At 35.6% G+C, this 72,089-nt stretch overlaps 1 protein-coding gene across 1 annotated transcript; it reads right to left on the bottom strand.

Annotated features, from left to right (window-relative positions):
- Positions 1 to 20,601: 20,601 nt before the first annotated feature.
- DCN (decorin) lies at positions 20,602 to 54,426 on the bottom strand. Its single transcript, XM_087448593.1, has 8 exons — positions 54,319 to 54,426; positions 53,292 to 53,538; positions 40,673 to 40,785; positions 35,025 to 35,238; positions 34,154 to 34,267; positions 29,764 to 29,857; positions 26,350 to 26,488; positions 20,602 to 21,290 (listed from the first exon to the last, which is right to left on the bottom strand). The coding sequence occupies exons 2-8, from the start codon at positions 53,503 to 53,505 to the stop codon at positions 21,096 to 21,098; spliced, it is 1,083 nt and encodes a 360-aa protein (XP_087304719.1). The 5' UTR covers positions 53,506 to 53,538; positions 54,319 to 54,426; the 3' UTR covers positions 20,602 to 21,095.
- Positions 54,427 to 72,089: the final 17,663 nt, after the last annotated feature.

Raw genomic sequence — 72,089 nt, 5'->3', positions numbered from 1 at the left:
ATTGAAGAGGCGGAAGATATCCGAGACATCATTATGTGTTTGAAGACTGTGACTCTAAAGCAGCAAGTCTAATCAGATCTCCCTAAACACCTCATTGAATATGCAGCGTTCCATGAGCAGTTTATTTTAATACCTTATTTCTTAAAAGAGTCTTTCATGGTAGTGATAGCCAGAGAAATTCACCAGTTTATCATTCTTGACAAAGATAATAATGATCATTAACATTTTAGTGATTTACAATATGGAAAGCCCTTTCATGTGTATTATTTGAACTGATTCTTATTAAAACCCAGTGAAATACAAATTTTTAAGCCTATATTAAAGATAAAGAAAATAAAGACTCACGAAACAGGATGTCTGCCTCCAAATTTCATACCTTTTCAGCTCTACCATCCTTGAAATAGGGAATATTGTCTCTCATGTTTTCCATATCCCTTTGGATACTAATTCTCTCACCAACCCTCTCCACCATCCCAACTCAGCTCAGATTCTTCTACCACACATAGCACATATGAGCCTTTGGGCTTTCCTGTCAGCACGCTATCAGTCTCAGTTACTCTTTTGTTTCTGTCATGGTACCTATTAAAATTTGCCTTTTATTTATTTTTTTGACTTACTCTTTTTATGTGTGCGTGTATCTCTCAGCAGAATGAGATCATCCTTGCTTTTTATGTTGTTTTCCTTGTAGTGCCTCCAGCATTTATCACAATGTCTTGCACAGGCTAGGAGTTCAAATATTTGTTGAATGAACACAGACATGAAAATCAGGGTTTAATCTACTCATAGCTACAAATATCATATATACCAAAGAATTTTGAATTCTATTAGAAGTCTGTTGAATATCTTTTAAGAATTAAACCATAATGGAGGTAGTCCAGGGATTATGTGAGTTCTTCCAAAAGGCTGGGAGATAGAATTTCCCTATACTTCTCAGGCTGTATCATGAAAGCATTTGAGTTTGGTCCTTTGGCATCACAGTAGTCTCTTAAAACTCCTACTTTTTAACCAATTTGTGTTTCAAAAATATTCATACTCTGAATCTCACAGATTTAACAGTCTCAAATGGCCAATTAACATATACTATTAACATTAATGTTGCATGTAAATGATAAAAAGAATATTGGACTTGAAGACAGGTGGTAGTATTAATTCTTGCACTAATTTGATTTGTTGTTTTTTCTGGGAAGTCATTTAACTTCTTTAGGCTTTACAATCTTTATCACTATAATGAAGTTAGTAAAGTGTACCTAGGTAAAAAACAACAAAAATAACAGTAAGTAGAGAAAATAAGTTACTATTTTGGACCTATGAAATGATACTAATTTAAGAATCGTTTTTTAATTGGCAAAACGTGCTGAAAGGTTCATAGCCTTTAATCCAGTAATCCTCGTATCTAGATATCAAAATATTAAGTGATTTATAATCAGGACAACATCTTTTCAACGCTATATAATAATAGAAAGTTGGAAGAAATTCTAAAATAAAGTCATAAGAGCATGGACTATGGTATATGGTGACTATATTGTAAATTCACATGGAAATATAATACATTATTAAAATTATACCCATTCTTATGTAATAAAGTGGAAATATTTCTATTCAAATAAATCAGTAAAACGTGCAATACAAAAAGTTCATAATGTCTATTTGCAATGATATAATAGTCTGCACTTGCACCAGCATACATACCTAACAATGAAGCAAAATAAAGTAGAATCATTTAAACAATTATCTCTTTGAACTAAAGATTCCTTTTAGCTTTAGTATTATAATTTTGTGCAGTTTAATATCAAAATAATTGTTTCACTAAAAGGCAATTCCTAATAATGAATAATTCCTGTATGCAGATGTGGGATTCATTATTTTATGGGTTCTCTTTGTAATTATGATCTAATTCTTTATCTTATTTATGTATTCTTACCCCAACCAGAAATAAAGTGAAGAATTTGCCTGTTAAACTTATGTGGGCATTTTGGATAAAACTTTGAAAACTTTTAATTTAATTTTTACACTTTGACAGTTATAGTAGTGTTATAAAATGAAATTATACTTCCTAATTCAAATTTGAGAAAATATAAAATAAAACATTAAAATGATGTATTTTACAAATCCCATCACATTTTCAAATAATGTGATAAATACTGTGACACATTTTGTCAAGCACATCTCCCTTCGTTTTTTATGTCTGTATTTATTTTGAAGAAAATAGTCTGGGTACTCAGAAATCATTACCTTGCCTCAAAAAAAATTCTGTTTTTAAATAGATGTGCAGTCCGATGACCCAAGAAAGCTTTTCAGACATTATGCCTGGTGTAAACACAGGCTAACCTCAAACAAATCCTGGCTCAGTTTGCAACAAGGAATCTTTTAGGTGACTGTTTTTAAACTTCATTAACTCTAATTTTCCATTTCACCAATAACGATGCTTTATAGTTCCTGAGGACTGTTCCCTAGGGTATCTGTCTAACTCACAACATTTACAGAACCCAGGACTACGGATGTGATTTTTTCCTCATTTTGCTTGCTGAAAATAATGTTGTGTTTTACCACAATTGCAGTTTTCTGGGTTCAGATTGCAACCCAGAGAATTTCATTGGTTTTCTAATTTGGTCCAGCTGTTGTAATGGAATTAACCTTTCCTTCCTTCCTCCCTTCCTCTGTTCCTCCCTCCCTCCCTCCTTCCTTCTTTCCTTTCTTCCTCTCTCTCTCTCTCCAGTCAGTCATTCTTTGGATACTCATGGCAAAATGGAAGTAACCTTGTTGAAAAGAGTGAATTTTCGGTATCAGAAATGCTACTATCATATACCTATGTCATAATGCAGATATGTGTGGGTATTTATAAGGATTGATGAAGACTTTACTAAATGTGCTAATATTGTGTTACCTTGAACTTATTTTTCCCCCTTCTAGTGTCCAAGTTACTCCCTCGGATTCTTCTGGCAGAAATGACGTTACAAAACGTCTTTATTGACTGGACTTTCTCCCTGAACACTCCAAATTAAGGAAAAATGAGATAAATAAAAGCAGCTAGTTTTCAGTTTTGAACAATAGTTCCAAACCTTCTGAGTAGTTAATTCTGAGGGTGAATATAGAGACTAATCAAATAGTTTCCTTTGTTCAGACATTCATTCATTTATTTAATCATTCATTCATTCGCTCAAGATGTATAGAATGACTAATTATGTGTCTAGAATTATCCTATGTTCTTGGCATATAGCAACAAACAAGACAGACAAGGTCCCTGTTCTCAAAGAGCTAATCTATTTTGGGGAAAAAGATAATGAACAAGTAAACAAGAAAATCTCAGAAAATAGTTTAAGTGCTATGAAAAATAAAACGGACTAAAGGGATGAAAAGTGATGAGAGTACATGTTGTTTTATAAATAGTGGTCATGTAAATGACATTTGAGCACAAATCAAAGTGTCCCAGGCAGAGGGAAGAACAGGTATAAATGTCCTAAGGTGGGAGAAGCTTGGCAGGGTGGTGGTGAGAGTTAACAGTGCAGAGAATTGGACAAGGAAGTGTTAATGTACAGCCTTATAGATTGTATTGTAGAAGAGGGGTAGAGAGAGGAGAGTAGAAGCAGGAAATCACTCAGAATAAGTCACATCCCAGGTGAGATGCGATGGTGTTGAATTGTTTGGTAGCAGTGGAGATGATGAAAAGGGGACGGATTGAGGATATGCTTTGGGTGTTATGCTAGTAGTACTTGCTGATGGATCATCAAAAAAATCTGCCTGGATTTTGGGTGAACAAATCAATGATGGTATAGTATATTGACAAGAAACAAGTTTTGTTCATTTCTGCAACATGGAGGCAATGAAAATAATATTACGTTCTCTTAGACAACAAAAAGCTAAGAATATTAATAATGATTAGAAGCAAGTACAGTTAAAAAACAGGAACACTAATCACTACTTGATGAGAAAAACTTATGCTTCTTGTTTAAAATTCAGTGGGTTTATTACCAGTACAGTATTCTGTTCCCTATTCTGATTTTAAAAAGGCTTGCTCTACTCACATTTTTATTTATTTCTTCTTAATTCAATTAAAAAATATTTACTGACTGCCTTCTAGAACTTAAGTCGTAAAGAAAAAACATAAAGGAGTACATAGACATAGTCACAAATTTTTCTATAAAAATTCTGACAATTTTGCTTCATTGTCTTCTGAAGTTTAGTGCTGTAGAGAAGTCCAAGGCAAGTATAATCGTCTCCCCTCTGAGATAGACTCTGATTTGTTGTTGTTTGCCCCATATTATGCCTGTGTGATTTTTTTTTTGTGGTTGGCGTTATGTTCATTTTTGAAATTCAAGTACTTTGCCAGGTTTGGTTAAGATTGGTTTCTTTTTATTAATTTTTTCATCCTTCACGGGCCCCCTTTTAAGCTACAGATTCAGATCTTCAACTCAGAAAATGTTTCTCCTATTCTGCATTTGATTATTCCTTCTGCACTATCTGAATTAGTTTCTTTTCAAAGAGCAGCAATTACTCACAAGATGGTTTTCTCTTTCTGTTTTTATTTGTCATCACGTTGAATCATTCATCCCTTTGTCTTTTTTTTTTTTTTGGCCTTCTTTTTACAGTATTGATTTACTTCTTCACTGTTTCTAAAACTATGTTATTTTTCTCAAAATGTATTTTCATTTCTTTAAACTCTGTCTGTCATCCAGTTCTCTATTTCCTTCTATCTCAGTACCTCTTGTTTCACACATATTACTTTTTCAATATTTATTTAAAATAGGAAGTAGAGCTTTTCAAAATTTCTGTTTTCTGGAGAAATGGTTTTCAAAGGAGTGCTTTTTTTCCCCTACAATTTCAGTTCTCCTTTTTATGTTATGTTACAGAATCTTTTCATCAGGTTCTAGCTATTTTTACAATGATTTCCCATTCTTGAATGATTTCTACTCAGGCTGGCATTTTGCCCATCAATAAACTTTTTAGATTCTTCTTGTCATGTTTTTCTTTCTTTTGACTTTTAAAGAATAATCCTTTTATGTATTAAGCATGAAAACTAAGTGATGTGCAGCATTCTGGCCTTTTACAATGTTACCTTGAATGTTATCTGCTGACCTCAGGAGGAAATTTTTGGTTCCATTACCTCGTCATCTTATCTTTCCAGATACAATGAAAAAATGAAAGTTTAAAAATAACTTAGATACTGAAGAATGCACCATTTCTGTGGCTCTGCTAGGAAACATAAAAACAAAATCCTATTTAAGATGTTATAAAAATGAATTGCCTCTCTATTTCCAAATTTACATTGTTGGACATGAAATACCATGTTTTGATGTAATTTTTCATGTAACTTCTTGAAACTCTAATTCCACAATTAGTGCCAAAAAACAGTATTAATTAAGGCATAGGATTAGGAATTTTAAAAGTTTTGCTGTCCCAGAAATTGACTCTAGATAAATAGTGGTGCTGTCTTCCTCACTCTGGCCAACAAAGGACCAATATTTTTGTGTTAGAATAATGACACCTTGTCATCAACAACATATGAGCATTCTAGTTGCTCCACATCACTGTCAGGGTTTGGTATTAGGAGTCTTTTTAATTTTAGCCATTGCCATAGGTACATAGTAGTATCTTATTCTGTATTGTTTGTTTTGTTTTCTGTTTTTGTTAATAAAAATTTTATTTATTAAAGTTGTACAACAGGATTTGATATAAAAAAAAGAAGGTAAGTGAAATGAAAATGCATTTTGTTGAGAAAAAATAAAGCAATTTTGTCCTAAAGAGAGGCTGGTTATTTTGAAATGTGGAAGAGAAAAACACAAGATAAAATGTGAATGTGAAAAGAAAATAGTAGGTTTGTGGAAAGGAATCTTGGGAAGGGAATTTAATATGCAGTCAGAACTAGCTAAGATTGGAAGGAATGAGTTTTAATATCAAAAGTAAGCTGACGCAAAATTAAAATTTGGCTTTCTTTCCTGTTAAAGAAACAAGATTTTTTGGGGCTATTGGTCTACTTTTGATAACAGATTGTGAAACCTCTTTTACCGTTTAAGCAATATGCTTAGAAAATAGAGATTTTATGTTATACCAAAATAATTTTCTGTGTTGTTTTATCAGGTTTTAATTACTTGGGAAAACTTAGTATTCTTAATATTAAAGGAGTTCAGTTTTGCTTACAACTACGTAACCCTTTGTATAGGCATGCCTTGTTTTATTGTGCTTCGCTTTATTGCACTTTGCAGATATTGAGTTTTTTACAAGACCCTCCACCAGCAAAAAGATTATGACTGGCTGAAGGCTCAAATGATAGCATTTTTTAGCAGTAAAATTTTTTTTAATTAAGGGGTGTACATTGTGTTTTTAGACATAATGCTATTGGCTATTGCACACTTAATAGACTACAGTGTAGTGTAAACATAACTTTTATATGCTCTGGGAAACCAAAAAATTTGTGTGACTCACTTTATTTCGATATTTGCTTTATTGCTGTGGTCTGGAACTGGACCCATAATATCTCTGAAGTATGCTTGTACTTGCTTTTGAAATCTTTTGTTGTCATTTTGGTCAAATAGATATAATGTTATCACTTGGAATTCTAGTTACTATCTAAAAATATATGTCTCAAAAATACCCAAATTTTCTTGTCAATTACATTATAATGAACACTCACCTGATCCTTACTCATTGTCTTTTTTTAAAAGTGTTTTGTCATTTACAGACACTTATTGTTTTACTCTGATGTTTTTACGGATAAGTTTTATCTTCAAAAAGATTCATGGAAAAGACCTTGACAAGTACTCTGTAATACAGGTTTTGATAACTTTGAGATTATAACACTGAACTGGGTAAGATGTTCTAAAACTCGAATGGAAAACTGATTGCTTTAATGTTTTCTTTTCCAGATGTCAAGGACCCCTTTTTCTCCTCTCTTTTAAGCTATCCATACCTTACAGAAATTTGGTAAATTGTATCTTTGCAACAAAGTTTGAAGCATTTGTCTTTTTCTCCCTTCCTGATCTCTCCAGAATTCAGAAACTCTTTAAGTATTCTTTTCATGATAATTTATGTATTTGTATAAATTCAGTGAGGATTTGTTCTCCTTATAAAAGGGCACCATTAGAAATATTGGCTCTATTACCAAGGCTTTGACTTATTATTATATTCGAGAAAGATGTGTATAGACTGAGAAGTGACTAGACAGTTTTAAAGAATTGCTTGAAAAAAATTGGTCTAGTACCTTGCTTACAAGATTCCAGCAAAGTAATCTTTAAAAAAGAGCTTATATGGACAGTCACTATTCCTGCTGCTTTTATATGATTAATCAGGCCAAGTTTAATACAAACAAATTAGTTTTACTATGATTATTTTTAATAAAAATGAGGGTAATTGTGTTTGTACCTTTGCAGGTATTAAATTCTAGTCCTATTAATTGTCTTTAAGATTTTGTTATATACCTATAAGCTGGACTGAATCCTAAATCCTCCTAGTTTCTTTAATGCTTGGCCACGACTCTCCAAACTACTGTTTCCAATTTTTACTGCCATTGAAATCTCCTTGGAGGGGCCTATGCCAGGTCCTGTTAACCATCCAGATGGCAGCCAAACTTTAGGGACTCAAGCCTTGGGTACACATCTCACAACTAAAGAAGATTCCACCTGACATCTAGTCCTGTGCAAATGCTGGGGACATCCAAATCAAATTGACTAGGAAGAGAAGCAGCAAGGTCTGAGAAAGACAGCTTTTCCAAGATGACTAGACAAGGCCTGTGTACCCTTTTCTCACCATGGCTTCTTACTCTATTTTCTTCCTCTTCTTTGGACAGACAACACTCTTATCCACATTTCCCAATCTATTACAAAAGGGGAAAACCTCTCAATTGTTGGATTTGCCATCAGAATCCTTGGTCTGTCCAAGATAGGACTGACCCCTTAGTTCACCCTATAAGCAATTTCACTGGGATTCAAGATCCTGTTGTCTATTTCAATTGTTTCACGAGTCCTTTTTATAGAGTCAGGGTGCTAAGCCTGCCTAAACTCATTTCTTGCTTTAATTAACACGAACTTGGGAGGGGAAAACAAGATCTTTTGAATATTTGTGTGAAAAATTCTGTGGGGCTGCCAATGTAACCTGAGTCATTTGTAAATTTCTTGATATACACATGTGTTTAGGCAATCTTTCAGTATGTAACAACATAAGATATGAATTTTCGGTAGCTAATGCTAATGCCTCTATGCCAATGAATGAGTCCATAGATACCTCCACTTATGTGGGAGCCTTATGTACACACCCTGGTTACACTTTCATATGTGGAAGTTTTGCTAATCGCCTTTATGCTTGGGGAACTTGTTGCTTTGACAGCTGGAGAATAAAAGGATGGTGTACGTTTGCTGTATTCACTGCCCTATTCTCTGTAAGTAACCAGAGGCCTCTCACTGGTCCAGTCCATTAAACCACTATAACCACCTTAAATAAGAATTTCTAGGAGGCATGCATGACTGTAGGTTTGCCTCTGTGGGAAGGGTCTCTTTCCATGGGTTGGACTAAGTGCCAATGAACAAATGATCAGAAATCTCTCCCTAACATGAGGAGAGTTGGTTGACTCCACAGCCAAAGCAGTTTCAGCTCAGCTATAATCACTTGACTCATTGGCTAAAATAGTTTTGGATAATTGCATAGCCCTTCGTTACCTGTGCAATAAACAACACCTCCTGTTGTACATGAATAAATGCCTCTGGAGAAATACAGACTCAATTGCATAAAATTAGAGAGTGGGCACTTTGGCTATAACAAATTTCACCTGAAAATCCACTGTTTTTCGACTTATTCAGCTGGTTACCTTCAGTCTGGGCTCCTGGTTTAGAACCTCATACAAACTGGGTTTATGTTGTTTTTAATTCTGCTCTCTATACTTGTTGTTAAGTTCTGTACCTGTTGCTTGTTGAACTTTTGTAAAAATGATGTGCCTAATAAGATGATCCTAGCTTAGTGCTTCTAGATGATTCCCAATGCTTACGAAGTTGATAAAACATAGACTTTGGATAAGAAATGCCTGAGAGTCCTCCCTACTACCCTTCCTTGTTACTTAGAGGTGGCCTCAAGTGGTTTCCAGTCCACTTGACACTTTTCTTCCAACATGGGACACAACACCCAGGAAAGGTCCTTCCTGACACCAAAGGACAAAGGCTACTGAATTCGGAAGACCTGACTCTTGATCAGCGATGCTTTCAGAGACAGACTGGATCAAAAAGGAAAAATGTGAAATTAGCAAGAGAAACATTAACTAAATTGGAGTTGGGAAAGCCTATAGCGGGAGCTCTCAAGCCTTATCGTGCATCGTCCAGTTACTCCAAACAGGAAGAGACATATGCTCGAATCTTCAACAGGAAGGTGTTTTCTACTTTACCACCTGGTAGGAAGAAGGAAGATTTTTCTCCCTACCCTGCAACAGCCCAGCCAATAAAAGACTGTAGCAGCCCAGTCAATGGGAAGCCTCTATACTTTGGACTCCCAGTTTCCTCCAATGGACTTTTTGTTTATTGCGCTCCCTCCTGACTCGCCCTTTTCCTCTATAAAAGCAAGGCCCTTCATTTGTCTCTCTGGATTTCTCTACAGTCCACCATAGTCTGCATATCCCGAATTACAATTCTTTTGGTTATTCTCAAATAAACTTGTCTTGCAGGTAAATCAACTGGCCAATTTACTTTTTTTTTTTTTTTTGAGAGGGAGATCAGCCCTGAGCTAACATCCATGCCAATCCTCCTCTTTTTGCTGAGGAACACTGGCCCTGAGCTAACATTCGTGCCTATCTACCTCCACTTTATGTGGGATGCCGCCACAGCATGGCCTGACAAGCGTGCGTTGGTGTGCGACCAGGATCCGAACCCGGGCTGCCTGCAGCAGAGCACGTGCACTTAACCGCTACGCCACGGGGCCAGCCCCTGCCAATTTACTTTTTAAGTTGACATAACTTACACAGTAGGTGCCTTTATTATTGTTCCCTGCTTTAAGCTTAAACTGATCAACTGGTATGCCTAATGTCACACATCTTGTAAACACCAAAACAAAGACTATCCCAGGTCAATTTGACCACAAGCTTTTACTCTTTGTGGTTTACTCCCTCAGAAGCTGAATCAGATTTAGTTTAGGTTTCCATACTGGCTGCCTGGACCCCTGGGCACATCTTCCCACAGCTCTGAGTCCTGGGCCTGTGTTAGCCTCACAGTGCATCCAGGGATCTCTGCCTCTGAGCCAGAACTGCTCTGTTTTGATCTATTCATGTAGCAAGGATGTGAACCTCCAGGGGTAGTGGGAATTGTCTTAGTCAGCTCAGGCTGCTATAACAAAATACCATTGACTGGGTGGCTTACAAACAACAGAAATTTATTTCTCACAGCTCTGGAGGCTGGAAGTCTGAGGTCAGGGTGCCAGCACAATCAGGTTCTAGTGAGGTCTCTCTTTTGGGTTGCAGATGGCCAACTTCTCATTGTGTCCTAGCATGGCAGAAAGCAGAGCGAAGCAGGATCTCTGGAGACTCTTGTGAGGGCGCTAATCCCATTCGTGAGGGCTCCACCATCATGACCTCATCTAATGCTAATTACCTCTCAAAGTCTCCACCTCCTAAAACCACTACATTGGAGGGTAGGGCTTCAACATAAGAATTTTGGGGTGTCATGAACATTCAGTCTATAACAGTGATGGAATGGATAAATGGGAGAATAAAAGAGTAAGGGAGTGAAGGGGTGGAGGGGATACCAATAAGAATATGGAGCAGGAAAAGGAAATTTTTCATTGCTAACTGTTAGCAACTCAACTTCTTGTCCCCTAGCTAACAGATTAGGTCTACGGTGAATTTCATCTGTCTAGCAAAACCCTTTTAAATTACATTCTCTTTGTCTCTTTTTCTTATCAGAATATAAACCAATTGCACTGTTGGTTATGAAACAACAGTGAGATTGTATCAGTGAATATATCTGTCAACCAAAAGCTGTCATATCAAGGTAAAGTGGCATTGCTATTGTTATTGTTATTATTGCTACTGAAAGAAAACCCCGAAAATGGATATAAACTGATGGCTGTTAACTAAACTTATTCTGGTGATCGCTTCACAACATGTATATTTTGTGAACACCAAATCGTTATGTTGTATACCTTAAACTTATATAGTATGTCAATTATATCTCAGTAAAACTGGAAAAAATAAGATAAATGTTTGCCCATGTGAAAAAAAAATAACTTCAAATCAGTTTGCTATTTCCAAGAGTCAGAAAGGACCAAGGTCAAGGAGTTCCAGCAACCTATGAAAAGACTGTGTTTACATTATTACCCAGTCTCCAATTTTTGCCAATGAGGGCCTAAGGCATCCTTTCTGAGAAAGAAGTTTAAAAGTGGACACAAGATATCTGGAGAAAATGTAGGCTTTGAGAAGGCGACAGCAACTTTTAAACCAGGGCTAAATGGTACAGCCCAATCTCAAGTAGTTGGAATTTTCTTTACTAACTTTCCCTTTCAGAAATCTACTCACTCTGTTGTCACTTATCTTAGGTAAATAGACCTCTAATATATTTATCAATGAGAGTTGCTAAAGCTAAGAAGGAAAAAATCCATCCGTTAATCCAGATGGTATGAGAAGGATCTTAATCAAAATAACAGTATCCAGAAACATCTGGTCTCACAAGCCTTGTTTATCATTTCTTAGACCTCAGTAAAAGCTTTGTGGTGTGTAGGTGGCCCGGTGTTTCTTACAATGTTCCAGATGTTTTTCCTGAAGTAAAGGACAGCCACAGGAAATTTGTTTAACATTATAATTCTTAATCATGAGCGGGTACCCAATACTTTTGACTTTCATTTCCTCTCAGAACCATCTCAGATATTATCTTTTTATTTATTTTTAAAGTTTGTTGAAATAACGTCTCACTTTCACATCCTACAGTTATTTACTGCAGGGAAGAAAATATATGTTTTTAAAAATTTTCTCCGACCTAGCATAGCTCCTATCTTATTCTAAGTCCTCAATAAATGTATGAATTAAAGGAATAAAAGAATGATTAAATTAATTAAAATTTTTATTTTCTTTCTTTTGAGCATGTTAAGACTGCAAGAGGGTACCCCTCACACACATACTCACATAATTTGTTTTGTGAAAAGTGGGGAAAAAAGTAAACTATTCCAAGAGAAATATTTTGTATTTCTTTGCATATCAATGCCAGCTCAAGTTACCATATGAATTCTGTATACACTAGTGATTATTGTAAGTTATCACAGAATTGTATGTGCTAGGACTCCATGAAATAATGACCTTAGCTGTGAAATTTATATGTGTTCCCATGGTTTTCAAGTTAAATGTGCTGGTACAGTGTCTGAGGCCCACGGAGATCTCCTTTGAGACCTCATGCAGTCTCAGGAATATGCTTGCTTTATGGTACAGAACTGTTTATTCTTAACTGTCAAACCACCAGCAAGTTATCAAGCCACATTCAAGGCAGGCACCAAGCTGTACTTTTGTTAATGTGAGCTCTTGAGGAGAACAGAAACTAGACTGCTGTTATACAATTTGAAACTTGTAAGAGAAAACATAAGGATATTTTTCAAAAACAATAAAATCCTTTCTCCTCAAGAGGTTTTTCTTTCCTGCTGTTGTTCAAGCAAGGACTGTTTTAGAAATGCTGACAGGATCTTAGCAAAGGCATCCAGAGGGAAACATATAATATGTTTATTTATCTTAGAAACCAAGAGAACATTGCAAAGGCCAGAACTGGCCCTGTAAAATGTGTTGCTAACATGTACAGTGTGATTGCTTAATCTGGATAAAGTCAAGTCATTTCTGCACAGATAAAAAAGGACAATCTATATTCTGGCATCTCCCAAATTTATGTCTACAGCCCAACCCTCTTCCCTGAGTTCCAGACTCCTAGGTCCAAAGCCTCCTTGATATCTCCACATGGAAAATGAATAGACATCTCAAAATGAACAGATCCCAAACCAAACTTTTGATTTCCACCCTCAGCCTCCTCGCAATCTTTCCCATCTCAGTCAATGGTGACTTCATCCTCCTCTGGCTCAGGCCAAAATTTTTAGAGTCACCTCTGTCTCTATTCTTTCTCTCTCACACCCCTTTGATCTCTCAGCCAACCGTGTCCTCTGTATCTCTAAAACACTTCCATATTGTGACCCTCTTCTCACCACTTCTGCTGCTATCCAGGTCAAAATCATCACCATTTCCTGCTTGATTATTGCAATAGCATCCTAAATATCCTTCCTAGGTCCCTCCTTGTCCCTCCACAGTCTATGCAGCCAGAGGTATCCTTTCCTATACAGTTGAATTAAGTCATTCCTCTGCTGAGAACTCTTCAATAGCTTCCTGTGTTGATCAGAGGAAAGAGTAGTCTTTAAAATTACCTGAAAAGCCCTGTAGAATTCGGATTCCCATTACTTCTCTGCCCTCATGTCATATCTGACCTGTCCTTACTCACTTTACTCTGTTTACGCTTGACCTCTTTGCTATTACTAGAATCTACCACTCATTTTCCTAACTTAAGGGTCCTGTTCTTGGCTTGCTTCCTTCCATCCTTCATATTTCTGCTCAAATGTCACTTTATCTGAAGATCCTTCTCTGTCCATCCTATATAAAATAGCGTGTCCCACCCTCTCACATCCCTTATTCCCCAGTCCTACTTTACTTTCCCTGTTTCATTTGTTATGCCCCCGGAATGTCTCCTCCCACTGTAATGTCCACTGCAGGAGGGCGAGACATTGTTTGTTGCTCTATCTCAGCCACTTGGACAGTGTCAGGCACACAGTAGGTCCTTAATAAATATGTACTGAATAAATGAAGTCATATGTGCTAGTAGACATATCAGGCCTGGACAGAAGGGTTGGATTATTTTGATATTTCGAGTGTATTTCAAAATTGACTTGTGTCCCTATGTTTGATCATGATGGTCCAGAAGCATTATTTAGCCCTCACAGTCCCTCTCGGAATAGGGGCCTGGGGAGAAAGTGTCCTGATGGTCAATGGCTAACACATTGAGAGTGATGGACTCAGGCGGCATCTCACCCAGTCCTTTTTTGGTTATCTTACAGTGGAGGGACATGTGAACTTTCTCTTACTTCAAAATTATTTAACTCCATTTGGAGGTGGTTTTACATTCCTGGATGTTTTTGTTTGTATTTGATTTTAATAAGTTTAGTATTTTCCCTCTCTCGATTTTTCTTTGTTTTCCTCTGTCATACTTTGTAGTGTGAAATTGACAGTCTGTCACAGACCTGTGACTTGAAGTAACTGTGACTGATACATAAACAGATCCACTAAAAGAAATGCTTTAGCGGTAAGTGTGGGGATTAAAAAATGAGCCGCAAAGTCAAGAATGAAATGGCTGTAATATCAATTTAGCAAACTGTAATACCTCTGCTGCAGGTCAGAGACTGAAGAGCAATGAAGTCTTGTAAAGAGTTCTGCTTGGTTAAGGGAAAGTCTTGGAGCAGGCCTCCTGTAACTTTGGATGGATGGGAAACTGTTGTATATAATGTTTTTAGTTTACTCGAGGGATTAGGCATTTCTTTGCACAGAAGATAAGACAATGAGATGCTGCATCTGCTGCTGCAATAAACTGTGGATGAAGGCGGTCCTTGGAATAGGATTATGGAGAAAGAGGAAGAAAAAAAGAAAAGAAAGATAATGGTGATAACTCAGTAAAAAGAGTGAACCAGAAGGAAAGCAGAGACCCCAGTTACGCCTGATTTATGTGATGAAAACGACATAGTAACTTTCGTTGCCAGTTCAAGATCATTGAAGAGGAATGCAATAAAAGAACATAAATACTGTGTTCTGGAAAATTTGGGTCATTTCACTATGGTAAGATGACTGCCCTTAAGACAGAAAGGCATACAGCCTAGGCTACCATGAATGTATGAGGGTGTCTTACCCAACCACAAAGGATCAGAGGCAAATTCACACTTTCCAACCTCTTACATAAGCCATACAATCAAACAAAAGTGTTAATAAAAATAAGAACAAAAAATAAATAAGCATTAGAGCCGGCCCTGTGGTGTATTGGTTAAGTGTGCGTGCTCTGCTGCTAGCGCCTTGGGTTCGGATCCCAGGCGCGCACCAGGCGCAGGGCTTGTCAGGCCATGCTGTGGCGGTGTTCCACATAAACTTGAGGAAGATCGGCATGGATATTACTTCAGGTCAGTCTTCCTTCTCAAAAAAAAAGGAGGAGGATTGGCGTGAATGTTAGCTCAGGGCTGATCTTCCTCACAAATAAATAAATAAATAAGCATTTTTGTAAAGATAAAAAGAAAATGAATGTTCATTGTTGAATTGTGTCCCTGAAAAGATACGTTCAACTTCTAGTACCTGTGAGTGTGACTTAATTTGGAAATAGGGTCTTTGCAGATGTAATCAAGTTAAGGTGAGGTCATACTGAATTGGGTTCGGCCTAATCCAATATAACTGGTATCCTTATAAGAAAAGGAGAAGAGACAGACACACAAGAGAAGAAGGCCGTGTGGAGACAGAGGCAGGGATTAGTTATGCTTCCACAAACCAAGGAACACCTGGAGCCACCCAGAAGCTAGAAGCAACAGGGACAAGTTCTCCCCGAGAGCCTTCTGAGGGAGCATTTCGGACTTCTTGCTTCCAGAACTGTAAGAGAATAAATTTCTGTCATTTTGAGGCACCCAATTTGTGGTAGTTTGTTACAGCAACCCTAGCAAACTAATACAGTGGGGGTTTCTCACAGGGCCCAACCAGTGGGAGACAAGAGAGAGACATGGCCCAATAGGAAATGAGAGGACTCTGCTGCTTTGTTCCTTAAAGTATGGACCAGGGAGCAGCAACATTCCTGGGAGCTTGTATGAAATGCACAGTCTCAGACCCCACCCTAGACCTGAGACATAATTTCCCTTGAGGTGATTGCAGCCCAAACTATGTGGCCTGGGGATTAACAGCAAGAGCAGCCAACATATTTGAGCCCTTTTCATGTGCTGGGCTCTGATCTGAGTTACACCCTATGTTTACCCGCTTAATTCACACACCAAACTATAAAGTATGTACTGTTGTTATCTCCATTTTACAGATAGGGAAATGAGTCATAGAAAGGTTAAGTAACTTTCCTAAGTCATGCAAATAGCAAGTGTTGAAGTCAAGGAAATGAGCCACATTTATCTTTACTTCAAAGGAAAGATATATAAGAAAGAAGTTGTGTTGATACTTGAGGGAGGGTGCTGAAAGATCAGGACTCTCTCTTCTGTTGATCTTGAACAAAACTAAAAACATCTTTACTGCTGTTGGAAAGATGTGTTGGAAGATCCGTCTTGCAGATGAAAGTCCAAAATGGTCTTCCCTGTCCTTCTATCTCCACCCATCCCTCATGCAGTTGTAGCTTCTTAAGCAGCAGGGTGACTGCAAGCTTTTCCCCCCCAAGAGGAAGGCCACAACATGGAGGATGCAGGACTAGAGAGGAGAGTGAAGCACTGAAGGTCCAGCTCTGAGAAAAAGTACCTAGTGATGACGTGGACCTTGAACATCTGAATGGCTTCCAATAGAAACTACTTTTCACTGTAGTTGTGACAGTGGGATCTCTTGGGAGGTGTAAGTGAGAAGAAAAAGAAAGACATTTCTTCCCTCCCATTGAACAATCTGGGCAATTAATATTCTGTGGCCCAGCAAGACTGTGGAAAGAGGAATTAAGGTGGCTGCCCCTAATGTTATCCTTAGCTCTATGTATATCAAATGTAAATGTAAACTATTCGCTCTGCTTCAGAAGAAGGTACAGAAGCTAAGTAAGCCCTCCTTTATGCCAGCCTATCAGAGAAGATGTGGTGAGGCACACCTCTGTGTCTTTGGACTTACTCTTTGCCTTGAATAGTCCCTTCCCCCAAATCTCCCTGTTGAACTCTTATGCATTCATCAAAACCCACCTCACCCATTACCTCCTCAGTGAAGTCTTCCATGTTCCTCTGTGCTCATTCTGCTACCTTTGGCACAACTTATCCCCCCTCCTCTGAGCCTCTGCTGTAATTTCCATATATTTCTATAATAAAATTTATCTTTCTGTATTTCTACTGTTTGGTTACATGATTGTGTCCTTTGTTAAACTATGATCACTTTAAAGTCAAGGATGGCATCTTATTCATTCTTATATTCTCAGTGTCTAGCATGGGCCTAGTAAATATTTTTGCATGGGTAGAAATGGATTTCTGTACCATGAAAGTCATATTTAAACTCATTGGGAGTATTTAGAATATGATATTCAATATGATACCAACTAGTTTCATATGGCTATTAACTTTAAATTCATTAAATAAAATTTAAAATTCAGTTCTTCATTTCTATCTCATTTCTAGTGCTCCATAGCCATAGGTAGCTAGTGAATACAGTACTGGACATAGAATGTTGATAGAGAACATTTTCAAAATTGAACAGTGTTGTTGTAGACTATTTTCAAATTTTTATGAACAAATTCATCCTTTTTGAAATGTAACAACACTAATTCAGACTGGTGGGATTACCCATTAATTTATAGCCTTGCACAATATTGCAAAGAAGATAGAAAATACTGTGGGTGTTCAGTGATTCTTCATTGTTGGATATGAGTATTATTCTTTTGTAAAGTAGCAGAAGGCAACATAATAAAGTGATGGAAAGTTTGTCTTTCTTACTTACAAGCTGTGTATTCTTGGGAGAATTACTTGACTTCTCTGGGGCTCCATTTGCTCTTCTGTAAAAGGGATATTAAATAGCCATACATAGCCCACAGGACTATTGTAAGTATTAAATGAGATACTGTATATACAGTTGAGACAGAGTATTCAATAAGTGACAGTTATTATCTTTATGGCACCTGAACCTCAAGACCCTAACATATTAACTCAATGCAGAGGAACTGTTAAGTACCATGAATAGATTACCTTCTTAATTTTTAATATTACCATCTTTGGTCTTGACATGCTATGAGTTGTATAAACTATTGCAAAAGCAGAGGCTGACCCTAACAGGATCAGCACGTATCAGGGTTGATCAGGGTTACAGTTCTGACTCTGCATTTACTATATCTCAATTTCATCATCTGTGCAATGGAAATCATATATTCTTATGGGATTTTTGCGATAAGTAAAGACGTAGTCCAAAAAAGTCTAGCACAGAAGCTGGCGATTTGTGTACACTGAATAAACTCCAGAAATAAATACCTGTTGTTGTTGTTGTTTTCATCTTGCTTCCAGGAGTTATTTCATGTCTACAATATACTCAGTGCTAGTTTATTCAATGAATGAATGAATGAAGCTAAATCAATAAATAGCCTCTCCCAGTTATTGCCTGATACAAGGCTATGAATAAATATCACTAACATGATCACTTCATGAAAGTCCAGCATGTAATTAAATAGCTCATACAAAGCTTTATACATTTCAGCCAGTAACTGGCGTAACGGACAATATGCCTTTAACTGTCGCAGCTTAGAGCTCTATGCTCTGATTCTCACGATTTTCCAAATATTATTTTTATTTTCCATCAAATTAACATATAATACATAATTGACTGCTCATTAATATTGAGACTACCAGTTCTCTGTTTACACTTTGGTTTTTAACACTAACCATATTTCTTTAAATAAGTAAACTCTGCTTTAGTCGTAGCCATTTTAAATTAGTCTGGAGCCAGCCCTGATGGCCTGGTGGTTAAAGTTTGGTGAGCTCCGCTTCGGCGGCCTGGATTCAGTTCCTGGGAGCAGAACCACACCCCTTGTCTGTCAGTAGCCATGGTGTGGTTCACACAGAAGAACTAGAAGGACCTACAACTGGAATATATAACTATGTACTGGGGCTTTGGGGAGGGAAAAAAAAAGAAAGAGAGAGGAAGATTGGCAACAGTTGTAAACTCAGGGCGACTCTTTCCCAGCAAAAAAAAAAAAATAGTCTGGTGATTCATAATGGACAACCAGATTCAGCGAATCATTTGACACAGTTTCATCAAATATTTTTTATTTATTTTCACCTCTGATCAATGCAGAAAGTCTAAAATAATTGAGATTCAGAAAAAGTGCCTAGGATGACATATAAGGTGAACATAAAGCTTATCTGTGCTGGTGTAATTTCTTCAATAATCCTGTAGATATAACTATAGTCCTGGGCTAGTTATTCTCTGAGTGCCCTGGACAGATTCATTTTCCCCTCCTCTCTGCCCTGACCCAGGAGGAGGCTTCATCTCCCTGGTTTTCCTGATGGTTATCTTCCCGTTCGGTTTGATCAGTGGGAGGATCTGAAGTAGAAGGGAGTCTGAAGTAGAAGGAGAGAAAGGTGGATACCCTGCCTCACTATCTCACCTCTGGTAGAAGTTGCATCCCTCCAGGAACATAGCTCCCTGGGCACAGAAATCCTCCACAGGTGTCTTCTCCCTTGGCTCCAGAAGCTTAATTTCTTCCCCTGTCCATTTAGCCATATGGATGGAAATGACTTTCCACCATTGCCCATCTCTGGGTACCTCACCATCCCTTGTTTGATGCAGTAAATTCTGTGTACACTCTGTAATAATCCCTTCATTAAATTATCTTCATTTGAACTCTCTGGGGTAAATTTGGTTTTCTTCCAGACTCGGACTTGTACAAATATTAAGGGAGAAAGCTCTGGTGCCAGATATTTATCAGATTTTTAACTACAGGAAAGGTATTTAATTTCTCCTAGCCTCAGTTTACTTTTCTGAAAACTGAGAATAAATATTTATTCATTTATTCTATAGGGTTGTGGAGTTGGTATATAACAATTAGAGAGGATCTCATGAATTTTTCTGGAAATTTTGCGTTAATATGCTTTTGTGTTCTGAGTGGGGTAAATAATGGGGGAGATTCATATTTTGCAACCCTAAGGGAAGCCAGCCTGAAATGTAATGAAGGAAGGCAAAGTTGAAACAACTGTAGAGAAACTCACTAGAGCTCTGATCAGACTATACGTAACAGCTCATCTAATAGCAGAAGTGTTTTGTATTTCCCTTTATAGTTTAAACCAGTTTAGATTTGGTTTTCAGCATTTGCAACCATAAAACATCCAGTGTTGTAGAAGAAAGCCTTCAAATGGTTGCTTATTAGATGTTGATAGCATAAATGTACTATTTGATACATATTTAGTCTTGGTAAATCAGCCCATTCCACAGGCTGTTGAGTGGTCTGCTTTGAGAGTTGTGTCTAAATTTTGCAGAAAAAGTTTCTAAAATAGAAGGTTTAACTATAGGCAATAAATGTTTCTAATACATCTAGTAATTATAGAAATATTCAGGTGAGCAGCCTGATTATACATATGATAATTTTAAAATTGATTTAGTATCTTAGTAACTGAAAATATCAGTTCTAGACCAATCCAAAAAAGTCCAAAACCAATGTGATGTCAATAACATAATAAAAAAAAAGAAAAATTCAACTTTGCCTTATCAGCTTAGCGTGGAATATAGATCGTGTAAGTTACAATACACAAATGTTACAGAACAGGGTAGAAGAAATATCTAAGAACTTGAAAAGATGTGCTATTTTTATCAAGAAAGCAATGTCTACTAGCTTCAGACAGTTGAGTTCAGGGAAGATTTACAATTACGCTTTTATACAATAGTCATTTTGAATGTATTTGTAAATTTATTTTTTTCAAAATAATGACATTAGCAAAAATTTTACATAGCCTGTGTTGAATTCACACATTCAAATGAGGCTTTACCAGTAATAACAGGGATTAATACAGAGTTAGAGTTTGATGTTTGACTTTTTGTCAAAGGAGCTAGCCACTCTATGAGTTACAGAACATTGATACTTTTAAAATTTGATTCCTTCTGAAAGTTAAAAAAGAAAAGCTTTACTAAATTGTTGACATGTATATTTACTCAAAATTTTACATTTAGTGAAATAAGAATATCTGTAATAGCTTAGTTAACATCAACAGAAAGCTTCAAAGAAGGATTCTGAAAATATGGCAGGCAAAATTTTTTTTTATTGGAGGCAATTATTTAAACTGCATATTTGGTTTTATACATAGTAAGTCATGTGGGAAAAACATCCACATTGCAGTTAGGTTTCCAGTATCTAGCCTTCATTTTTTTTTTTCGAGCATGACATTAATGGGATTTTGCCAGGTTATAAAGATGAGGGCTTTCTTGGGAGTTACTTGTAGTTTCCGAGCTGAATGGCAGAGCGCACATAGACACACCGGAAGGTGGATGGCTGGATCTCCCAGTACTGGACTGGGTTGCTGAAAAGGCTCACACCCGAATAAGAAGCCTTCTTGGTGTTGTATCCGGGTGGGCAGAAGTCGTTAGATCCAACTACAGAGATATTGTTGTTATGAAGGTAGACAACCTGCAACGTGAAATAATGGAGAATGATTAGTTTCCTCTAAATATATTGAGGCTCTTCATGTAAATACTTTATTCCTTTTTAGTATTTTCATCTTTCAGTTTGGATACCTTAACACTTCTCAAACTAAACTTCTGATTTAAACTTTCTCTCTTCCTTTCTAAATTTGTTTTTCTCTTCTTTAGTCTTCCTCATCTCAGTATATAGCATCTCAATCATTCCAGACGCTCAGGCTAAAATCATTGTCATTATCTTTGACCCTCCCTTTCTCTTATACTCTCTGCCTAACCATCAACAAGTCTTGCTAGCTCAACCTTCAAAATGTACATACAATCCGGTTCTTGTCCCAGGTCTACTCCTAGAACCGTGTTCAAAGCCACAGCTATCCCTTCTGGATTACTGAAGTTGACTTGATTGTTCTTGCTTCCTCTTTTGCCTTCCTAAAGTCTATTCTTTCTGTTTTTTAGTTTATAAAGCTATTAATTAAAAAAGTAAACCAAGTTATGTCTTCTTTGCCTCAACATTCCAGTGGTTTCCCGTCTCCTGAAGAATAAAATCCAAAGTTATCACAATGGACTATAAATCCTACTTGATCTGACACCATTCTGCTCTGACTTCCTCTCCCCTCACTCTTCAATCCAACCACCCTGACCCACTTGCCTCTCTTCTACTACATAATGCATGGTTCCTCCTCAGGTTGGTACATACTGTTCCCTCCACCTGGGATAATTTCCTCCAAGATGTATACAAGTCTTAGTGCTTCATGTAATTAATTTCTCCTTACCTGAGAAGTCTTCCTTGACCATCCCATTCTGCCTTTCTCTGTCCCAATTATACTTCTTTATTTTTCTTCATAGCAGTTACCACTATATAGCATATTATGTATTTATTTGTTTTTTGTCTGTTTGCCTCCTCCGGAATAAAAGCTCCATGAGGAGAGAAATCTGTTCTCTTTTGTTCATGACAGTATCTCCAGTGTCTACTACAACAGAGTAGGTGTTCAATAAATATACATTGAATGAATAAATGAATGAATTCATGATTATTTCATAAATTATGTCTACATGGAATATTATGTTTTCAGGACAAAGATAAAATGATAGACATTTTAATAAAATTATATAAAATGAGGAAGTAATATATAGTGAAGAAAAAGAGGGTGTACAGTATTGGAATTCAAATAAAGAATCACAAACTCTAAGAAATACTTGAGTGTCACAGCATTTGGAATAAATACACCTAGAAAGTTTTACCAAAAATTTATTCTATGTTACAAATTCTACTCGATGAATATAATGCTATAGTTCATTAGAATTTTTTTCTGAAATATATTTTGTAATTATATTTAGGATAATGATAATTTGTTCACAGATTTTCTTAGGGAAACTAAATATCAGACTTACAAACAGGACTTTAGAAATAAGGTCTTTCTTCCATTATGTTGATGTGAATTCTAAAGGGCAAGAAGTGACTTATCATACAACCAAGGCTAAAAGATAATTCTAAGGTAACAATTCCTAAAGCGAGCTATAAAGCCTATGAGATGTTCCCTTAAAATAACTGACTTGAAATGTTGTTCTACCTATTAGAACACACACTCATACATTGGTGAAAAGGGCCTTGTTTAAGAAAGAGTTTAGAAGGAGAACAACAGAGGTCATACAAAAACAGGAACAAGGAATATTAAAATCAAGACAATACCTCTGAGTCTTTTTTTTTAATGATTCTGAAACATTGAAAATTTATTGTTGTCATTTACTGTTCTCTATTTCCTAGCAGTGATTAGCAAGAAAGAGGAGAAGTGTTTGGTGAGAGTTTATGACTAATATTGAAGGTGAGAGAAGAAAATATCAAGACATAGAGCAAGTATTAGTCTGTGTAGAAAAAGAAATTAGATTCCCAACTCATTCTATGAGGTCAATATTTCCTAACATTAAAGCCAAACAAAAATCTTCACAAAATGAAATGAAATCAAATGTTTCATGTGAATATAGAGAAAAGTACCTTAACAGTATATTAGGAAACTGTATCTCACAACATATAAAAGGATTATACACCATGACCAGGACCAAGCATGATTTATCTCAGGGATATAAAAGTGGTTTAATTGTAAATCAGCCAATTTAACATACCATATTAAAAGAATAAAGGACAAAACCACACGATTATCTAATAGACACAGAAAAAGCATCTGAAAAAAATCTAACACACATTCATGCTAAAAGTTTTCAATAACTAGGAATAGAAGGGAACTTTCTCAACTTGATACAGAGCATCTACCTATAGCTAACATCACACTGAATGGTAAAACATTGATTGCCCAACCCTCTCTTAAAATAGAGAACAAGGCAAAGGTGTCTAATTTCATGACTTCTATTCAACATCACACTGGAGATTCTAGCCAGTGCAATAAAGCAAGAAAAAAAATTAAAGGAATTCAGAAAGAAAATAATTAAAACTGTGTTTATTTACAAATGACATGATTCTGAATGTAGAATATCCAAAAGAATGCACAAAAAATACGGAAACTAAAAACAATTTCAGTGCAGTATTGAGATAGAAGATTGATATACAAAAATCAATTGCATTTCTACATACTAGCAACAAACAATTCAAAAATGAAATTAAGGTTACAATTTATTCACAGCAGCATCAACAATAATACAAAATTTGAGAAGGAACTTAGTTAAAGAATTGTAAGACTTCTACACTAAAAATGACAAAATATTGCTGTGAGAAGTTAAAGGAGATAAAATAGAGATATTCCATGTTTGTGAATTGGAAGACTCAATACTACTGAGATGAAAATTCTTCCCTAATTGATCTATAGATTCCACACAATCCCTATCAAAGTCCTTGCAGGCTATATTAGCAAAAATGAACAAGCTGATTCTAAAGTTTATATGGAAATGCAAAGGAACAAGAATAACCAAAACAGTTTTGAAAAATTAAAGCAAAGTTAGAAGACTTTCACTTCTAATTTCAAAACATGATCAAAAGTTGCAGTAACCAAAAGGTATAATACTAGCAAACCAAACATGGTATATCCATACAATGGAATGCTATTTACCAATAAAAATGAATGAACTACTGACACATGCTATGATATGGATGACCTAAAATCCTTATGATAAGTGAAAGAAGCTAGACACAAAAGCCACACATTGTATGATTCCATTTACATGAAATGTCCAGAAAAGGCAAATCCACAGAGACAGAAAGTAGATTAATGATTCCCATCGGCTGGGGATAAGATTGAGAACTGACTAGAAATGGATAAGAGGGATATTTTGAGTGCAATAGAAATGTCCTAAACTAGTTTGTGGTGATAATTGAACAACTATATAAATTTGGTAAAAATAATTGAACTACATACTTATAGAAAAGGAAGTAGAGTAAGTGAAATCCCCAGGAGACTGTAGGAAGGGAGGTAAAATGGGTACATGGACAGTTAGAGATGGAAACCCAAGAGTGAGGCCTTTCTAAATGTGGGGTCCTGTGAATTCCCATGAGACTTCAAAGACTTCAAAATAACATGTTTTATAATTTTTTCTCTGTGACCGACAATAAGAAACATTATATATTGAGGTTTAGTATATATGAATCTATGCATATGAAACAAAATTTTTATGAAATACTTACCGTTACAGTGATATTTTCTTTTCTATTCAACTTATTCTACCCTATGGCATCCCATGTCACCCCATCCCATCCCATAAATGTTCCTAATGAACCCATTCAGCTGATTTTATGAACTCATCAATGTGTCCAGATTGACATTTGAAAAACAGTGATCAAGAAGGTGAAAATGATTATTCTGAAATCTAAAAACAAAAGCAACCTCCCCTCCCAAATAAAAAGACCCACCACCAACAAAAACCTTGATAGTAACATTGATAGCTATTCTTCGATAGGTCTTCTAAGCATCTTGGTTTTACTTATGGCTTCAAACTCTGCTTACTCACTATTCTACCACAACTAAAGACCCACTGAAAAAGAACCAGAATGAATTAGAATGTCTTTAAGTTTCATCTTCATACTTATAATTCAGACACTTTATTGAAATCCAGCTAACGTAAAGTATGATATATCAATTTAACTTGGAGTTTTTGTTACAACTCAATAAAAAAAATGAAATCAGTAATTTATTGACATTGTTGACAGCAAAGTAAAAGATAAACCTATCTTGAACTCCAGGCAAAGAAGTTGAGATACTAGATTACCCAAAGAACAACTTTATAAAATGGTTTTATCTATAAGAGAGTGCCAGTGTCAAGGTATAGTTTCTGAATCACCACGATTGAACTAAGTACCTATGTAAATTTCTGAAAAAAAAAATTGAAATATTACCTTTAAGAAAATTTAAAAATTACATAAAATAAGCAAATGTGTAAAATCTGTGGATGACCACACTATTTAATTTTTTAAAAATAATATAATTTGAATGACATGCTTGTTTTATTTCCTCAAAGTAACAATGGAAGTCTTATACTGTTATATATGAAATTACTATCACTATTTAAACTAATAAGCATGCCTGACATTTATAGATTTACAGACTGCAAAGCTCTTTTACTTCAGTGGACCACTGAGCCATATCTTCTTATCTTTATGAATGCATTTTAACTTGATAATTTATATAAAGTTAATTCAGTCACACTGCTAGATAAACATTCCCTCTTGATCTCTACGACATCTGCTGAAGCTAAAAGTTAAAACTACTGCTTTATTCCATATCTATGCATCACAGGTTATATCATCTTTTCCAATCAGTATGTATTTGTTACACTGATCTGTGATTTGAAACTACCTGGATTCATGAAAAATATCACATTCTGGAAGCAAGCATTATAGTAAGTTCAAGGCAATAGTCCTAACTTAAAAAAAAAATAATAATTTAAACCTGCATTTTTCTCAAAACCTGAATGAATAGTTATGTGGAAACATTAAAACCATCTCTCTGCAAAAAGATTTCTAAGCAGAGTTTCCCGCCTCCTAGCATCCCAGTGGGGAGGATTTGCTCCCTAGATGTTCCTCACAATAGTTAGTGGCATTGCATTACCTGGATGTACTTATGATCCGCCAGCCCACCAGGCACTTTGATGAGCTTGTTGTTGTCCAAGTGAAGTTCCCTCAAATGAGGAGTGTTGGCCAGGGAGCCATTGTCGATGGCAGAGATGCTGTTGAAACTCAGTCCCAACCTGCAACAGAAAACAGAAATGAATGCATATACCGCACATGGATGCCTTCTTACAGGTGTTGTTAGATTAATCAAGTCAATAGAAAAGGACGTTTTTTGTTCTTGCACTTACTGTTCCCTCTGCCTAGAGTGCTTTTTCCAGACTTTCTGAGTTTGGATAGAACCCATTTGTTCTTAAGCTTTCAGCTTAGATTACCCTCTTTGAAACTCCTCTGACAGTACCAGACTGGATAGGTACCCCTAGTAAATGCTCATAGAGCATCCTGTTGTCACCCTCGTGTAAAACTCAAGGGACTGTGTACTTTTGTGTCTTTCCTTGAGAAAAGTGACTGTTTTGTGGTATATAGCAGTACTAACATGAGCATGATATGATCAATGAATAGCTGTTGAATTGATTTCTATGTATAATGAATGTAGTGAATTCACTTGAAGAAAAATAAAAGGAATACTATTATCATTTTGATCACTTTAGAAATCAAGCAATTGTATATTTATAACATAAGTTTATTCATGGGAAATAAAAGGTACAAGGTTCAAATGAGTCTATAAATCTATCTACCAGAAAGGTTAACAGAATTAGCATTTTGCATTAGTTTGAAAAAGTTCATCAATGACCATCTGTTACTGTCAGAATTTGCCTAGTGAGAACACTCCTGGCTTCTGGCCTTGATCTCTGACATAGATTTCTGTTCCTCGACCCCTTTGACCTTTCTCATACAATGCCACTTAAGGTTTTGGGTTGTATTTTTTAATTAAATGTATAGCAAGTGAGAGTTCTGCAGGTATGATGTTCCCTCATAGTAAATGGGATTCAAAAGTCAGAAGAAGTTGACTTGGAGACAAAGCTGGTGTATTCAGCATTCTAGAGGTGAATCTCTGTCAAAACCAGGGTGCTGTCAATCCAAAAGGGCAGAGAGGGATACCAGGGATGAGGCAACAAGGTAATAGAAGAGAACCAGAAAGCTTCAAGGGAGGAAAAGAGGAAGAATCTATTGGGTTCCTTCAAACACAGTGTAAGAGACTTAGGCACTTTTTGTAGGGTGGTTTCCGCTTACCTTCAGCTAGTTCCGATCTTTGAGCTCTTTGTGGATTTAGACGTTGGCTTAGGTAACCAAAGTTTCCCAATTTTAATTGTGACTTGATATTCAAAATAACTGAGATGAAAGTGTATTGATTTTAAGCTATTAATAGCACACTTGATTTATCTTAGGTATTGATTATTAACCTGGCATCTTGGCTCAGAATATTTTCTTTTTCCCTTAGTCTTAGGCATTCATCTCTTGTTTCTGGCTTTTTCTTTTCTATTTCAGAATTTGTCTTCTATTTCTTACAACACTGCAAGTCTCATCTCCAATTTGGGCTAATACATTTCTTAGAGTATAACATTCATAATAATTTACTCAAGGAAACTTCACTTTTTTAGTGATTTATTTACATATTTAATCATCAAATGTTTTAAGAGCCTACTATGTTCAAGACATTATTCTGGGCCTGTGAGGGCAGAGGACACAGGACTCAAAAACCATGATTCTTTCCAGCAAAAAATATTTCACTTAGTAGGGAGATGATAAGGTATACTTCATAAGAAAAGGGAAGTTTGCCTGAAAACTAGTTTATATTTTTGCAGAGGGACATACACTATTTTCTCCCCACTTGTTCCTAATAACTAATTGGAATATTTGCCCTGCAACAATATTCTGCCTTTTTTTCCTTTTCACAGTTTTGATTTTCAGCACCAAAATACTTCTCATGTTCCAACATCACTGAAGAGCAAACAACATAAGGACTTGATGGTTTAATAGATTTTTCTGACTTGATTCCAAAAAGAAATGTGTTTGATAAATTCAAGAGTTGGGAAAGTTTGCTTGGCCAATGAGGCAATCTGGTCTAAATTAATGAAGGGAATTCAAAATCCATTTACACAGAAATCTTCATTTCTATTGACATTTTCAAAGTTTACAAGCTCCTTATGCTTCTCTTTGATACAAAGCATATCATGCTAATATTAAAGTGCATAATCTCAAAATTCCCATACTACTTTCAGTACAAAATAAACTTTTTTTCTAAAAAGGCATATATTTAAAACTTCAGACGATTGTTCATCCCTGCATCTATTCCTCCCCCTCCTCCTGCTGATAATAGCTGCCCTAAAGACAATGCTACACAACAGGCAATGCCGGGTATCTTTCTACATTTTTCTGCAGCTAGAGGGACCTAATCAACAATGAAAGGTGGGTGATAACTAACACCATTTTGAAAAATATTTTCTACATTAGAGACTGTAATTAAAACAGCTTTGGATAAAGGGTTTCTCACCATTTAAGACACTAGGGTAATATATTGTAGCTATAGTCACAAGCATATGCTCATCGTCAGCCCTCACCATCCACTGGATCATTGGGGAACATCCACAGAAATGGGAAAAGCTGCATTATATATCCATCTGGTATTAGTATTTCTCAAAGATAAATAATATACTTTATATTTATTTATCTACTATGAAATATATTTACAAAAGGAAGGGTGAGTCAATTTGGCATAACACTGTGCTCCTCTGGAGGAACACTCAGCAATATGTGTGGATCAAGAACAGAGTGTTCCTTGAAGACAACTGAAAGCGTTTGCCAGCCCTGTCCTCTTTATTACTTAACCAGATTGCAAATATGGAAAGATTGATGTTAGGTTAGAAGGCAGGACAGGCACTAGTGATTATCTATAAGGAAAAAAAGAGTTAAGAAAAGCCAGAAACAAAAAATTTTCTTTTGTTAGACTGCATTCAATGTCTAGAGACATTTTAAACTCTTCAGAGAACAGAGGTTGGAGAATCTCTCATAACTATTCTAATACTATAGTGTGGGATGCCCAACATTGCCATGTCCTGGTAGCTTTTATTTCATGCATTTTCAAATTCTAGACACTGTGTATTATAATTTACTTATCTTTCTGTTTAATGCAACTAAGTTAGAACATATTGAATGAACATACTGATTTAATCAAATACTTTGTACATAAGATATATCTTAATTAATCTAAAAGCAATATGGTACTCATAAAATATGAGGCTGATCTTGGTGGCTACGGTAAGTATAGTACTTCATTAGTTTTTCCTTTTTAATAACTAACAGGGCAAGCTGAAGTTTGAGGTTGTTATAAACAATAACAACAAAAAAATGTGGTACAGTCAAAAATTCATCAGCATGTTTCTAATTCTGAGCATGTGGGCACTAATACAGATAGCCATCTTACTGATAGAATATCATGAAAGAATATTATTACTTAGCCAAATTGTTCAGTCCTTTCAGGCTAGCTGCATCAATTTTGGTGATTTTGTTGCCATCAAGATGTAGTTCAGTAAGGGAAGGAGGAAGACCTGGAAAATGGAAATACAAAATGTTAAATGAGCAGATAAATGCAATTACAGAATGTAGAAACACAATAAGGACATGTGCCGTCAATTTTCCAAAAGTTTCAAAGAATTTACTTTTCATATTTTTCAGCAGTTTTGCTTTTAATCTTTTTCTTTCATCCCTTTTATAGTAATATATGCTTTTGGAAGTACTATGATCCCTTTCTACTTTTCTCCTAGATTGATTTTAACAAAAACGTTGATTGTGTTTACCACATAGTATATTTTTGTCCTAGCAATTATCAGGACACACTTGTAAAAAATGAAGTCAAACCCTGAATCTCATCGGCATCTTACACCTTTGTTAATGGGCTAACTCTGCCATTGATAAAAGATCATAACTCTAAAATGAGGAGATGAGCATTTGAATATAATAAGGATATTATGTATAAATGAAACCTATACACAAACTTAACCAGGCATTTCATTAATGAGTATAGTTAATAACTAACACTGATATACTGTGCTGGCCTTAGTCTTGGTCAACATTTCCATAAAAACATGAAATGCCTCTGCACCATGGATGTGTAGAAAGATCTAAAGCTATTTGGACCTTTTAAATCAAGATTGTTTCTTTACACAAGAGGAGTGCAGAGGCCTACAGTCAAGCGCCCTGCCATATGTAGAGCACCTGGGGAAATCATTTTCGGTCCAAAGTACCCACTAAACCTCTGGATAGTACTTCCTGAATGGCTATGATTTTTAAAATTTAGTAATATAAATATAAAAGTTTAAATATTTTATTTTCATTTCCTCCTGCCATCTGAGGATATATTATGTTTTTATACAGCTTTTTAACCAGCATATTGTTCCACTTACAAGAAGAGCAACAACTACAAAGAAAATAGCAAATTGGTTACATGTAGAAGTAACATCTGTTTAGCAGAAAGTGTTGGTTATTTGTCCATAAAGGACAAACTTGGAAAATCACACGTTATGTGTGGTCTGAAATTTTCATCGCATACCACTGTGTTCTGTTAAGATTGTCTATTTAATGTAGAAGTTTAGTCCATATTTGATTTGAAAATGACTATTAGTTTCTCTATGGTTGCATATTTCATGTGGGAGATGCTAAGGAGAGGAACTTCTGCTTACTGAATGTTTGCTATGTGCTGAATACTGAGATTGGCACTTTTCCTAACTTGGCTCATTTAATTTTTTCCATGTATAAATTATTTTTCACCAATCCTCTTTCATAGATGATGAAACAGATTTTCAAAGTTACAAATTTTGTAGGTTATCTAGCTACTAAGTAGGGAATGTACTACTTGGCCAAAGGAAGTGAAAACAGCATGCTCTTAACTGCAGGAAATGAAATCACAATTGCATTATTCTTATGAATAAATATCAGGAAATCACAGTCACTCTTGGAGTAAGATATTTCAACCACTTGAGTCTTCTTAGGCTAAATAAATGTGGATTTTTTAAATACTCCTGTAAATAAAGCAAGTGGGTATAAAATAAAGCGAATTGAATGCACATCCTTTCTTCCCTTTACCATGAAAAGATGTTTAAATGTAGTGTCCCTAGGACACCGATTATCATTACATCCATTACACTTACATAGTCTCTAAGTGTCTCCTCTTTTGGAGCAGTAGTTTCCCAAAAGGAAAGTTCTGGCCAGGAGGAAGAAAACTTTGCAATAGGATAAAGAGAGGCAAATTTATAAAGAACATCCCTTAGTCTTTGTCACTACAGCATTTAGCCAAAGAAGCTATACTCTAGTTACTTTTTTTATTCTTTTCTTTTTCCATTTTTAAGATAAAATATATAGAAAGCTTACTTTGGGCCAAGTACCGTGTGTGTGTGTTACAAGTCTTACTTATATCTATTAATCCTTACAAATATTCTGGAAGATAGTTGTCATTAATACCTCCATTTTATATATAACAAAACCGAGGTTTTAGAGATGTGCAATAATTAACCTCAAGTCACAGACCAACTAAATGGCTGAGTCAGCCCTCTCACTCTGGTTGGTCTAACTTGAGAGTGTGATTTTATAATCTCTCCACTTCACTCCACTGCCTTTCCATTTCCATCAGTGATGAGAGACAGTGTGTGGAAATTAAGACTCCCCACAAGTTGATGATGTTCAGATATAAGGGTCCCAGCCTTGGGAAGGCAGACTCACATATTACACAGGCATAAATACGCATAGGAGGGAGGACTTATGATTGCAGCAGAGTGAAATCATCAAACACGTGAGCTCTGACGTCAGCCCAGCATGACCCCAGCTCGGACATTTCCTAGCTCCAAGACTAGGAATAAATTGTGACCAATTTATTGGTCACAATTTATTTCCTCTCTTTCAACATCATTTTCCTCATTTATACAACAGGTGTGATACTACTACTATAGAGGAATGTTTTGAGATTCATATGAAAGAATCCATTCATATAAAAGAAATCCATTTGGCACAATATCTGGTAGTAAAGTGCTTAATAAAACTTAGTTACTATAATTTTATATTATTGTCTAGTAAATAAAAGCAAGCTAGAGATGATGAGAAAAGAGCACCTAGGATAGAGACAAGACATAAGAGAGTCAAGGAAAAGAGATCACTCAGTGATGAGATGTGTTCCTGAGGGATATTTTGGAGGATGCCTTAAGAAGGACAGCAAAATCAAAGACTGTGCTTAACGCAGCTCCTCTCGCAGCACAAAGTGGTGGAAAAGACCTGGACTTTAAATTCCAGCTACTTTACTTCACCTCCTACAGCTCTATGGCTTTAGGCAAGATATATATAATACAAAATATATTAAAATATAAATATACGATGAAATATATTATTAAAATATATTAAAAATATAAATAAAAATATATTTAAAAATACATATATACATATGTATATATCTCTGCCCTGGGGTTAAAAAAAAGTCACTTGCTACATGCAACAAGTTGGAGACAACACGAAAGTGCTTTACAGACTAGAAATCAGTCGTTCTCCCTATCTTTACCTATTATCTATCTATCTATCTATCTACCTATCTATCTATCTATCTAATCTGTCTACACCAGCAGTTCCTATCATGGGCATCAAAAACATCCTCTGTAGCAAAAAGACTGTGCAGAGGGCAAGGGGTGGTAAGAAACCATTTGATGGAATATGCACTCTCAGAAGTTGAAGTTTCTGTGAAATTACAAGAAAGGATAATTGCTTTCTGTGGGCAAGTGCCTACATTTTGTACTCAGTCCAAGAACAAGATATCTAAATTGAGAAAGGGCCAGACAGAGGGGAAAATTGGAAAATATAGAGGAGCTTTTGTGAGACTGAAAAACCTGGGGCAGGTAAAAATGTGAAAATGAGAGGAATTTATTTTTGGTGATTTGAAGTCTTTTCTGATTCACAAAGATGGGCCTATGTGCCTCTTCTGGGTAGCCCTTAGCATGATGACCTGACCCCCATGACTGTGGGGCGATTGCTGTTTACTCGTCTGGCTTTGCTCTGGGCAACAAGCTCCTTGAAGGCAGGTAGTATATTCTATCTGCTCTCCTGTCTCCAGCATTTGGTACTTTGCCTAAGCAAAATGAGTGTTCAAAATATTTTTAATGAACAATAAAAGGTAATATTAATCCACTTCTTATCTACATGCCAGATATTTCTCTAATTATTTATTTAATTTTAAAACAACCCAATGAGGTGGATATTAGTATTATCACCACTCTACAGATAAAGAAATTGAAGCATAGATGTTGAATAACTTGTCCAAGTTCCTAGAGCCAATCAGTGACAATCTGAACTCAAGCAAACAGAATCCAGAATCCACACTCTTTACAATACACAACTGTCACTACTAAATAAGTGTGGCCATTGTGGATCCTCTTCTTCAGATGGTAATGACTGGAATGTCTTAGACGGAAAGGAATGCACTAAGGGATTGGAAACTCAAAGTAAAAACTGGTTCAATTTCAGAGGTACTTCCATGTATCATTTTTGTTTTTACAAAGTACCACTAAGGCATTCTATTTTTTAAATAACCGTACTTTTTTCTCTGTGATATCACAATTCTGTAGTATAAAATCATTGTGTGTTATTACATCATAGAAGAGACTTGATAGGTAAAAGGGTCTAGCCATCTCTACAGTGAGCATGGAGGGCCCAGTGGTCACCCACGCTCGGTAGAAACACTTCCAGAGATAGAGAATTTACTGGAAATAAAGTTGGCCACTGAGTCACCATTCAGATTTCCAAGACAATTTTTTAAATTTCAGAGGGTTTGGATTTCGATTTTCAAATTGCTTTGGAGAATTTTCTATCACCTTGAGGGATGGTGGTTATATTGGTGTCAGCAATGCGGATATAGGAGAGCTTCTTCATTCCCTGGAAGGCTCCGTTTTCAATTCCTGAGCTCTTCAGTGGGTTGGTGCCCAGTTCTACAAATGCAATAAGTGCAAAGCTTTTAGAGGACAACTTTAGGATTTTGCAAGTCAGAGTAGCGTCCGTTTCAACAAGGAATTTAACAGAAACTTGGGTCAATAACAATGTGACTGAAAAATGAAAGAGAAATTAAAGATCATGCTCCTCAAAGGGATAGCAAAATGGAGTAAACATTTCACTTATTTAAAAAAATTATGAAAAAGCAATAGTAGCAAAAACCATAAGAACAAATAATTTAAGGTACATATACAAGTTTGCCTAGAAATCAATAAAAGCAAGTGTTTATAAATCACACATTTTGCAGCTATTTCTTTCGTAAGATACATTAAAATGTATTTTGTAAGCCAATTATAAAGTCAAAATTTTTGACCACAGATATAGCAAAACATTTTAACATATTTTTTTAAAGCAAATGACTTATAGATGTTCAGAATATAACAAATCCCCACAAAGGAAAAGTATCCTTAAATATCTCTAATTAGCACTACTTAATTCCATCCTGTGTCTTGGGCATGCAGTAGGGTAATTTCCTCCTAGAGCTTCCTCCACATTCTGAGATCCTCAAGGACAAGGAATAAAAACGTTGTTAAGGCACAGATTCAAAATTCCATTTCTTCCTGCTCTGCTGCTATTATTCCTATAGGCTTAAGACATAAAAATTCTAGCTAATTTACCTTCTGCAGCTAAAGCTTACTTGGGACCTCTTAAGATGAACCTTTACTCCTGGTCTTAGGGTTACAAGAATATCTGTACCTACGACAATCATCTGGTTCAGTCCATTGAACACAGCTTTCCGCACTTTGGTGATCTCGTTCTCATGGACACGCAGCTCCTGAAGAGTCTTGGGCATTTTCTCTGGCAATTCCTTCAACTGATTCTTAGACAGATAAAGTCGTTCCAATTTCACCAAAGGTGTAAATGCTCCAGGGCTGATTTTGCTAATTTTGTTGTTGACAAGAATCAACGCCTGTAGATAGTGAACAAAAACAACATCTTCCTAGTTCCAAAACCTTCCACATATCTATAAAACAAGTGTGTGGTCTATTCATTCCATCCATAGGATGCACAGAGAAATCTGCAAAATTGCAAGAAATCAGAAAAAATTAAGCAGATGTGATTCTTTTACATAAGACGTGTCTAGGGACCTGAACATCAGGAATAAAGGGAAAGGAAATGTCATGAAATATGGATTATATATATACATATATATATAATTTTTAAACAAGAAATACTCCTAAACCTTGAAATTACCAGAGTGTCCCAAGATACATGAAAAGAATCCAGTGACACAGGCGTCCATCCCCCAACCAGCTTCTCAACCTAAATGTCCATCTCCATTGACTGTTCTCATGGATTCCACTACAAAAAGGTGGCAAGAGAGTAAAATTTTATTGCAGCCTTGCAAATTTAGATAGCATCTTTTTCAAAAGTTTGCCAAATTAGTACATTATGTTGTAGCTCATTGCTTTACTTTGCATTTCCTCGTCACTAGAAAGGTTAAAAGAATTTCCTTTTATTTTGCTACCATTTCCTATATTTTTTAGAGGGAAAGGATTGCCTGATCACAATACTTCTCATTTTTCTTAAATTTTAATATATTTTAATAATTAGTTTACAGAATAAAGATGTAGTTAATATGATATTCAGAGCCTTTATATATTTTTCTTCTGTTTTTGCCCTTTTTACATATAAAAGTTTTATATAGTTGAATATATTAACATTTTTGGTAATATTTAAATTTTTGTTTCTGAGTTCTCCTAACATAAGAAATTACTTCTAATTCATTATTATTATTACACCTATAGCTATTGCTTATTTTGGACTACCTGATTCTCTTCCAATGATCTGTATGTCTACAGAACCACACTGTTCTCATTATTTTAAGTTGCCTTATCAGCTAACCCTAAGAAATTTAGGATAATTTTATCACAGTCTAAGAAACTTAGGGACGTTCCAATGGCGCAAGCAGTTAAGTGCACATGCTCCGCTGCAGCGGCTCCGCTGGGTTTGCCTGTTTGGATCCCGGGTGCGCACCAACGCACTGCTTGTCAGGCCATGCTGTGGCGGTGTCCCATATAAAGTGGAGGAAGACGGGCACGGATGTTAGCCCAGGCCCAGTCTTCCTCAGCAAAAAGACAACGATTGGCAGATGTTAGCTCAGGGCCGATCTTCCTCACAAAAAAAAAAAATAAATAAATAACAATAAATGATCAAAAAAAGAAAAAAAACCCAAGATTCAAAGTCTAAGAAACTTGCATTTTCTATTGTAGTACATTTTTATGTATATATGAAAATACAGAGGGGCAAAAAAGGAAGTAGTATAATAGAACAGTGAGAACTCTCTCAGAAATGCAAGAATATTTTCTGAAGGTAACAGCTGGTTAATTAACCCTGTACATTCTCATGTAATTCACATTATTTGACTAATTAAAATTTATTACAAGTAAGGTAATCTTTTAACTAATCCTAAAAGATGCATTGGTTGATGAAAACAAAATCCTAAGAAATTCCAATGAATATTACAGAAAGTTAAAAACTTATGAAGGTTGAGGTCATAGGGAATTGATATTCACAAGCAAAATGTCCAGGAAATCAGTAAAAGGCAGAGCTAGAGGAAAGAAGGGTTGAGAGGACTTGTGTTGTTAAAAAAACATTCAAAATGGTGTATGCTTATTTACAAACGCAAAAGAGATCCTCTATTGAAGATCCTCAATTGCCATCTATGGAAGAAAGTTCTGAATGCTTGATATAATTAAATGCATTAAAAAAGGTCTGAAAAATCTGTTTTATTTTGGGTTAAATGTTGACGCTTCACGTAATATTCTGTACAATTTTCTGCAAAGCCACTTATGTAGGGCTTACACTATACCAGGTATTGTTGTAAGGGCTATTATGGTTACTATCATATTTATAGGCAATTATTAGCACATAGACTCAAGCCAGACTACTCCTGAGTTTTGATCTCAAGTTCTGGCTCTTATTTGCTGTGTGACTATGAGCAAGTAACTTAACCTCTCTGTGCCTAAGTGTCCTCATCTATATAAAGGGGTTATCAGGAGTGTCTACCTCAAAGAATAGTTATAAGGATTAAATAAGTTAATGTATATAAGGTACTGAGAACACTGCCTAGTATATAGTAATAGCTACACAAATATTTGCTATTATTCAATCTTTGAGAATTTTTTTGTTGATTTTTAATTTAAAAAAATTTCCTTACTAGATTTATTAAGCTTTAATTCAAAAGAAAAATATTGAATGTTGGCATTACTATCCTTCATTTTTCCACTTCCCATTATTTTATAGAATAATTATGTAGTTTTTCTACTATATATAGGTATAAAACTACTCTTATGCAACATGTACCATTCATAATGAGCCACACAGTAGTAAATTGATAGAATTATTGAGAAAAAAGGAACATTTTTCTGTTGAATCCTTTCTATTTTAATCCTTGCTAAATATTCATTTCTCTCCTTCCTTCTCACTCAAATGTGGCTTTCCTGGCTGAAATTACGATGTTCATTTGCATAATACCAAGGATAGAAATGATCATGAATGAAAGAGTAAGAGAAAAATAGCTGTTTAACATCCTCTGAACGGTTGGAAGCCCTAATAAGCTCTCTCTCTTCTTCTGATGTACACTTTGAAGCAGAAAGAAAGAGATTGCCAAGATGATGGTTGCCTAAAAACATGCTTAGAAGGAGACTTGGGAAAAGAAAGAACACAGTGTTACAAATGCCAGATTTAATGAGAACATCACAGAAACGAGATATCTCTTATTTAAAGATATGAAGAGTTTAAACAAATTATTCAGATTATACTTAAATATACAGGAAGTTGAGATTAGCGTATGAGAATTTTCCTTCCTTACAAAAGTAGCTTTAAGGTATTATGAAAATAAAATGAAGGTTTTTAATATTTTAGTTTATTGAAACTAATGATATTCGCTTTTTATTATCACCTCTTTAAATAGTGATAACTTATTCTAACGATAGTTTAAACGGTAATTGACAAATCTTGTTGGTATCACCATCAGCTCGCTCCCGGGGAAACTATAACGTGAAAGCAGAGAGAAGGTGAGTGAGGGCTCAGGCCCTGTGTCCTGTCAGTGGAGATGGATCCCCTTGGTCCAAGGTTTAAGATCTCTAGCTCCAGCCTTATCCTCCACGTTTCAGAGCCTGTTCCTTTCACTCTACCCAGCTTGTATTTTTATTTATGTGCTGCTTATCTTCTTCTGCCTTTCCTTTCGTCTTGCACAGAAAGCCCTCTTTTATTCTCTTCCTTTCAAAATTCTGCTAATCCTCTAAGACCACTTTGTTTCATATTCTTTCAAAACACTAACTGGTAACCCGATGTAGGATGACGTCTGATTTTTCTCTTACTTGGTGCCCATAACACCCACTATTTACAGCATGTTGTTCTGATATTGTTGGGCACTTAGTAAACTGACTATGCCATTTTGTTATGTGTTGTTATCTTTATTAACTGATCCATGGAAAATCTTAAGGAAAAATCGTCACTTCCTTTAAAAAAATTTGATATATTTTCTCCTAATGGGTAAATGTTTATTGCTTTTCTCATCTTGGCTGTCAGAAAGTTCATAACTAAATCTTCTCTTAATTATATTAACTCAACAGTACATTATGAACAGTTTATTTTTACTTTACATTATTTCCCTTGTATCTATATTTCTTATTCTAATATATAGCAGCCAGATGATCTGTTACATTTATATTTTATATGTATTGCCTATTCTAATTATATATCCCCTCAATTATGTTCTATAATGACTAGCAGAGATAAATGAACATGAAATTAGAGTTTTCTATGTATGTGCTCCCAGTCTTAAGCATGTATTTCTCTGATATTCCTTGTAAGAAGCTGTGAACTCTTATCTCCACAAATACATAACTCATCACTAGGCAATCCTCTCCATTTTCTGAAAATTCTAATTTTTTACATTGTATTTTTAATGTTGAACAAAAGTCTGCTTCCCTGAAATTCCCATTCAATTGTCAGTAGAACAATTCTGTCATCTTGTAGTTGAAGCAAGTAAATTCAATTCCTGTTCTCTAACATGGTCCTTCAAATATGTCATTTGTGACTTTAAAATACAATTTAGATATCCACATCTCTATCAACTGTGCCTATAAGACATGATTTCCAGATCTCAAAGGTTAATGTCCCTCTTAAAATGTCTTGCCCAGGACCAGACTCAATGCTTCAAGAGTAGCCTACCAGAAGGAGACTTCCAATATTTCTTTTGGGCATTGAAGTCTGGCTTATTTAAATGGGCACTGATATTTTGAGAGGAAACCACATCATCATCACCCCACAGGTAGAGAGCTGGACTAGAGAACAAATGTTATCAGGATTCTATTGCCCTATGTGAACAGAAAATGCATTTACTGTTACAGAAGGCTTCCTTAGCAAGGCTTAACATCATTTGATTGGGTTAGTCATTCTGCATTTATAACACACCCTCCTCCAACTACAGATATATTCATTCTTTGCCTTTTTTGACCTTCCCCTATGTCCTGGGAGGCTGATCTCTGGGGACTGCATCACCCAGATGCCCTTGTCCTCTGGCCTCCAGTTAGGTTCAACCATAGGAGACACTGGCAGGAAATCAAGAGGTAGGACTCTAGCTCCCCAGCTCTCCCAAGGCTCTGGGACTCCCTAGTTCTTCAGGCCTTGTGGGCTTGGGTGTTTCCCAATGCCTTGTTCGTTCCCATTCCCCTTTAAAAATAGTCCCTTCAGTAAAGTCTGCTCTGTGAAACCCTTTTGAGAGTGTTATCTCTTCTCTGCTGGGATCCTGACTGGTAGACTGGATGTGTTACATTATAATGAAGTAGAGATAAGTGAAAATTACAATAAAAACAGATACGGATAAGGATGTAGTGTGCATAATACATACATATTTTAAGATGGAATTATATTTACTAAACAAAATATACATCTTATCCCTTTTTCTCTTGGTGGTGATCTTTGAGCCTTTACAAAGTCATTTGCACCTCTTAGAAAATGAATGAAAGACAACGGAAACAAAGAAATAAAATAATACTAAGATCAATCCATTTTGTGTTTTGTTCCACTATTGAAGTACAACTAACTGGGAAGATAAAGATTTTTACATGAAACATGAGAGAAGATTAAGATATAAAGTATTTTTTATGAAGCAAATACTAAAGATATATGGGGTATATTGTAAGAAAATTGGATGATTTTTTAGAGATTAATGAATTTGATACTTTGCTTCATCACCACCCACAAAAAGAGAATTTAATAAACATTTGTGTGCTTATTAATTACTATATAGTACTCCTGGCCTTACCTAAGTTTTGTTTTAAAAGAACACTTTGAGTCAGATCCTGTTACAACTCAAAAAAAAAAATTCTTACATGAAGATTCTTCAGGTTCTTAAAGTCCCCATCTTTGATTTCAGTTATTTTGTTGTTTTGCAGGTCCAGCAGCGTGGTGTCAGGGGGAAGATCTTTTGGCACTTTGTCCAGACCTAGAACAACAGTAAAAGCAATCAGTAAAAAGGGACACGTGGCCACAGAATCACAAAGGATGTGTTTACAAAGAAAGCAATGTTGCAACGATAGTTTTACCACAACATATTTTTATCATAACATATTTTTTTCTTCTAGGAATTATATCAATAGTAGTTTAAAATATCTTTTATCTTTTCCAACCAAGTCAAACAACTTTTTAAAAATCATAAATGGAACAGATTATTTTCCCCATGTAATTACTCTCCTGCATAAGGAGAGAATTTGTATTTTCTTAGGGTGTGGCTCAAATCTGTCAGTACACAGTATGTTTTACTTGTTTGTTCTTGTGTTAGAAAGTACGTAATTCTTTTGATGTGTTAAGTACGAGTGATTTTTAAATCTATACCTTTCTGCATAAATATCCTGTCATTAGAGAAAAACTTTAGCCAAATCATCAAAGATCCTTTTGATAAACCTAACACTGTCACAGATCTACATTTAAAATTAAAATTATATGAACATTCAAGCAAGTTTTTGTGTCAACAACATGAAAATTTATCCAAACTTTTGGGAGAATAGTTCTTTCAGTTTTAATTGGAATGCCAAAACAATATCAACTTTAGTTGATATTTTATGGCCAATAGATACATGGATACTTAGAATAAAATAAAATAAATTTGCTAGTATAATTTCTCTAAAATTTATTATACAAAGCATTACTTTTGGACTTTAAATTTAGGTCTAACTAATTGAGTTACTGTTTTTAGTTTATAAATGTAAACACATTGAATAACCAAATGCTCTATGGTATTAAAAAACTTTTCAATAGTCATTCAACTAGATATATAAAGATGAAGTGTTTTTATTCAAAAAGTATGGCATAGGAAATAAATCATCCTTATGAATGGTAATGGAGAAAAATATTAAATGATATAGCCTTTTGCCTTTCTCTCTTCCATTGGCTTTGTTCCATGTTGATGTAGGATGTTAAGCAAAAATTTGGTATTCTATTAACTCAAATTCATGTGATCATTCCTATATTTTAAGATTTCATAACATAAATCAGAAATATTTTTAAACTTCTCCATCATATCTGAGACTTGAAGTGCTGAAGATTGCTCTTTCATACATTCAACAAAGCTTTATGGAATACCTCCTGGGCACCATCAATTTATGAGGCCCTGGGGATACAGCAGGAGCAAGATAGAAATTGTCCACTTCCTCATGGAAAATATAATTCAATCTATAGTTTTCAGCTAAAAAGAAAATTGCAAGAGAGTTTATAGTAACTGCTCTGTTAGGAAGATATCTTTCCAATTTTGAGTGTTACGTAAATGTATACTGGTCAATTATCATGGTACCTACATTCCTATTTTCGTGTCTTCCATGAAAATTACAGAAAATATATCTGAAATTACCTACTTCTGAGTTCTTTCGAAATAATACTTTGTTCACTTTATCACTGCTCTGTTGATAGTGGGAAAAAAGTCTAGTTCCCAATTCAGTGATCAACTATCATTATAAATTTGAATATGAAAATGCGGATGATTCTAAACATACATAAATGTATCTAAGATTCATGACAGAAACAGTTTACAGAGAAATAACAAGAGTGAAGTATTTTCAGCGACAGCAAATCACCAGAACAGCCACCTTGTAGGAGGAGATTTAACTGCACGATGTAGTCGTGATCGATGCCAGTTTCAGAAATGCCAGGTTGCTAATTTCATGCAATTAGAAGTGGTAGACTTCTGCCAAATCTTTGATAATTAGCGTTCTCCAACCAAGAAAAGGCACATTTCCTTTCATTTGGAAAAAAGTTACTGCCTACATTTCATCATTAGTTTGTGGGCTTCTCTGTCCAAGTCTTAATTTCCACTCGTGCTTGCTTTTATACATTGTTGAATTTTAATTCTAGTGGCTCTCGTAACATTTGTTTAATGTCAAAGTGCAGATAAATTTCAGATGTGGAGAGAAAAAAATGATATATCTGGATGGCTGACAATTTTGATTATGTTGTGATCCTCAAATTTTATAACCATAGGAACTGCTTGGGGTGAATTATATACATTTTTTTTCCTGAAGATTTAGCATAAAAAAACAACTTCAGGCTTGTGATTTTTGCAGGTTAGTTCTTAGAGAGTCATTTTAATTATTAAAATCATAACTCTATAATCTACCCAGAATTACTAGCAAATTCATATCCATTTGGGGGATTTCACATATCAGAATTTTATTAAAACTTTGTATTTTTGTAGCTTTAAAGTTTATAAAAAATTGAAAGAAAGTTATATTATTTACCTCACAACAATCCAGTGAGATAGGTAAGGCAGTATGTTAATTTCATTTTTCCAGGTGATTTTTAGAAAAGGTTTAATGACACAAACAAGCTCATGTAGCTAGGAGTGACAAAATGCAGACTAGAAGACAATTCTCCTAGCTTCCAACAAGATATTTTTTCTGTCCTACCTATCTGTATCCCCAACAAGAATTGTTCTGACATCAGACCCAATAATATGCCATATATTTAAGGACTAGACAGGGCATCGGGGTATTAACTAGCTTGCTCAACAAGCATGGGTAGAGTATGATGGGGAAATTATCCCAGTTATGAGTTCTTAGAATGTCATAAAGGGACTGTTAAGTATCAGCTAGTCTATGGTTCCCAAATGCTGGTCAGGTGGACTCTATGATGAGGTTCTTATTAGTTTATATCAAAATCAGAAAAAAATGAGAGCAATCTAGTTAGTTTTAGTATAAATTATCACACACACGTACATACACACACACATTTCTGAGACTAGCTCCTGCTCTCATTTTAAATATACCTTCCTTTGAAAAATGATTCTGATAGCAGATGGCAGGTTGTTGTTATTTTGTTGGATTTCGTTTTGACCTTAATAAGAAATTAACTTACTCAATGTTCAAAAAACTTTACTTGTCCCAGAAATCATGGAACTTCTAAGCTAGTCCAATACTCTCTTTTCACAGGTAAAGAAACAGAAACCCAATAAAGTTAAATGGCTTATTCAAGTTGCCTCATGGTTAAACTAAACCAAGAACAAGATGGTATGAGTCTCACACTAGAACTACTTGATGTACCATTGATGCATGCAAACGTGCATATTTTTAAGATGCTGATCTACGCTGTCCCTTGAACATACTGTGCTTATTCCTAGCTACTGTTTCTGTTCATATCATTACGTTTTGTGGAATACTCCACCTACTCATTTCCTTCTCTTTCTATTTTAACAATCCTTTAAAGTGTACCCATTATTGCCCCTCCTCTATAATATTCGTCCTAACCACTCCAGATAACAATGATTCCCCCTCCAAACTCCTTATATATAAGCTTATGATGTATTGTCCTGCATTTTAGTTTTCTTTCTTTTCTGTAAGTTCTGGAGAAGCAGAAACGAATGAGTATTTTTCATCAGAGCTTTGATCTTACTACTTTACACACCGATGTAGCTTTTTGATTGACTAGTTTTAAAATCATAGTCTGCCCTGCTGTCTCATGGTGAAAAGGTCATAATCAACTTCAAGATCTTCTCTGCTATATTTTGTTACAATCACCTCTTCACATCCTGCCATCATGAGGGTTCTTATTTTTCCTCAGAAGTATTAGGATACAACTGGCTATAATAATCATAATTCTCTTTCTGATTCTTGGTTGGCCAGGAACACTTTAGAAACGAATGCTGCCGTCAAATATATCATCCCCATTATCTGCACCTGAAAATTGTCTTGCTTTCTTCTGTGTCTTCGATATATTTGTGACGAACCTTTTGTCAAAATAATATGGAAGGGAGAAAGTGGGTGGGGATATATAGGAAAATACTGGCATAAGTTGATACTTGTTGAAGCTTATCTTATTTTGTAGATTTTGCATATTTAAAATGTTTCTATAAACTTCTTTTATAAGACTGCTATTTGAATTTTAACCCTGGTTCCTCTTCTTCATCTTTCAGATCACTGGGCAAATTGCTTAAGCTCTCAATGCCTCAGTTTTCTTGCATCTTTCATGGAATTTTTGTGAGAATTCAATAAGCTGTTCTACAAAATATTCTCCTACATAGTGTACAGCAGGGCCTCAATTACTGGTACCTATAATTATTATCAATAAGGAGATGAGAGGGTGCAGCTCCAATTATCTTGCTGATTATTAGTCTGTAAATCTATGACAAAGTGATTGCTTTCTGCGTTTTGAGTTTTTTCTGTAGAATACAAATTATAATGCATGTTATCCTGGAAGCTAGAATCTGTTTTGCTGGTGTATCACACACAGATTTTTTTCACCTAAGCGCTTGGTCCTGGGTTAGATTTTCTTGTCAGTCATTTTGTCATCTTATTGCATCATCATTGCTCCCATGAAGTCCAGGGTCTTTGGAGAGCTTGTCTCCAAAGCTTCACCTTTGGATGGTAACCCTTCAGTTTAGTAAGCACATGTTCCCAACAAATAATTAGCCCCCCAAAAGCTGTTCCTGGTCAATTTAACCATATTTTAATAGTGGCAAATACTACAGTCCTTTGCAAATCTGTAAAATATCAGTCTTTGTTTTTTTTGGTCATAACATCTTTAGATTTAAATGACCTGTGTTAAAATCAACTCAGTCACTAACTAGAGATTACCAGGATCTCCAACTTAGCATCTGTCAGCTTTATTTCTTCATCTGAAAATGCTGGACATGAAGTAGACTGAGGTAGAAATACACTAGACCTACGGATTATTTTGTGGTGATTAAAAAGTTTATTGCTATTACAAATTGTTTATTTGAACGAAAACTAATCTTCCAAGAGTATAAAAGCAGGCAGTATGCTAATGGAAACAGTTATTCTACCTTAAGTGATGTTTTTAACCTTAAGCTTTTAAATAAACTTAACAAATTCTGTCTTTATATATGATTTTATTAACCACATAGGATTTTAACTAAACGATTCTTATTGATACTGATAAATTTTATAGTCATTCATAAAATGATGTGAAAAGTGAGATACTAATCTTTTTAAATGAGATACCAATTAGCCAGGTAAAATTTGCTTCCAAAAAGATATTCTATAATGGAAACAAAGTCACAAAGATATGACTCAATGCCTTTTTTACAATCTTCAATAGAAAGTTTCATACTATGAAGTAAACTTGTAAATTAATTTGAATATAATTGATTTACCCTCTAAGTAGTTAGCAATTGTTAAATAATGACCTTCATAGGGACATGTAATATCCGTGGACCTTCTATATATGATATGTAATTTATGCTTGTACTTCTAATTAAAAATGTACATAAATCTAAGTGAATGTGTAGATAATTACATTTTCCAAAGATGGCATTAATTATATCTCTCATCCTATATGCTCTTACTGAGTACAAACTTGTCCCAACCCTAGCAAAAGATGGAGTCAAATTCCCCCTCGGTTTGGATCTGGCATGGCCTTATGGTGCCTCTATGAACTAATGGAATGTGGCAGAAGTGACATAGCATGACTTTTGACGGGTCAGAAAAGGTTGTACTGCTGCCGCCCAATTCTTCTGGGAAGCTTGCTCTGGGGGCAGCCAGGGGCCATGTAAGAAGTCTGTCTATGCTGGGACCACCATGTGGAGAGGCCACCTGAGGCACTCCAGATGACAGAATGGCTGAGTTTGCAGGCGACAGTAGCACCAACTGCCAGTCATGAGAGTGAGCCATCTCAGGCGTCCAGCCTAGACTTAGCCTCCCCCTGACTAGGGCCTCAGCCAACTCATGACTGCAAATGCATGAGAGATTCCAGGTGAGAACAGCCCTTCTGAGCCCTGCTCAAATTGCTTGTACCTCAAATCATGAGCAAAATAAAATTATTTTTTTAAATTACAAGTTTTGAGGCAATATTTATTCCGCAATTAACAGGAGCAGAGTGGTTTCCTAAATTTGATTATTTTTTAATAAGAATCTTTTAATATAATTCTAAATTTTCCATTAAAATGTAATTATTTCTAAGTCTAGTCTGAATTATTTATTTGCTCTCCCAAATTCTGTAAAAGGAATTTTACTTTTTTAAAAATGGGGTTATTTATTACAATAAGTAAAACTCCACTTAAGACTTTACCAGAAAAGCATTTCTGAAATAAAGGCTGATAAGAATTGTGCATTTTTTTTTCCAGTTGTCCCAGTGATGAATAGCATTGTTCTCCTAGCAAATGTCAGCAATCTGGTAAACATCATGTTGGACAAAGGCCAGATTGTCCTAAAACATCATGTGATTTTTTTTCTTTTCTGTCTTGTGGCAGGGGTCCAAACTCTAAGATTTATTCTTGTTGATTTCCAACAATATTTTTATAATTCTGTCTTCAATTTAATAAGTAGGACAACGGTGATACACTTCAATTTTTGGCACATGACCAAAATAATATGTCCCAGCTCTATTAAAAAAATCTTTCCGCTCAAGACTTGCAAGTTTCCCTCTTAAAAATGGCAATTTGACTGTGATGGCAGTTGGCTCAGGTTTCAGAAATAGAAGATTCCCCCTTTAATTCCATTCTTTTCCCGAATTAACTCAAGGAAGTTATAAGCTTCCTAGTTCTACCATCATCCTCAAAGAGAAGAGGGAGCCATGCACCACAGCTCCATGACTCCTAATTTCCGGTCAGCCGTGTTCCCTTCTGATTCCAGCTTGATCGATTCAAGAATATCGTAGAATGACGCACTCATCCAAGCCCTAAGCCATGCATATATTCATTTATTCATTCATCAAGCATTTATTGATGTTTGAGAGCCTACTAAGTATAAGGTATTTTGTCGAGTAGAGTCTACAAGGATAAATTACCAGCATGCTTCCCTCCTGGTAGAGAAAGTAGATGTCTAAATAGGTAATTAAAAGATATTGAATAATTACATATGTATATATAATTGATTATTATAGAATAATCAAGGCGAATGCAGATTACAGAGAAAGCACAGAAGTAGCCAAGGTGCAGAGCTGCCTCAGAGCAATGCAGACTGAGTCAAGGGTTAATTGAATCTTGAGGGTTAAGAGTATAGCTGTTACAGGGCTTTCACCTTTTATTAAGACTGGATTGCAAACTGGTTTAATTCTTCTTTATCCTTATTTTCAAGGAAATATATAATCTTCTTGCTACTCTTTTGAAGGAGAAAAGTTAAGACTAGAGGGTCTCCTGCATTTCCTTGTTTACCAGGGAATTGATATTCCAGCTAAACTATTCCCACCCTGTCCTCTGGAGCCAGGGATGATCTTCCAGAGGAGAATGCATCACAGCTGGAGTCTAACCAAATACCTTGATCCCACACAGCTGCCTCTCTCTCCCCGCTGGGACTGAGAAGGAAACCAGGAATATGTCACTTCTTAGTCATGTCAAGGAGACAGACGCTTTTGGCCTTCTCTGACTCCTCTCTTCTGACTATCTTTAACCCCTTGAGTCAGGAGCCTTGGCTATCTGGGTCACAAATGAGCATTACTCTTGCTGCGTCTGAGGATCTGTCATACTCCACCCCTACCCAATACTAATTTAGGCAACCCACTGGGCATGCTCTGTGCACAGCTTCCTTCTTGTCCTACATCTTGGAGACTCCTTTTTGATGTATCTGAAACTCCAAATGAGAGTCACTCCATGTCCCTGCTGCTGCAGAGCCAGACATAAACTATGAAAGCAACAGAGCTTCCAGCATTTTCTCTGCCCCTCTACAAAAGAGCTCTAATTTATTCTTCTGGATTGATTTCATGGAAGAAGTCTAATGGTTCATTTACCTCATATATAAGATTTGCTTCTGGAAAACCAATTTCCCCAGACAAGAGACAAGTTGTGGCATGTGGTGACCACTGACAAAATTTTCACCAGTTGAAGCAAAATGATTAAAAAGAAGGAAATGAAATCTATGCAATTTAAAGGGTTTATTTTTTTCCTGAGATTTTTCAAAATTAAAATATCCTTTGCAATATGAGGTACATTTTAGGAACCAGTAGCTATTTGTAATGCTTTTACATAGCAAAATAAAATGTTCCATCTTCTGGCATCATCTCTAGAGGGCTAAAAATGTGGGTTGGGAATCATTTATGATTATAAAATAGCCAAATGCTTCATTGTGCTCCACTCAACCAAACCTATTTTGTTCAAAGGAATAGCATTTGGAGAACACTGAATTGCTTGATAATTATACAATTTTCTAATTCTTGTCTATTTACATTTGGAGGTGATGTGGCCCTCTTTATGGGGGAGGGGAAAGAAGGTGCCATTTTGTATCCAGCTTGACAAGTCATATACTTATTAGAGGTTCTCAATTTCAAAGAAAAATAAAGGAACGTATCAGAAAGAACCTCATGTTATTAGCCTACTGTGTCTGAAATGGTAATCTGAATATAACAGTTACTATGATAAATATTTTATATTCTTACCTAATGAAGTAAGATATATTCCCATTTATCAAATGAGGAAATAGATTTTGAAAAGTTCAAAGTTACAGGTAGTAAATGGTAAAGCAGGACTTGAGTTCAGAGGTGTTGAACTGCATAATCCAAGTTCTTCCCACTATTAAATAATTTTAAAAGGTATTTCAGGGGTCAGCCTCATAGCCTAGTGGTTAAGTTTGGCACTCTCTGCTTCGGTGGCCTGGGTGCAGAGCTACACCACTCAGGGGCAGCCATGTTGTGGCGGCACCCCATATACAAAACAGAGGAAGACTGACACAGAGGTTAGCTCAGGGAAAATATTCCTCAAAATTAAAAAAAAAAAAGAGAGATGTCAATTCTTTTGAAACTTGTTTATAAGAAACGTATCAATAACTATTACTTTCATTTGGAAGAATAGTGAAAAATAATGCTTATGCTTTTTTCACCTGTCAGGGCTGATCTGCTTTACAGCCATGAGATACCAAATGTCAGTACCAAATAATGCTACCTGGTGACCCTTAATCCAAAAATGAATGGCTGAGCCGGAGAGTACACAGGTAAGGGAAACCATCTTCCTTCAAGATACTAAGTACATAAGACAAAAGCATCCAATCACAGGATCAATGTTAAAACATTTTTTAAAGATTTGACAAGAATGAGTTACATGGTAGGTTTATTATTTTAAGTAACTCATAGATTTCTGAATTCGCTAAACATATTTATTTTTTATTGCTATTTTTTATAAGTGCTATAGTTAAGAGTGAATTGTTTTATGCCTTAAGAGGATAGATAAAGAAATAAGAGAAGATATGGGTCTCATATAATTCTGGTTCAAATTAAAAGCTAAATTACATCAAGTTCAGCCAACCAATTTGCAACATCTATGAAGAATTCATTACTTCCTTGGACAGGCTAAAATGTACGTTTACTCTTTCAATCCTCATGCTCTAGAAAAACATATTATAATGCTATTCTGATAAGTTAGAACCAGGGACTAAAATAGTCAACGTATCTTCTTGAACACCTCAAGTTTTCCCATGGACTAATTATTCAATTTTAATTTCATAGTTTTTACATCTTAGCTTTCAAAAAATTGTTTAAAAACTTGATATTGCTTAACTTTGTCAGAAATACTTCTTAGTGGCAAAAATAGTCAAACATTTTAATAAGAAATGTTTGTTTATATTAAATATTGTTTAGATAATAAGATGACAAAGGACTCTTGTCTTTCAACACTATAGCTCCTCTCTGCTCATTAAAAGCTCTGGCAGGGATAATCCTTAAGAAAACATTATTAGCCTTTGATACAGACAAGCATTCATGTTTCTCATCCCAAAGTGCATTGCATTTTTTTCTTTATTGTAGTAATTCAAGCTTCACATTTAGATCGCTAGACAACTTAAAACAAAAAATAAAATCAACAGCATTGTCTTTATTATGAATGAGGTTGCTCATTTCTTCTTCTTTGCTTTTTTCCTACTTTTCTTCCATCTTTAACTCCACATAATCATCATACATTTAAAAAACATATTGAGCCTCTACTATGAGCCAGGTAACTCACACATATAATAGGATCTCTGAGACTGACAATTTTTCTACAGATGGAGATATCAAGGCTCTGAACAGCTTGCCAAGATCATAAAATGAGCAGGAGTTAGATAGTAGTTAAAAATGTGAATAGTGTTTTCTTTAAAGGCAAGTGGATTATCCTTTCCTTTAAGAAATGTGTATCAGATCAAAAATTTTGACAAAATATTTAAATATGCATCTGTGAATTAATAAAAATAAAAATAAGTTGGATGAGCCCATTGCTCATTGGAACTCAGTTGTCTTAGTTAAATATGGTTCCCCAAAACAACTCATTACAGTCTTAGCTACCTCTTCCGTGTATAACAGTCAGTAAGCCTATGTGTAACAAAGGAATGATGTACACTCTGGGCTCTTAGAGAAAAGATAATACGTAGAAAAATTCCTCATCTAAAACAACACAAAATAAACAAAACAAACAACAAGGACAACAACAAAAGTGTCTCATGAGACATCCAAGTCAATGAACTTGATGTTTTTCTAAGACTACATTTTTCTGTCTAGTTTTGAGCAATAGGCTTGGGGGAAAAATTGCCCCAATGCTTTCATCAGAGTCAAGCTTTATGAACTATTTAACATGCAAGCAAAGTAAAATTCTATTTATGGAAAAATAAAACTTCAGTCAAGTGACTGGACAAATCTTCCTTCCTTAAAAATATCAACCCTTCTGGTGCTGGCCCAGTGGCGCAAGCGGTTAAGTGCGTGCGCTCTGCTGCGGCGGCCCGGGGTTGGCCAGTTTGAATCCCTGGCGTGCGCTGACGCACTGCTTGGCAAGCCATGCTGTGGCGGCGTCCCATATAAAGTGGAGGAAGATGGGCATGGATGTTAGCCCAGGGCCAGTCTTCCTCAGAGGAGGATTGGCAGATGTTAGCTCAGGGCCGATCTTCCTCACAAAAAAAATATATATATCAATCCTTCATTGTTGATAATATACATAGTGAGAATAATCATGACTCGTTTTAACTGTGTTCTCAGAAGCAAAGAGATTTAACTTGTATCACATCTCTTAGGAACTCGGCCATTTTAGTAACTTTTGAGTAAGTTACCACTGGTATATCCATCATATGGTGATTCCTTTGTTCAGATATTTTCAACCCCGTTATTTTCCAGCCCAAACAATGCAGGTAATCTCTAGGTGCTTATAAAAGATTCTGTAGAGTTGAGAGTAATCTATTCTCCCCTGTAGCAAATATACAATTCAAAAAAGCATAATTACCACCAGTAGATTGTAAGATCCACAAGAACAGAGACCATACATGTCTTCCGCATACCTTTCTCCCCAGGGCCTAGAGCAGATCTGGCGCACTGTGGGGTCTCAATATATTTGCGAAATGAATGAATGAATGAATCTAGTCAAATTATCCTGTAGCCTTTTGAAAGCCTTTCTATACACTCTTTATTTAGGTTTTAAATGGCTATACAATATATGTCAGCGTTGAAGAAGCTATCTCAAAGTGTTTGTTTTTCAATTGTTAATATTTAACATATTTTCTGTTCTCCTGGGTTCCTGGATGTAGTTTATTCTAACTGTAGAAGTTAGTGGCAATGTTTCCTGCAAAACACTTCTAGAAAGCATGTTCTGAATAAATACAGGGCCTCTAAAAGAAGTGCCCTACTATGGTATGGGTTTTTTCCATAGGGAAATGCACCGTGGCAGAATCATTCTGTGAGGCTTTTTTCTTTTCTCTTTCCAATAAGAAAATGTACCAGAAGAAAAGAGGAATGTGAATCAGCTGCCACGTAAACAAAATTCATTCCCCTTTGGCCCTTCTGCTGGGGCTTCAAACTTTCTGGAGATTTATCTTCTAAGTGTATTGCTCTTGGAATTTCCAGGCCAAATTTCTCTTGCAAGATAATAAATCAAACTGTATTTACAACGTTAGGCTAAAGATATATGCTCCATGATTATATTGAATATTTACACCATACTTAGTTATAAAGATTTCCTTTGAAATTTTCTAAAGAATATAAACAGCTGGATTGCAAAATGCCAAAGCAAAGGCGGAACTAACACCCAGAGATTAAGGGAGTATTTTGGTATTTGAAAAATAATTTTTTGCTCTAAAATTTATTTGCTTTGCTTCTGATAACTCTGCATATTTTACAATTTAGTGGTGCTCAAACTCTGTTCTCTGAGCTAAGCCAAGAGTAGAGAGACGTGACCAACTTTTCTTAATATCTAAGATTTCATGAAAGCAAATCACAGAATTAAAATAAACCATCACTCTGCAATCCTAGAACATAAGACACTGTTTTGTTCAAAATTTTATTTTACAGCAGGGAGCCATGAAACTCAGAAAGATTGAAAAAAATAATAAATGACTTGTCCAAGACTGCAAAGTGATGGAATTCTGACTTTAAGAAGCTAGAAAAAAAGTCTCAACCTCAAAGCGACTTTTTTCTCTCCTACTCTGCTTCCTTCACTGCTCATTAGGTGGCACTGTCTCTCACTTTTGGAATTGAAGAGATTAAAAGAGAAAAAGCTAAATTTTCAGGAAAGCAATTCCCATGAAGAAAACAAACAAGGTAGGTAAAGAGAGCCTGCACCCCACTCACCCAAATCAGAACACTGGACAACTCGAAGATGGCATTGACAGCGGAAGGGACACACTGGTCCCAGACGCTCTAAGTCAGGAAACTCAGGAACGTGATCGTCCGGGCCTATCCCAGAAGCCTCATCTTCTAGCATGAAATCAAACAAGCCTCTTTGTTGAAATGGTCCAGCCCAGGAAACTTGTGCAAGCAGGAGGAAGATGATGGTTGCCTTCATGATTTATCTCACGTATTTTCACAACCAAGGATTCTAGGAAACAAATGAAAGGTTTAGAAGAGTAACACTGCCTAGTTTATGTGTCATTTCTTATATAGCGCTCCATAGTAGAGTGAGCATAGAGAAAAGCATAAAAAATAATATTTCATTTGTTGTTAGGAAGCAGAGCATTAAAAACGTGTTTGAAAGGTATATTATAGACTAACTGGCACATCTGTTTACTTATGAAGAGACATTTGAATTTATTTAAATTTGCTTGTTTTGAATTTTGAGTCTGAATTAAGACAATATATTATATATTCACATCATTTGCAAAATTGTCATGATGATAAATCATGTTGGAATTTTCAACGTTCCCTCAACACAAGCCATGCCTCAGTCAAATAAAGGTTTATCTCTACACATGAGAGATCTCCAAGTCCTGCTTCAGAAATATCTCTGGAAGCCAATCTCATTTCTCCATCTTACTGTATTTATCTTGGTCCAAGCCATTCTCATCACTCCCAGAACTATGGCAAGAGCTTCCAACTGGTCTCTTCCTTGAATATTTCCCCTATTCCAGGCCATCTTCCACTTTACTGCCCAAGTTATCTTCTAAAAACTAAATTTCATTATATTAACCTTCTACTGCAAACCTTTGGTTGACTTATCACGGCTTGCCGGTAAGGTCCACATCCCTTTTGTTGCATGTAAGACCACTCATAATTTGGTAGCAACTGATATTTCAAGCCACATTTCTCTCCATTTTCTCTCCACTCCCAGTCCCCGCCTCAACTCTCATACTCAAAGCTAATTGCCATTTAAAATACCTACCTTGTAAGAGTGTTGTAAAGATTAAATGAGAAAACGGGCTTCCCTTGTGTATTCCCCGGCTCATTCAGGTAGGATGCCACTCTCTCCCTCTTCTGTGCTCCCAAAGCACGTTGCTCTTACCTCTTTTAAAGAACTTATCACATTTTATTGTAATTTGTTTTGCGTGCTTGGTCTGTCCCCCACACTAGAAGATGTACTCCCTCAGGGCGTGTCTTATTATTCTTTGTTCTGTACCCCTGAGCCTTGCACAATATTTTGCACACAAATGACTCAATTGACCATCAATCTATTAACAATACAACTTATTCAATTTTTTCCAGGCAACCAATCAGTCTGATTTTTTAAAACACAAAATAATCTTTTTTCAATATCAAATTTCTAGCATAAGAAAGAGATCAAATTGAAAATCTCCACTTGGTATAAGCAAGATTCACTTTTAAAAATAAATCTATTGACTAGTTTCTCAAACTGATAATTTTTAATAAACCAATAAACACATATGGAAAATCTTAACTGATTTTTAGATGACATATGTTATCTGGTTTTATCAATACAGCTATTTTGTAAAAAAAAAAAAGTACAGTTTCGACAAATCGATACAATATTTACCCATTTGTTCAATAAGCGCTTATAGGTATACGTATCTACGTTGTTGAGTTGGCTGTTTAGTTGGCTGAAGCGATCTAAATAAATTCAAATAACTAAATCTTAATAAATCTGAATAACAAAAAGTAGTAGATCATGTAGAGAACAGACAGTCTGTCTTTGAGGTGATATATATCTAAGTATTTCCAAAACATATTGCAGATATATCTTTAGTCTCATCATCTCCACTTTGAATTGGACACTTATAAGAATCTGTATTAAAGCTGCACATTCATAACTAGAATTAAAGAATTGTTTGGAGTCATTATCCAATTATAGCATACGCTAAAAAAAGAAAGAGAAAGTCTTTGTATGCCCTAACCCTAATGTATCTTCTAGAAATTTTTACCTAGATCCACTAGAGAGGAAACAAATATTTTTCAATTTCTTATACTTTTATTCTTAGTTTATATTTATTGCTGAAGTATGTCTAAGGCAGCCCATAACAATACAGGCTTGTGGTTTTTCATTTAAAAAATACCACGAAGACTGTTATTCACACTGCCCCTTTAAATTCGGGATCAAGTTTCTCCTGGAGCCCATTCCCACTCGGTTACTACTACGTTGTCCTTTAAAGGAGACCCTATTGTTTTGGCAGTGTTCCCTTGCATTGGATCTAAGGGAGTGGTTTTCTGTCTGTTTCACATTAAAATGCAATGTTTACGGTTTACCACAGATTTGCTGGCTTTGCATATTTAACGTCTTACAATTGTAGAAGAAAAATGAAGCAAAGTCATTGCAGATTTAATAAATAGCGACAAGAATTAATGCAGATGTCGCTTTTTGATCTTTTCTCCAGAGCAGAAAGTGCCTGGTTGGTTCACTAAGCCAAAAAAGGAAATGTTAAGTATTAACTCAGAGGAAGATTATCATTTATTTTTGTTTATTCTCGTTAACATGGTGCAAATCCTCTACACAATATTCTTTTTGGTTGAAGCTGAATGCATACAGGCAGCTTATAGCTTCCATTACTTATTTTACATCACTTTCATGTGTGTGTTTGTGTGCGTGTGTGTGTGCTTTTTAATCCTGAATGTCCTAGGGAAGAGTAATAATTTGTCCTGAAACTTTATACAAATCCCCCCATGAAATAGCTTTTTTTAAATTAGTGTCATGATACTTGAGGACTCAACATCTTAAAACAATTTATGTGGGCTGTTGATACTAATGATTTCTTTAATCATTTCCTTCCTTCCATAATAAATCAGAAAAATAAACAAGAAAACAGCAGTTGCCCATGTAGAAACCAAGGAGACTACTATTGAGATGATATACTTTTTAAATTTCATTGAAACTGTTTTAAGTATTCTGGAATGTATGACTCTTTCCTAAATGCTAATTGCTAAGAAGAATGTCACTACTCCACTATAGCTCACTGCCATAGTTTATGAGTTTTATCAAACATAATAATTTCTGGTTCCTTAAACTACTTTAGCCCGTTAAATTAACTATATCATTCTGATCAACATTTGTATGATGTCATTTATGCCTTTGGTGTGACTTTCAAAATCAAAATTTAACCCTCGAAAGATAAGTGAAGCTATAAATGCAGAGCAAAATTAAAATCTCCCAGCACTACATAACGTAAGAACCTTAGTAATAATAGAAATAATTTAAAAATAAACAATAAAAGCAGCATTTATCCATACATAAGAGCTACTATAGGAGGCATTTGGTTTTTTTTCTGGTCAAAACAGTAATTGGAAGAAAAAGCCACAGGTATTTAAACTGGGAGCCCACTTAACCAGTGGTCATCATGTAACCCTGTTTTGAAATTAGAAAGAAAAATAACCTCTATCCTCATTTTACAGTGAATGTATCTTATAATAAAATTTCATTTGCACTGAAAATACTGACAGGGTCTCAAAGTCCTTTACATTTAAGGAATTATGTAGCTAACTGTGCAGTTATCTTAAGTCTTTAGTAATCAACATAAATATTTTCAATGTTTATTTTCACCTTTCTGGTGATAATTTCTATTCTTTTCTAGGTTGTAGAAATATACGTTAGACTTCTACAGCTAATCACCAGAGTTCACTTCTCTGAGGTTTTAAAAGTTCTCAAAATATACAAGAATTCAGGAGGGGAATAAATCCTTAAATATATAAACCAAGTACAAATAGTATGCTAGTCTGGAATACTTTTCTACAAACACTTCTTAAAGAACTGAACATTTCATTAGTAGAAATACAAGATATATCAATATAGATAATTATGGTGTTAGGTTATAGTTTTTTTAATAAACATCTTTGCAAGAACAGAGAGAAAGAACTAAAACAATGCATTCAACCATTTTACCAAATATTTAACTTCGGTTTTCAAGCAAGACTTGTTTAAAAGGCTGCAGAAAGATTATTAAAAGTTTAGCACAATTTTTTTTTCTTTTCTTTTTCTCATCAAGTAATTCCTTTTTCTCTCAACTGGATCGAAGTTTTATTAGTCTGTAGCAGAGTTCAGGACAATTATTGAAAACCATACCTTTTAATCCGGGGATTTGCCACAGGAGCCCTCAAAGCTGAGATGTAATTACACTAAATATTCAGCGCAAGCAAAAGAGTTTGCAGGTGTGGAAAGAAGGAGGGGGTAGGTGCTGCTCTGTGACTGTCACTAGGTTGAAAATCTCCTGCTTCTACTCCATAGCACAGTTAAAAAATAAGGTTTCCCTCAATGAACACAATCCGGCTGACACCCACATTAGATCATATGGTAATGATATGTCTCTTGTATTGTAGCCAGAAACTTTATCGGCCATGTTTTCTCCTCATTTGCTTTATTCCTTTTGCATCTGCTTAAGATTCTAAACTGCTTATGTAGTACAGTGGAGCAACTGGACTTGAAATTTCTTTGATTGTGTCGGTTCATTTCCCTAAAATATTGTAACTAAAGGGCTTGTTTTTCCACCCCCAACCCCCACTCCACTGTCCACTCTTTCCAGTCTTGTTTATAAGTAACATTGATCATACTTCCTAAATGCCAGTTTTTCTTGCTTTCAGGATAAGTCTGGCGAATGGAATGAAATTAATCTTGTAGTTATTTTAAATGTGGTCTGTGAAAATAAATGAGTAGTCTCATGTGGAAATACTCATTCGGATTCTTACTTGCCTTGGGCTGTTTGTGCAAATTCGAGTACTATGCTGTGGAGATTTTCTATATATTTTGAACATATTTCTAAAGTGTCCTGGAAGAGAGCCATGGTTTTATATGAAAAGTATGTCATTTATTACTTTCATCACACATCATTTAAAATCTTTCTTGCTGTCCACCAGTTATTTTTTTTAATAAAACACATAGATACAAAAAGTTGGTCACAATTTCATTTAGCCTGTATATGAAAAATTCTATTTTCATAGACTACACCTTTATATAATCCAGAACTTTGAAAAGCCAATAGAGTCTATGGCCCTTTCCAAATTTCAGTAAATAGAAAAAAGAAAGTGCAAATACAAGGAAAGATATTTATTTAGCCACTGGAAAGCTTTTTTTTTGAGTTTTTGCAATTCCCTTGCTGGATGTTGTTACTTCTCTCTGTGTGTGTCTCTATGTTTTGACTTGTATCTTTATGCCCTGGCCCCTGGGCTGTTACCAGGTGGAAACTTGAAATCAACATCTGTGAAACATGAGAGGATAACCCTCCCATCCTCCACACTCCCTCCTTCCATCCTCTAGCCATCTAAGAACACAATTCTACAGTAAATATTCTTTTGCCTTGATGAAACTTGAAGGAATTAAATTCTTGAGTGGTGTCTAAAGGAGGGAGAAGGGTGTTATCATATGATATTTCCCAAACCCAGTCTCCCTAATTTTAACACTTTATCCCACTCCCCCTCTCCTTGACATTTAATAACCACATACCCAGTTATTCTGATGATTTAGAAAGAGGCAAGTATTATTTTCCCTGGACACTGGTGCAAAGTCCGTGATCCCCTTACCTGTAATTAATTTTTTCCTCTTGGAGTCCTCTTGCACTTATCTCTTTCTTATGACAGGCAGTTGCTTCTTCTTCATATTATAGTTATTCATGTACATGTCTTACCCCAAGGGAGGAAGCACATTGTCTTTATATGTATGGAGTCTCTGCACCCAGCCAGTCATGGTATATAGTACATTCTCAAGAAACACTTGGTGATATAAAGACAGTCAGATCTTCAGCTATGGACCACGCTGTGATTATTCTTTTGCCCAGCTCTGGTTTGCTCCTTATCAAAACCCAACCCTACTATAGTGCATATGACGATAACAGCAATAATGGTTACGAGAGAGAGACAGACAGACAGACAGGGAGAGGGAAAGAAGGGAAGAAATGAGGGGAATAAGGGCACCAAATAAAAAGTAGAGGAAGAAGTAGAGCAGGAGGAGGAGACGGCACACTATCTTGACATGTCGATCATCTTACTTTTATAAAGCAGAACCATTTTGGTTAAGGTTCACATCCTGGTTCTTTCCCTTGACAGTAAGCTGTATGAACTCAGACCACTTACTTAACCTCTCTGAGTCTCAGTTTCCATATCTGTAAAACAGGTAAAAACTATCTAATTCATAATGTTGGTGTGAAGATGAATTGAGGTGAGATATATACAAGGCGTGTAACTCAGAGCATGGCCCCAATAAATTAAGCTTTCCATAAATGTTAGCTTTTATTATTTTCTGATATATAGCAGATCATAGCAATCCCTTGAGTTGGGCAAGGGAAATTTATATTTACTATTTCCATTTTACAGAATGAGAAAACTGAAGCCGAATGATCTGCCCAATTTCACAGAGCCAATAAGAAGCACAACAGAAACTCATACCCAGGTTTACTCTCATCTGATCTAGTTTTCCATTACTACACTACATTTTCAGAAAGATCAAACTCTTAAGATACAGAAAATTAATTATCAAAATTCTTGGGTAACGTGTCTTTGCAGATTATTTTACAAGCTGTGACCAAGTTATAATTCTTTTTAAACTTTAAATTTGTGCAGAAACAAATATATCTATTTTTTAAAATTTTAGTAAGAATCTCACCTCCAAAATCCCAAGGAATTTACCAAACATCATCTTATTTAAAATCTGTATCTTAGTCAGGTGTTAAGTTACATACACTGTCACATCCACTTTTAGAGAGAAGAAACAAAGTCACGACAAAGTCCTATGCAGTTAAGTCACAAAGAAGCCATGGGGCTATCATCAGAATCCAGGTGTCTTGTAATATAATGGGAAATGGAACAATTTTGAGACTAGAAGTAGTATTTGTGCAGAGACTGCTGAAACTTATCCTGGCTTGGAATGTTTGGGGTTAGGGTTCACAGAAACCTTGGCTGCTGTATGGATATCTGAACTATTTAAATTCAGAGCAAATACCACATCTGCTGTTAAAACCACTTAAACCGTGATTTCTACTGACAACCCACTAGTTAACAGGGTAACTACCTTCTGCGTGTTGTCAAAGTTCATTTCAAGGCTAGTCACTCTTTCTCACCGACATCAAATACAAGTGATTTAAATTGTACCTACATGGTAAGGATGTGAAGAATGCCAGAGCTTTGAAAGGTCTCCTTCTGACACGTTTTTATTTTCCAAGAAGTCTGGAAGCAAGTGATTATCTTCACAAACCTGATGTGACTGGTTTATTCTTAGGCTGACTCTTCAAAGTCAGGTCAAGGGCTGGAGTGGGTTGTCTGGCTCTTTATTTTGTTACCCTAGACAGATTTTCTCCTTGAGCCAAGAAAGAAGGCTAGGATGGAATTCAGGGCAGGCTTGAATGCAGGGTGGCTTGAAACAAAATTGGCTAGAAAACTGTTACCTTGGCCCCTTCTTTCTTTCTCACATGCCTCCACTCCCCCCGACCCATCACACACTGGTCAGTGTCCTTGTGCCTTGCACGAGTAACATAACCTCTCTCTTCCTTAGGTTTGTAATCTATAAAATGTGGCAACCATAGTACTACCTACTTCCTAGGTTTGTGGTGAGGTTTAAAAAAGGTCCATACATGAAGCAATTAGAACTGTGTCTGACACATCTCAAACAACACAGAAGTGTTTGTTGTTTCTTCTGCTGTTTGTAGTGGTTGTTACGAACCTTTCCATGGACACTCCAGTCCAATAACTGGACTGCATCCCTTTCATAGCCCAAGGTTTTTTCTCCCTAGCAACCCAAGAAATCACCTAAACCATGATATAATTGGAAAAACAAGGACTTTGCAGTTAGATAGGCTTGGGTTTAAACCTCTACTTTGTACTTGTTAAATAACTGCCTGATTTTCTTTATGCATAACATTTCACTGGGTTCCCAGTCCTGCTGAAATCCATTCATGGACTTTATAAGGATCCAGAGACTCCAGGTAAAGAATCACTTCTCTGAGCAATGAAGCAGAAATGAGAATAGAGACAAGGACAGGGTAAGTTACGGATTAAGATATGGAAAAGGTATGGAAATGTGCACCTGTCCTACACCACAAGGAGATATTCAATTCCTTAATTCTCTAACTCTTTTTTTGAATGCTCAGGAGCACCTCTTTTGCCAATTGCAGTCAAGAGATTTATTATTCTTTTCATAATATTGATCATTTATTATTTTTTCATAATATTGATCAATCAGTTTGTACTGGGACAACAAGCCAGCATCTACTGAATATCTAATAGTGTGTGCGAAGCACATACCTCTCTATTAAATACACAGAAATTTCCAGAAACCTATCGAACAATCAATCAATCACCAAATATTCATCAAGGAACCACTCTGGGAGAAAACGTTAATACTAGGCCCTTGGAAGATACCAAGAAACAAAAAGTGTAAAGTAAAAAGCATGACCTCAAAGGACTTACACTGCAGTAGTGAGATAGGGCATATATATATTTAATAAGATTTTATACAATAAGCTATAAGCTATAGATATTTAACAAGATTAATATAATAAGCTACGTATATGTTTAATAAGATTTTAGAGTTATCCTACCAGAAAACTTATAGTGCATTATATAATTATAATTTCTGGCCAGAGAAAAGAATGATGTAATTAAAAATAATTGTCTTAGCAAGTCGGAGGGAGAGACTGCTTTACACATGTGTGGTTAGGTAAGTGTTTATGGAGAACAAGATACAATTTGAGCTGAATCCTGAGGGATAAAAAGAATGTGAAAAGAGAGAGACAGCTTTTTAGGCTGGCGGAACAGCCCTATCAAAATCTTGGCAATGGGAACACAAGAGACAATAAATAAATCAATGCAGCTTGAGTGGACGCTTTCCTTCAAAGAAGCCGCGAGCTCTTTTATCATCCTTGAATATTCAACAACTACCATGGTGTCTGCCATGCTGAAGTCACACAATACGGGATTGTTCCATGTTTATGGTAATAACTAAAGGGAGATAAGGAAAGAAATGAGAGTCGAGTCTGACTGTGGAAGGACTTGAAATTCTCCCATGGGGTTCTTATTTATTCATTCATTTGTTCAGCAAATATTCATTTGGTGATTAATATGTGCCAATTACTATGATAGTAGCTGGATGTTATCAAAGGTACTTAAATGAGGTAATAACATGATAAAAGTTTTATTTATGAAATTAAATTTAGCAAGTATATACAAGGTGGTTAAACTAGAATCAAGGACATTAGTGATTATTGCTTTAGTTTTAGTGTATTAATGTCTTAGTAACAAGAAGATGAGCATGGCAAAAACAGGGCCACTGCTCAGGAAGCTGATGTGATATGTGAAAGATAAATGTGTAGAGTATCTATTCTGGAGATACTTAGGAACTGTGGTGTGTTCTTTAAGTGCATTATCTCCATTAAGACTCATGATAATCCTATCAGTTAGGCCCTATCATAATCAATTTTCGTAATCACTTATAAAAGCATGGAGCTAAAGCATAGAGAAGCCATATATTCCATGTACTGTTCTCTTTACCACTCCAACCAGCTGCTTTTGTCCTGTAAGCAATGGCAGGGAAAGAGTTGACATCTTTGCTGGCATCATTATCTCCAAGGAGAACGTTCTTTAAATGGAAAAGAACAACAAACAAAAGTGATCAACTAAAGCTCTTGATGTGTTCAAAAATCATAAGAAATTAATTGTTTTATATGAGTTCAACTTTTAGGGTACTAAAGTAATTTGTAGTCTTTGTAGTGGCTGTAGTGTGAGTAATTATGGAGAAATCATGCAATCTGAAATTTGGAGTAAAGGAAAGGAAGGATTAGCATAGAATCTTTGCCTGTGAATCCTACATGGGGAAAGATCTTGTGTTGAATGAAGGCTTCCCACACTGAGTGGTGGTAGAGATGTTGACATTTTGCAGATGAGACCAGCTTTGGAGATGTACATATTGGAAGTGAGTGGAAACTACAAAAGAGAGAGATAAAAGCCAGACATTACCTGGAAGACCACCTCCGGGCCATGCAACTGCCTGTTTACTTCTTAGTTGACTAGTGCTGCTGGAAATGAGGCCTGCTACCATAAACCCCCAAAGTAGACTCCTTTGACAATGCTATACTTTCTTTTCAAACAAAAAAAAAAAAACACCCTCTGTGAAGAATACAGTTGAAGCCAAGCACAAGATGAGATAGAACAGAATAATGTGCAATGTCTGAATTATAGAAAGCAAAGAAGGTCTTGCATTTGTAATTTCCTTCAACAAAGAACATTTATCTGCACAAGCTTTTCAGGGAGGTAGCATAGCATAATCTTTGAGCACACAGTCCCTGGGGCCAGACCTCTCAGGTTTGGATTCTTGGCTCTGTCACTGATTATCTGTACGACCTTAGGCAGTTTCTCCATTAATGAGAGCACCTTATTATACATGCAGATAACATGAGGCTGTCTTTTTAAAGGGCTTAGAACAGAACCTGTCATAGAGGATAAGCTACGTAAGTTCATGTAAATAACGAAAATTTCAGAATGGCCTGATTTCAAAATGAGGATTTTTAAAAGATTGTTTTCTTCTTCGTCTTGCCTTTTATTCATATTCTGGCCTAAAATTTGTGTCCTGTTTAGTTTGGAGCATTCAAATTCAGATCATGTGTGCACAGTGTGTATTTACTGCATGGCACCTATTTGGTCTGTAAATATTCTCCTTTCGATTTACTCTGTATCCTAGAAAAAGTAAATGCTCCACCACAGAATACAGCCCTCCAGAATTTAAGTAGGCAAACGAATGAAAAGTTTTATTCTAATGTCTGTACTGTAAAATAATGACTTAGTTTAGGAACTTTTTCTGAGATGGTTATAGCCCCATAAGAACTATCCAATTTAATTCAAATCATCCCTTCAATAGCAATAATTCATCTCTTGTAATTTGCCTGGTTAAGATTATTTCTTTAATAATTCATGAGATGAAATTTTTGATGCAGATATATATTAACACGACAACAAAGTGAAACATGCTTTCCCATTTAAATCATATGGGTGTTTTTATTTTTTGGAAACAATCTTATATTTTGAAGAAATCCGCTTCAAATACTTGAGGGAATATTACTGTTTAGAAATAATTTATGTGGCCATTTTTTATAAAATGATGTCTGAACACATGCTTTATGAAAGCATTAAATCACCAATATGCCAGCTTATTTATAATTACGAGTCTGTGGGGCTCACAAAATAAAACTGTGGCATGATCACATTTGGTGTTTTGGGTTTAAATCTCTTTGGAGCTTTCTTCATCAAAAGGTTGGCTTCTCATGAAACATCTTCATTCCTGGAGGCCGGTTTCAATAACTTCCCCAGCATTACTCATGGGCTGAGACCATGCAAAATCCACCCAGAAACAGAGTATTTAATTCTTCCCATAGGCCCAGAACCATAGAAGTTTGTGCTATCAAAACAGCTCTTTAAATAGGTGATTTGTTAGCCTCCTAAATGATAAGAACACTATGTGCCTGTCTGAGGAGAGTTAAGCCACATAATGAAAGCTGCTGAGAGATTATAGGAAATACTGGATGATTTTTTGTTTTTAATTCCATGTAGTTGCAAATCTTGACCATTGCCAGCTGGCAATTAAAATGCGGTGGCACCAACGTTGCATTAACCAGTACTGAATGATGCCATTGCAAATCTGGAGGTTTCAAGGACTTTGTTTTTCTGTATTTTTTTCATCGTGGTAAAATATACTTGACATAAACGTTACCATTTTACATTTTAAGTTCAATTTAGTGGCATTAAGTATGTGTACAATGTTGTTCAACCATCAGTACTGTCCACTTCCAGAACTTTTTCATATCCCAAACAGAAACTCTATACCCTTTAAATGACAACTGCACATTTGCTTCTCCCCTAGTCCCCAGAAACCTCTATTCTGCTGTCCCCATGAATTTGCCTATTCTAGATACCTCATAAAAATGGAATCATACAACAAATTTTTAATTTAGGAAAAAATAAGCTTTCTGTTTTTTTCTTTTGCTAGTTTTTCTAAAATTTATTTAAATCGGGGGAGAGTGGAATGGGAAGAAATTATCAGAGGCAAGGAAGGAGCCAGAACTATCTTGCTTCAAAGCGAGGGTTTCCTCTAGGAGGACCATCTGGCCTCAGTCAATACACTCTGATCGGTGGGCCTGGGAGCTTGCTATGCTTATGTGAAAGATGTAATTTGAAGACACTTAACATTCCTTTTTAATATCAGTACCAAACAAAAACATAACAATTAAAATATACAGATTTTATTTAGACAGTAATTCACCAAGGAAGCTTTAATATTACCAAATGTTTGTTTACAAAATATCCTTTGGGGATATAATTTGAAGACCAGTTAATGCATTTGGAATGATGGTCCTGACTCCTTATTAGTAGGCATATATTTTCAGTTCTCTCCTCAGTACTAGCGATTGAACCTCAGTAAAGTGTCTGTGTCTTGTTACAGCAGTTCTGTGAAACAAGGAACATAAGAGTATGTTCTGTGACTCTAAAATACAGTTAAACAAATTTGGCATAGTCAAGACCTTTAATCTTGGTCTTACTGGTAATATTTTCTACACCAACTAGCCATTTTTATGAAAGGACTAAAGAAAATGGCTTCCTGTAAGGGTGGCACCCATTTCTGCAAAGTGCTTTTAAAATTTCTTTTAAAATATTAAGTATTGAGATGAAAAACAAACCACTTAAATGTTTAATTCCAAACAATAGAAATAACTTTAGCATTGTGTAAAGATTTTTAGGGAAAAAAAAATCAGTACCAGACAAAAGAAGTAAAGTTACTTTCATTCATAATTTAAAAATCATTAATTCAGTTCGCTCCAAACTTAATTTATACTAAGGCATCCTAGATGTGGGTAGCAGAATGACAGCTCCATCAAAGCAGAGATATTTGTCCCTTTTGTCACTGCTACATCTCTTGTGCTTAAAACAAGGGTGGCACATGGTGGACCAACATAAATAGTTGTTGAATATTAGCCCTGTAGGACCTATGGTTCCACAAATCCCAAGGCATACACATTCAGTTCTTCCATATTACATCTCCTTAATCACCTAGAAGAATCTGTCTTCACCAGCAGAGTCCTCTTGATTGGCATAGGATCAAGTTCAAGTTCCACCTAAGCTGAATATCCTTTCAGAGTGATAATTTTGGAGATCTCTATCCTAGCATTCCCCGCCACGTTCCAGAGTTGAGGCTTCACCATCCCTATTTGTTCTTCAAAGCCCCACAAATGATCCCCAGGTACCCACACACTGAATTGCGAAACCTCATCTCTCTAAACTTCCTGATGTGTCTCTCCACTTCCGTTTCCGTATCCTAAGGCTTATCCACACTGCGTCTTTCCATCACGACCATCATTTTTCCTATAACTCAGTGATCCTCATGATTCAGTCAGTTGATTACCAACACCATAATTTTTTATCCTCTTCTCTGTTTTACTTAATGATTATTAATTTTATTTAATGATTATTAATTATTTACTTGATTATTGTTCAAATAATAATAAAGTGTGAGAAACCATATCCTTATATGGTAGTTATATTTTCTGTTATGTGTTTAAATAAATACCTAATTATGATAATAAAACTATTCATTGTATTGCCTACTATCAATGGTAGAAGTTTTACTTTTTGGAAAGTATTTAATAATCCCTAACCCAATGCTTTAAAACCAAATTCCAATATTTTATATTTAACTTAATGTTAGTAATGATTAACCCATAATAGATGTCAGGCATATAGACATTTGGGGTCTTCCCACCTAAGACCCTTTCAGTTTGTTGGGATCAGGTCAGAAATATATCCCTAGTATTCCATGTTTGGGAGATCATTTTTCCCAAACATCACAGAGATTCCCAATAACAGCAAACTAAAGCTACACTAATCTTATTTCCTATGTGTTAAATCCACTCTGTATGCATCCTGGACTGATTATTCACAATGCTCTTATAGAGTGAAGTTATCTGGAGCAACAGTGTCTAAACCAAGTCTCATGGATCTTCTAATGCTGTATAAATCCCACATTAGATCTTCCCTAATGGATTCCCTTATTTAATGCTTTATCCTATTCAGACTGGCCCCTTAATATTTTCTTTGACATTTAGGACTCTTATGTGTATATATACTCAGAGATGTATTACGTCAGGTTCACCAGAAAGCAGACCCTGAGACAAAACTTTCTTGCAAGAGGTTGATTGTAGAAAGCTCTCAGAAACAACCCTTGCAAGGGAGAGACAGGAGCAGAATTAGACAGAAGGAGAAGTTGAACTGTGTTGCAGACATAATTGCAGCCTCAGCTAATCCAGTGGGAAGCTGAGAGGACTTCAGACTTGGCTCAAATTCAGCGAGGTGGCTGAACTTCTGGTCCCCCACATCTGCCACATATAGTGTGTGCATTGCCTCTGGGGCGGGGCTTAACTTGGGCAAGGTAGCTCCCTTCATCAAGGGGACCAAGCTGTGAACTGTCAGTTGTCAACAATTCTGGCAGCTAGAGAAATAAGTGCCTCAATACTGAAGAGGAGACCTGAGCAATGACCCACAACATCTACCACAAGAGCGTGCTATCCTATTATATAGGAAAAAACAAATCAAACTTTCATAGGAATATAGTGCACAACATTTTCCTTATTTTGAAAATGTCTTTGTAATTATTTGCCTCACTAAACTATGAGTTGGTTGAAGACAAGGGCCATGCCTTTTCAACTTTATCATTCCTGACATCTGGAAAAATAGGTATATAGTTGCTCAGTAATTGTTTGTTAAATCATTGAAACTAAAAAACTGAACATTTGGCACAAGTCCATAAACAATCAAATTACAATGGATTAATAGTATATAAAAATCATGAACTTGGCTAACAGATTTATGCATGACTAGTTTATATACTGTTGACAGGATACAAATGCCAAACGGACTATATGATAATATTTTGTTATAAAGTGTGATAAATTGTAATCTAACCCAGGGGTTTTCAAACACACTACCACTTGAAGGTTGAGGAAAGAGGTGGCTGATTCTTCCCCAAACCTCCTCTGCAACTAGAACAACACTGACATTTTATGTTCACTTCATCCCAACACTAAGAACAATGTCGATAAAAATCCACTAGTTCTCAACAGTCATTTCATTGTACATTTGTGAAGAAAACACTGTGTCTTCGTCTGTTCAGGCTGCTGTGACAAAATACCAGAGACCATGTGGCTTATAAACAGCAGACATTTATTTCTCAGTTCTGGAGGCTGGAAAGTCCAAGAAGAAGGGGCCAGCAGATTCGGTATCTGGTGAGTACCCGCTTCCTGGTTCATAGATGGTTGTCTTTTTGCTATAACCTCACATGGCAGAAGCAGGGAGGGAGCTTCTCTGGGGCCTCTTTCATAAAAGCACTGATCTCAATCATGAGGGCTCCACCCTCATGACCCAATCATTTCTCGAAGGCCCCCACCTCCAAATACCATCACATTGGGTACTAGATTTCAATGTATAAATTTTGGGAGGATGCAAACATCGAGTCTATAACACACTGTACTCCAATTTCTCATATTTACACATAGCTCTAAAGTCAGATAATTACAAGAATATAAAAATTAGAGGTATCATGTCATTTTTTTAAAATTTGGCTCTTCGTAAGATTCAAAAAAAATTTTTTTTAATTTTATCTAGTTTCCTAAGATATAGCTGAGGCTAATGACTATATCTTTGTTCTTTTGTAATATATGGACTTAATGCTACAAATTCCCTTTTACCACTGCTTTTTACTGCATTCCACAGATTTGATAAGTTGTATTTTCATTTTCATTTACTTCAAATATTTTTTAAAATTTCTCTTCTTTGACCCAAGTGTTTGTCTTCTTTAACCCAAATGTTATTTAGAAATGTGTTGTCGAATTTCAAATATTTAGGAGATTTGCCAGCTATCTTTCTGTTTGATTTTTATTTTAATTCCATAGGGACTGACAACCTGCTTTGTACGTTTTCTATTCTATTAAATTTATTAAGGCATGTTTTATGCCCCAGAACGCGATCAATCTTGGTAAATGTTCTATGTGAGCTTGAGAAGGATGTGTACCCTGCTGTTGTAGGTTGGAGTATTCCACAAAAAAAAATTCCAATCACTTGTTAGATCAAGTCATTGACAGTGATATTCATGTTAAATATATTCTGATTTTCTGCCTGATGATCTGTCAGTTCCTGAAAGACGGGTGTTGAAGGCTTCAACTATAGTAGTGCATTTGTCTATTACGATTTTCAGGTTTATCAACTTTTGCCTCTTTTTTTTTGACGCTGTTGTTAGGTACATATACATTAAAGAGAAATTAAAATTGACTCCTTTATCATTATGTAATGCCCGTTTATCCTAATTTTTTTGTTCTGAAATATACTTTGTTTGAAATTAATACAACTACTTTAGCTTTCTTTTGATTATTGCTAGCATAATATATCTTCCTCCATCCTTTTTAAACAATCTAACGTTTTATTTTTAAAGTTGGTTTCTATTAGATGACATAAAATTGGGTTTTTCTTTTTTTATCCACTCCAACAATCTCTGAATTTTAATGGGTGTTTTGACCATTCACATTGAGAGTTATTCTTGATATGGTTGCATTAATATTTAACATATTTGTAATTTTATTCTATTGAATTCGTTCTTTCTTTTTTTCCCTTTATTGCTTTGTCTGGCTTTAAGTGAGCATCTTACATGATTTCCTTTCATCTCCTGTCTTAGCATGTAATTTTTTTTTTAATTTAGTGGTTGCCTTATATTTTCAAATATACAATTTTAACTAATCTAATTTTCATTTAAATGACACTATATTGCTTTGCTTGTAGTGCAGGTACCTTGTAACAGAGTACTCTCAATCCCTTCTTCCTCTCACTATGACGTTGCTACCATTCATTTCACTTATCCATATGCTATAATCTCAGAGAACATTGTTTAAACAAAGAGTTTAAACAACTTTAAACAGTTATTTTTTATATCAAATAAGAATAAGAAAAATAATATATTTTTATTTAATCTTCATTTATATGTTTTATCTGACACTCTTCCTTCTTTATGTAGATCCAAATTTGAGGCTTACATCATCTTCTGCTTGAAAAAATCTTTTAATATTTTTTGATTACATGTCTGCTGGTAATAAATTTCCTCAAGTTTTTGTTTGTGTAAGAAAGTCTTTATTTCTCTTTCACTTGAAGGATAATTTTTATGGATATAGAATTTTTGGCTGGCATTTTTATTTTTTCTTTCAACACTTTAAAGATTACCCCACTTTCCTCCTCTTGCATGATTTCTGACTAGAAATCCATTTTATCGTTGTTCCTCTATAGGGAAGGTGCATTTTTTCCCCCACTTTCAAGGTTTTTTTTTTTTCTCTCTCTCTCTCTCTTTATTTTGAAGTGAGAGAGGTTCTAAGGTTGAATATGATGTGCCTGGATGTAGTCTTTTGATGTTTATCCTGCCTAGTGTTCTCTGACCTTCCTGGATCTGTGGTTTGGTGTCTGTCACTAATTTTGGGAAGTTCTCAGGCATTATTACTTCAAAGAGTTCTTTCTTCTTTTGGTATTCCAAATATATATGTTACATCTTTTGACATTGTTCCACAATTTTTGGATGTTCTGGGTTTGAGGGGGAGTGGGGTGGGTATTTTTCCATTCTTTTTTCTCTTAGAATTTCAGTTTGGGAAGTTTTCATTAACCTGTCTTCAAGCTCACTGATTCTTTCCTCAGACATATCTAGTCAACTGATAAGCCTACCATAGGCATTTTTTGTTGTTGTTATAGAATTTGTGATTTCTAGCATTTATTTTGGATTCTTTCTTAGGTTTTCCATCTCTTTCCTTTCCTTACTCAACTGTTCTTGCATATTGTCTGTGTTTTCCATCAGAGCCTGTAATGTATTATCAAAGATTTTAAAAATCTCCTGTGATAATTCCAACATCTGTGTCATCTCTGAGTCTGGTTCCAAGGCTCTAGAACCAGACTAGAGCCTGATTTTTTGTCTCTTTAGACTTTTCGTCTCTCCTTTTGGCATGCCTTGTAATTTTTTGTTGCAAGTCAAGTATGTAGCATCAGGTGACAGGAGCTGAGCTAAATAGGCTTTAGTATGAGGATTTGTGCTCATTCTCTTAGGAATTGGACTGTATTTCTATTTGCTGTGACTTAAGATGACAAAGTTTTAAAATTCCTCTTGTGTCCTTATTTTGTCTCCCCACTTGGCTTTGGGCTTCCCTATGTACTCCTCCTCAGAGAAAGTTTGTGCCTTGCAGCTCTTTCAGTTGGAATCCACTGTTATTATACTGATCCCTATTGTGTGATGGTAAGAAATGGGGGGGGAGAGTGTTTTATAATCTTATGATTAACTTAGTCCTTTATGTGCCTGTATTTCTGGGCCGTGAGCTTCACAACTATTGCTCTCCTGGTATAGCTTGCCCCTGACCTTGCTTTAGTAAAACAGGAAGGTTAGAGGAGCTGGAGTGGTAGGGAACCTCTTCCTTCATTTAGGATAAGGCTCTGGTGAAGTCTTTTTCCATGGATTGTAGATCTTTGTTACAGAGAATGCTCTGGGTATATTACACAATGACTATTCATCTTCTCCCCATTCCAGAGCCATGAGGAGATACTCCTAAGATCTTCAACTTGAGAACCTGGTGGGGTTTTTGGAGGTAAAACCCATGAAAGTGTGGTGTCCCCTAAGACTGCAGAACCCAGGAGTTTCTCATTTCTATGCTAGTCCACCTTCAGCAGTTGATC

This window comes from Ceratotherium simum, chromosome 25 (assembly GCF_057802395.1).
Source record: "Ceratotherium simum simum isolate JZ-2026a chromosome 25, ASM5780239v1, whole genome shotgun sequence".
NCBI classification, from domain to species: domain Eukaryota; kingdom Metazoa; phylum Chordata; class Mammalia; order Perissodactyla; family Rhinocerotidae; genus Ceratotherium; species Ceratotherium simum.
The sequence above is the reverse complement of the archived record's forward strand: the minus strand, read 5'-3'. Positions and strand labels throughout refer to the sequence as shown.

Bases quoted from the DNA above. Each gene is read 5' to 3' on its own strand.
- DCN (XM_087448593.1), bottom strand. From the start codon at position 53,505: ATGAAGGCAACCATCATCTTCCTCCTGCTTGCACAAGTTTCCTGGGCT. The intron at 34,268-35,024 runs GTACAGATATTC...TTGCATTTGTAG, and splicing joins GAACCAGATGATTGTCGTAG to AACTGGGCACCAACCCACTG. The intron at 21,291-26,349 runs GTAATGCAATGC...TTCACGTTGCAG, and splicing joins CGGATCATAAGTACATCCAG to GTTGTCTACCTTCATAACAA.